Genomic DNA, 52547 nt, shown 5'->3' with positions numbered 1-52547 from the left:
TAGAATTTATTAAAAAAAAAATCTATGTTGATAATCATCACATGATACTCGGGTGACGTTTGACGCACGATTTATACCCTTCAACCTGTACCTTGTCGAGCTCTTCTTGTGTAGAACGCTTCTTAGTATTAGAACAAATTTTCAATGACTTGTGGCTCGATTTTGATTTTGCTAATGCAATTGGTTGCTCGTGGCTTCTCACATCTCACAATGAGGCGGGTTGAGTGGGCGTTGACTAGGTTTTCGATCGAATTCCAATGCATGCGACTCACACTATTCAAGGTAGCCTAACCGAGCATTCGTTCGCAAATCACCATTTTTTATTCGTGATTTGACGTTATGGTTCTTCATAGATTCTTTCTCGAGATTCTTTTATCTTGAGTATCTCACTTGTAATGCTATATATTCTTTTTAGTCTTGTATTGTTGGTACACGACACACCGACCCAATCTCGACAAGAAAAGCAAACTTACTACAACTACATCAAAAATCGAGATTTCTGACTTGAGCGATTCCTTTCTTGAAACAAATTCATAGGGGGCAACGTGTAAACGAGAAGATACATATTTCATTGGACAAAAAAGATCAGAGTTTCAAGATGGAGCTCACGTATCATCATCGTCTACCACTCTTAACCACCAAGGACTGTGTTTGTGTCTTGATTTAGGGTTCAAAACCGTGAAAAACAAAGAGAAAAACAACGAAATGCCAATCGGTAAAAGAGACAAACGGGACAAAATTTGGGATTAATCAAAACGACGTCATTTTTATCTTGAGTTTTGATGATAGATTAAAAACGATGTCGTTTTGACAAGTGGTTGGTTTGAGTTCATTCAAAACAATAATGTTTTATACTAACGTACATTGACGGTTAGTATGCTCAACTCCTTTTGATCACGACTTAAAGCTGTCGTGATTTATCCTATCTCGATATATTTTCCTCAAAATAAACGCATTTTCTCCAAACTATCACCATTTAGGACTTCCAAACTATCCCATAACATCTTGATACATTACGGTTTAACTATTGAGCTATACTTAAGTCGGATGATAAACGACCCATTTCGCTGTGACCTTCTCTTGAATTCTTAAAACTTCTGTCGCTCCATCCCCACAAGAGCAAAGAACCCGTTGCTGTCTCGACTGTGCTATCGAAGGCTCTAGGGAAGTCGGAATAGGAAAGCACTCATCTTGGGGTGAGCTTACTACTTAGATGCTTTCAGTAGTTATCCGCTCTGTACCTGGCTACCCACCGTTTACCATGGGCACGATAACTGGTACACCAGAGATGCGTCCTTCCCGGTACTCTCGTACTAGGGAAAGGTGACTAATGTAAATTCAATAGTTTGTTTGAAAATATTCGTGTTAACAAAACTATGTTTAAATTGACCACACTCAATAAATTTCTCGCTATTAATTCTTTTTTATAAAACTTAATTACATATTTAATCCCAAACTTTTTTGTAAAGCGTCTAATAGCCTCCTAAACTTATTTTTATTTTTTCGTTCTTAAATTTTGATTTTTTTATTAAAAAATTCAGGATTAAATTTTTTAATAAATTAAAAATGTTAAAGGGAGATTTTTAAAAATTGAGATAATTAAAACTAAATAATTTCAAATTTTTAGTCATGAACAGTTAGTGGTTGAAACGTGTGGGTGATGAGGCTAAGTGTGGCCCAAAAGACGGACTGAGAATCAATCGGACCCATTTAAACACTTTTTATTTTGTAATTATCAGACGAAGAAATCAAATCGATCAAAGCATGAACACCCAGATACAGAATTCAATCCATCACTATCCGAATTTTGTTTAGCCTTTTTCTTTGAGAACAATGTTGATGGGTCAATTACGCCGCTCGCTTTTAAGCGCGTTTTGATTCGTTGAATGTTCTTCGTTTTCCATCCAACAATGGCGGCCGCTCCCGCAAATCGTTTTCTCTAAGAACCCCATTGGCCTCCTCCGCCTGATAATCACGTTGGTTTTCGTTTTTTCTCGCCGATTTCTGTTCATCTTAGTATCATAACGTTTTCATGATTCAAAATGAATGTTTCTGAACAGCGATATTCAATTATTTGTTTCTCAATCGTTTAGCCCTTTTCGTTGATTGCCTTATGTTCTTCGTCTTACACAAGTTTTCAGATCGTTGTCTTCGATTGGATGAGTTGGAGCCGAATGTTGGAGGTTTGAATCACTGGAAGCGAACTTTGATCTTCGTCCGTTTCGTTTTATTATGCAGTTTTTCGTTTTCCCTAATTGTATGTAATGTCATTTTTGTGCGCTCTGTGCTAATCATTGGGTGATTGATCTGTTTTCTTCTGTTGCGATTGCGTTGAAATTGAAAACCCTTAGTTTAGACGAAATTATGAGTTCCCTTTTTGTCTTGTTTGCTGATTGAACTTCTGGAACCACTCTTGAACCCTTCAAATATATGTTAGTGGGATGGAGTTTGTGTTGTTGGAGGGTTTTAGCATCAAAATTGGGGATGGATGTGTGAGATCCCGCATTGGTTGGGGAGGAGAACGAAACATTCTTCATAAGGGTGTGGAAACCTCTCCCTAGCAGACACGTTTTAAAAACTTTGAGGGGGGAAGCCCAGAAGGGGAAGCCTAGAAGGGAAATCCTAAAGAGGACAATATGTGCTAGTGGTGGGCTTCGCTGCTACAGGACCTTGACGCGTTTGAGAATATTGTTCCCTCGGTTCTACTTTTGAAGTTCTAGGAGTTTGAACTCCTGGTGGGGCAATGGAGGGAGGTTGGAAAGGGCGGTTCATTTGGATTGAGATAAGAAAATGGTTTAGTTTGAAACAAAGAAGTGAAGTGAGGTTAGGAATGAAGTGGTAAAGGAGATATCTAATTCTGCTTATGTGTTGTTCTTCTCTCTTTTAAATCTCCTCTCAACTAGGGGTTGTGGAGGGTTACGAGTAGTTGTTAATGTACAAGAGGAAACACGGACGAGGAGTGGCTCGTGACAGGTTTCATGGTGAATGAAGCGGTATCAATTGAGAATGAGAGTAAGTTTGAGATAGTACGAATATAAAACAACTTAGTTAAGGGCTTGAATACATGGCTACAAGGCTAGAAAACTATGACAATTCAGTGTGGTCGGTCTCTCAAGTCGTTTGATCATCTCTGTATAACTGGCATTGTTTTTCATATTTGATTGTGTTGAGGATTGTTCGGAGGGAGTCCCACATTGACTAATTTAGAGGATGATCATAGGTTTATAAGTAAAGAATAAATCTCCATTCGTATGAGGTCTTTTGGGGAAATCCAAAGAAAAACCATGAGAGCTTATGCTCAAAGTGGATAATATCATACCATTGTGGAGGTCCGGAGGTCCGTGATTCCTAACAGACTGAACTTCAACTTAGTTAAATATGATTCAGTTTTCTCTTTTAGGTTCTTATTTCACTACTTGTTGAACTTCATGTTGGTTTTCCACTGTTTGTGATTTTTGCTTGCTGGTCTCGTCTCAGATGGACATCGACTTACAAAGAATCTTGGAGGAGTTTCTTCAATCCACTGCTCATGTGATGGACAATAATGAACTGGTTGATGAACATGGTCTAAATCAATCGCCAACTTGTGCATGTTGCGAACGATTCCTAGTACTTGATAACGATGTCAGTGGTGAACCTGAAGCCATTGGTATATGTGGCGATTGTAAGTTTTTGTTACTTGAAGATATGGAATTCCCTGAACAGGATTCTTATAATAGGGCGATGCCCAGAGGAAGAAGAACAAGGCATGGTAGTTCAGAGTCTCCTGAAAGTCGTTTTTCGCAGGAATTCTCCCATATGATTAACTTGGTGAGGCAAAGTCAGTCGAGTATCTCTAGCTACGGGGACCGGTATGCAGATGGTTCTAATGCTACTTATGCTATGCAGGACTCGAGTTTGCTTATGAGCCCCAATCAATCTAGAAGATGGCGTCGAGCAAACTCTGATTCTGAAAATGATGGTTTAGATAGTATTGACTCTATGTTTCGAGAGAGTGGATCAAATTTCAGTTTTGGGTCTTACAGACATTCTTCTGGTGGTATTGATTTTGTTTCGTACGGTACTTATGGGGGTGACTCGGACGCTTCCATGGATGGACGAAGTTCCTTGGACACAGATGTTTTCGTTTTTCCTGGAGATGGATTCAATGATACCGATATAGACATTGATCCTATGCGTGCTGGTGTCGGCGATTGGGACTCGAGTGATGAGGAGGAGGATCTTGGTGAATTAACAGAAGCTGACACAGAGCAAGATGCACTCGAAGTAGAATCTTCTCAAGCTAGGCCTCCACTTCAAGATTTTCAAGTTTCTAGTGCATCTGGGAGAGTTAACTCTGGTAATTGGAATGAACAACTTTCTTCACCAGAATACGAACTCGAGCGAATCAGGAGGAATGGGCGATTTTATTCGAACATGAACTATTCACAGTCAGAATTACTATCTTTCGTTGAGAATTTTGGTGAATATCTTGACCAACAAGGCTTTGAGCAACTTCTTGAGCAAATTGCCATGACGACCAGCTCAAGACGCGGAGCACCTCCTGCAGCTGTCTCTTCAGTGAAAAATCTCCCACTTTTGGTGATTTCTAAAGAACATTTGAAACATGACAATATATCCTGTGCAATTTGTAAGGATTTCTTACTCGTGGGCGTCGCAGTGAATCAACTACCTTGCCTTCATCTCTACCACCCTTCCTGCATCATGCCGTGGTTGCGTACACGGAATTCGTGTCCCCTTTGTCGATATGAACTTCCAACCGACGATCGAGATTACGAAGAGGGAAAGCGAAGTAGCATCAATACAGCAGAGGTCCAAGGAGTTGGAGCAAATCTAGAGTTTAGAACCAGCCAAGGAGAGGAGCTGAACAACATAGACTCTGCAGTTAATAACAGTAACAATTCAGGCAGACACGACGGTATAAGAAGTTGGGTGTTCGTGGCTGCTCCGATCGTTGGTCTTGCAGGTATAGCCCTGATGTTATGGTTTGGTAGCCCTCGGTGTGATCAAAGAGTACCCGTAGGCCAAGTTGCAGACAGAAGGCAACTTGATGCTCACATTGCTGATGCATTGAACCAAAGAGAGAACAGAAGCAGGAGATGGTGGTGAATTGTCTAGCAATAGCGTATGGTACAAGAAATCAAATTAACACGAGCTTTCTTTTACTTCAATGATAATGCTTATATGAAGTTCATACACAATTGTTTATATCAAAATGTTCTTCACATGAATGGGCATTTAGGTATCCAAATGTTTATCTCCACATGAATATACTGCAGCGTTCGAGTATCCTTGGAGCGGCGAACGAAGGTGGTTTTCTTCAGCATTTAGTCTATTGTTTTCGGCCAATATCCGATGGAGAAGGTAAAATCAAATTTCCAAACCTTGAAGTTTATACGAGTTTATTTCCATTTTAGTCATGTACTGTCCTGTTCTTTTGTCTGTTTCGACGTTGGTTTGTTTTGTTTATGAGAGTTGGTTTTCCATTTTTACATTTATGTTCTGTTCCATGATGTTTGAAGTCCTTGAGACTACTATGTTTTGGTTTATTCTAAGAAGCTTGTTAACTTTGTCGTGATTTAGATTTAGACCAACACTAAGGTTAGCTTGTTGTCTGCTCAACAATTCTCAACGTAACTCAACGTAAGCACAAGGTTTAGTTTGGACGAGAACTTCGAGTATCGTGTGAAGATAATTCAATGACTAGAATGTGAAGTTCACATAAAACAGGAATTTAGATTGAAACTTCTAACATCGTTTAGCTTGAGATCAACCGAACAAGAACATAGGGTAGTCAACACTTATATCCAAACTATGTAGTTGACTCCTTTTTTGATAAGCCAAGAAATGGGTTATGTCGTAAGATTTAGCATTAGATTAGCATTTTCATATACCTTTTAACCAATGACTATACATGATTCATGACATGATTCCATAAATGAATCAATGGCACGAAATTAGAGGTTATGGTAAAACTTCGTTTAAAACGATGTGGTAGGAAGTAACGTGCGACTTGAAGGACATGATCTACTGTAGATTCTTATACCCACCATTTTATATTATATAGGAATGAAGATGCTCTTGACTCGAAATCGTTTGTTCTGTTCCAATAGAGCTCTAATTTTTTTAGGGTTTTGATGTAAATAGTACACGATGGAGCTCGAGTAGAAAGTATTGATTCATTTTTCAAGGGCAGAGATCTAGGGTTTGTGTCAATCAATAAGTTAAAACTACTTCGTAAGGTATATATTCGGTATAGAAATCGAAAGGATCCAATTCGACCAAGTTTCAAATTCGACTAGAGATGATACATTTTGAATGAGGTTTAGTCCATGGTCATTATGTTTCTAGCTCTCCGACTATTCTAAATAAATCTCATTAGCTTTTCTATCTTCCTATATTGTGATAAGTTTAGTTGAAATTTCAAATGCATCGATTGATGTAAATGAGCAAGGGCTTGGAGGCATGTATTGTGTCGTATTGTTTGTCAAGTAAGGATCTTGCTCACTGATGCGGATGCGACCGATAAATTGCTATGAAGTATCATAACAAATTTCTCTCTTTATATTGCACACATCATTTGTTGTATTTGCTACCATGCTTTATGTTTTTGGGCAAGACAATACAGAGCTGTCCTTAGCTGCGACAAAGTAATTGTATCCATCCCTTAGTTGCATCACCAAATTCTTGCTTTAATCCCCAAGTTTAAAACCAAAAATCACTCGTGTTCATCGACGTGCTTTCATCAAATTTCGGTCATCTAATTCTTAGTTTGAAGTTTCAGTTCAATTTTTATGTAAGTTGCTTTGAATAACCTTTTTAGACTTATCAAGATTTGTTAGTTAGTCGCTTGTCTGATGGCAGGAATCATCGATTACATAATTGGAATTTGGCGTTCTCCTTTGGGTGGAAAATCCGAAAAGCTCAATTTTTTTGTCAAGTTATTTCTTGCAGTCAAGTAGTCTAGTCAAGTCAATATAAGTATCGATTGAACTATTTTGTATGAGTTTTGATCGTTCAATGACTATGAATTTTGATTGTGTTTGATAAATTTTGAATATAAATATCTTCCTAGATATCAGATATCGATGTTGGAAATGTCATGTACCCAGTCCAACATTAGAGAATCTTGGAGAGATAAAAAAAATCTCCTAATTCTTTCCCTTAGAGCTAAATCGAGTACTTAAAAGTTAATTTTATTAAAATATAATTATTGTAAATAATAATGGTTAAATAACTTTATTATAGTACAAGATTAAAACCACAATACTATATTATCCATAGCATATTATTTTAATTCTAAACATATTATAGCTTTAATAGCATATTATTTTGCTATTATTATTGTAATTCTAAACATATTATAGCTTTAATAACATATTATTTTAATTCTAAACATATAATAGTTTTAATAAGAACCACTATAACATGTTTTCATAGTAACAATCGTAATCTATATCTTCATTCTATTATAGTATTAATTATAAAAATACTATTAAAAGTATCAACTTTTAATAGGACATTCAAAAAACGCTCTGTATTAATTATAAAAACACTATTAAAAGTATCAGACTTTTAATAGGACATTCAAAAAACGCTCTTTATAGTCTATGATATCGTTTTTTCTTAGCTATCATACAATGAATTTCATTAGAAGAGTATCCTGAGATAGAGGACCAACCATCCAGCCATTGAGATGATAGCAAATATATGAACCCAGAAAAGAATAGCAGCCGATTCTCTCCCGCAACCCCTCAAAGTAGCCACAGTGCCTGCACAAAAGAATTTGTTTCACGAATTCAGACATGTTAAACTTAACATCGTTGACTATCCTTCTTGGTTTAGCAAGACTGAATCCAGATTGTTTAGCAAGATCGGAACTTACTCGAGAGGATAGATGTTGGCATCGAATGCTGAAGAAGAAGAACGAATCGGAACATTTTATCATCAGGAGGAAGAAAACCAAGCTTATCAGCCAACATAACAATGCCAAGTCCAGTAGGAGGTACCAAAAACAACCTTGCAAAAATAATGGCAACGGTAGTCCGAAGCCCGAGTTTCGAGTTTCCAGGACCTGCAAGCAAATTGCAGGTATTGAATTCTGTTTTGAAATCAAAAGATTTCGTGGTTGATCTCTACCAAAGTAGGAACGTGTAACCGATTAATATAACTGAGAATTATCGTCATTGGACTGGCTAACCTTCAACAAGGTTTCCTCCCAATGCCAACAGGATGCATGGAATCATAGCCCCCCTGACAATCACAAACACGGTTAGATTGTATTGGTATTGACAATTTTGTAGTTATATAAGCATTAAGATTCCACACGTTCTAGTTTTCCATCCTTTTGGAGCCCGTCCTTTCTTTCTTTTGGTCTCACCCAGCAAGCTTTGGCTCCCAGTGCCAAACACGGGCAAGACCTACGAACTCCAATCTTCCTCTTTTATACTTTGAACATAGTTGCTGCGTGACTAACATGTGAATTTTCCTGAAAAGTGCCTTAGGGGATGGAAATCACGGTGCAGAACTTCCGCCAGTGCTGGCGCCTCTGGCAGTGCCTCTTGAGCTGCCCCCAGTTGTTGATTGGGATTGGAACATTCATTGCTTGTAATCAAAATCCTACATCTAAACCTGGTTTTTGCTACTTAGGGACTTCTTACCAGTCCGCCTCTTTTCTTTGGATGGGATATAACAATATTTGAGCTCCTTCTTTGCTTGCATTCTTCACCGCCACATTAGAAAGTATGTAATGTGGGTTAAGAGGTAGCTAGGCTAGAAGAACAAAAAAGAATTTGACTTTTAAAAAACAGGCTGACCTTACTAAAAAAAAAAAAAAGTATGCACAATTGATTAATTTAGGCTTATAGAATCTAACTTAGAAATTTTTTCAGGTACTCTCATGGACAATCCTTCAATTTATTGTTTCAAGTCAATATCCTTTTAAAAAGGTGACTGGTAATCTGGTAGTACTAGAAATTTTCTAATCTAACAGCATGTATAATGATCTTTATATTCTCCTATTTAGTTACACAGTTCAATGTTGTTCTAAAACTTATTCAAGTACAACATCTACATATGACATTGAAGACACGGAGAGCGACCTGATTGTAGACAGGTCTTAAGGTGGAACAGATATGAACTCTGCTCTATCACTAATGCACTTTTACTTTTGTGGATGAAACGTTAGGAACTAAAAATTTGAACTAAAAATTTTTAGTTCCTGCAAGGAATCAAACTTCAATCTCTTATCAGGCTCTAGACAGTCAAAACCTTCAATTTATTCTTGTAGGCTCCTTATAAAAAAAGGAAAAGCCACAATAATCACCTACATATGATGCGGTAACCAAATTGCATAAACTATTAGCAAAGTTCCAATCTTCACCCATGCATCATGAAAGTCACAGAAAGCTAGACATGTTGGGATCTCCCATTGGCCTAACACTTGACATGCATACACACAAATGATCCTTTTATTAAACAACAATCTAGCCTCATCTCCTAAATAGCTAGCGGCATGTCAAACATGTAACCCAGTCCCTAACAATGAAAGTGTTTCCTATTGGTGGTAATAGTACTATTATCCCATGCAACTCCCAAGAGTCTCTTGACAGGCCAACACTAGTAGCCTAACAGAAGGATATTAAAAGGAAAAAAAAATACATCAAAGGCGTAGATGACAAATACTAACTACGAGGCACAAATACAGCAGAACTCTTCTATCCATTGTACCATTGTTTAGATATTCAAAACCTCAACAAAAGAGCCCCCAACAATTCCTAATCTTTTCTGCCTGGAAGAAGATATGGTTACCACACCTTAATTTCCAAAGCAAAGCAAATACTGGAGAGTAGGAAATGAACTCATAGTCCCTATTATAATAGTCACAAAACCAAAATGCAGATCCCAAGTCCAACAAAAGAAAGAAGGATCTCATATTTCCAGATTTTGAAATCTGATACAAGCTGCTCCACATATTTTTTTCAAGTGTCACCATGAAGACTTCGTTTTTTTCCCGATAACTGCAAGAAATTTAATTTCAGAGCACCAAGGAAGGGCTTGTAACTAAAACCACACCATAAAAACGTAAGAAGGAAATGCGATGAGGCTGGAGGAGGTATTAGAACAATAGGCCTCTCGATTTTTCACAAAGGCATGATATTATCCACTTCGTAAACCCACATGGTTTTTCTTGTGAAAACCAAAAACCTTCTCCACTTTGACCTGATTTGGAACTACATTGACATCCTCAATGAAAGGGTAAGGAAACTAAAGCCAAAGAGATTCATGGAGCCCTGTGTTAATGGTTAATTTGAATCTTGGACATGATCATCACAAACTCTAGGTATTTCAGCTCTTGACTTGGGAACAGAAACCCAAACGGAAAACCTTAAGATCAAATATTTAGGAATATAGAAATATGAGTAGACTAAAAGAAACCGCCCCAAGAAAAGAACCTCAGTGCGAGCTCATCGATGAGCAAAGAAAAAAGAATAATACAAAATAATAAGGCCCTAGTAAAGACGAGGAAAACCGGCAAAAATCAATAATAAGAATAATAAAAATCAGCAACATTACTGTTCAGAATTTTCCAGGTTTACCCGAGAATTTTGCAGCTATCAGTGAAGAAGAATAGTGGAGCATCAGGAGTAAAGATCAACCGCCTTAAGAATGGTATTACACCCATAACCATGGCTAAAACCTGCAACAGATGGCATAATCAATCAAGAACAGTAACAAAAGAATGTGGAAAGATATCTGAATTTGGAAGCTCAGAAACTTCATCAATTTAATAAAAACACCAAAAGCATAAATCATCTTCACATGTTTATCTTTATTCTCTTTTTCCCTTCACAAAATTTCCCTTTACAAGAGAGCATATCCGAATTCATTTTTCTGGAGTACATGATTTCAGTTCACAATTTCGAAAGAGGATGAAAATGATGCTCCAATGAAATTTATCTAGTATTCACTAATCATGGCATGTTTCATAAAACCCCTAGTGATAGACTACAATTCACTAAAATAATAGATCTATACTAACCGAAGCAACGATAGGAGGCTGGAAAAATAGCTTGAGCTTCAATTTCTCAAACCAATACATAAGGAATCCTTTAGTCTGCATACAGAGGAAAGTTATGACAGGCAACTTCAAATTTTATTTTATTTCTAAAGTAACTTTAGAATGGATAAGAAGTCATTTACCCTAACCTAACAAAACCCAAAAAGTAAATAGTCATCTCAATCTCCATTATTTTAGAAATAATGATTTTAACTGATCCAAAATACTCCTGACAATTTAACAACATAATAGTTTTCATAAATAAGGGTTGATTTGTTTCCATAAAACCATAACTAAGGCAGCATAAATTAACTAATGAATAACCGAAGAACAGAGAATCTGCTCAAAATTGAAGATGATAGCACTTTCTTCCACAATTCAAATTCAATGTCATACTAGTATAAAAAAAATTGTCACTTTGACATTAGTTAAAGTATTAAATTCCTAAAAATATAAAACATCCTATTATACGTTGATTAATAAAAATGAACCTCACCATGAATCCATTTAATTGAATAAGGCAATACTAACAACAAATCAAAATAAAGTCTCTCACCTCTTCCTTCTTAGAAGGATCTGAATATGTAGAAGGTATCTCCTGAAGAAGCAAGGGAACAAGCACAGGTGTATGATCCTTTTGCAGGTTCTTAACTGGAATACTTTCATTTTTAATGTCAAATGTACCCTCAGGGGGAGGTGTCAACATTGCATACACATAGGTATAGATGATAATTGCACCAACCTTAACATTAAAAGATAATTGTGTGGGTATTATTTAGTATTTACATTAAGTAAACTTACTAAGTTTGTTAGTTAGGAACAATCGTTTTTTGTTCTTTTTTTGGCCAAAAAACAGAGCCTTTATAAGTTGAAAAGTTACTAACAACAGTGTAGATCTCCTGAAAGGAGTTGCAAAAGGCACCCCATCTTGAGCTAATTGCAAAGGGAGTTTAAGTAAATAAGGAATTTGATAGTGAAAACCAATTGGAACAATGGTCTTATCTATCAAATACTTCATTCCACTCTCTTTCTTTTTCATTAAACGTATATTGTTCGTTTTGAGCCATAGTGGCCAAAATATATATATATATATAAATCGTTACTTAGGGATGAAGATAAGCTAAGTCATGGATGGACTACTTGATATAAATTTCAAAAGAAAACAATATCCAACTTAGATAAATGCACAGGTCCCAATGAGTTAGGTCAAAAGTGCTGAAAAACCCACCCACTGGCCAAATGAAATATAAGCAATCCCATAAGTACTACACTTCTCTGAATCACCAAAAGGGTTGGATTCGTCTCTACAGAGGGCTGCAATAATAACGAGAGGCACATTCCCAATGTTCCCTGCATACCAACATCAAAGCATAGAATGTTTACAAGGATGAAAACATAGAACATTCATATGAGAAAATCAAACCAGGAGGTTCAAGTAAACAATTTCCACAGCCTATATGTCAGCTACAGGAACAGTACGGTATTATAAAGTACCGGAAGGCTATGGTTTGTTTGATCCGTTATTCATTTTTTTACAAAGAAAAGAAGGATGAACTAAGACACGAGGTAAAGGATATTTCAATTCATTCAACAGAACAGGAAGTGTTTATTGAATATTACTACTTAAAACTGATTCTATATTCACTGTTCCAATTCAATCAGATTCTTTCTATTATATTAATGGCATGATTTATACTAGTATACTTCCTTTGGCAGGCAGTTAGTTGCAAACTAATGGATATTAACAAACTTCAAACAAAGTCAGCTAAGACCTACAAAATCAAGCTGATTCCAGGCCTTGGAGCAGAAGAGGGTACCCCAGACTAGTGGGGTGGAGCCCCCAATACCAGATTATAAAAAATAAAAATACATGAATTAAAAAATAAATAAAACACTTTCACACGCAGTATATCATTCAAACTTATAATATTTCCTCCCCCCTTAAGAAATAAACTCAACTTGGTTTTAGGTAGGTAAGGAACATCTATCAGGTGGATAGTCTGTGCTAGAATCTATCATATAAGGCTCATTCATGGAAATTCCCTATTGGACTAGAACTACCTTTATCAAATTAGCAATTCTGGAATCCTCAGTTTCGTTCCTTGATCCATTAAGTTTAAGTTCTTGATAACTTACAGTCATTTGAACAACTCCTAGCTTATTTTTCTGCAACTGTGGATTGAAAACATCTACCAAAATATCTGGCCAACATGATTGATTTGTGTCTCATGCAGCACAAACCTCACAGTGTCATTTAATCAGTGCACAAGTAGTAGGTCCACACTCGGATACCATAATTGATGCACGATTCAGAAGCAGACAAACATTATTCTAGTTTTCCAATTCCAAACTGACAGCCCTTTGGCAGTTGGTTACAAACTAATGACCACTAACAGATATCTGAAATAACCAGCCATCTAAGTGATAGAAAAGGGAAACAATTCATGTCATACAAATACATAAACTCAAAGTTACTATAGCAAGATCAAGTGGTTTACCGATCCCAATTTGTACAATCGTGAACTTGAAGAAGGGGTATGGAGGACGAACGATTGATGCAACAATTAATCCAATTAGTGAACCTGATATGGCAGTCAGCACAATGTTTGCAGGAATAAACCACCTACAGAAGGCCACAAATGAAATTAGATGCTATCAGTTTACAAGATTCAAATCAAAACAGGAAAATGTAAAGATGTGTATTTGGCTCCCACCATTGAAAAAATTTCTCCATGGTAATACTTTGCCCAAGCTGAGAGAATATTAAACATGGAAGCAAAAGCGAAAAGACCAACTGCAGCACAAGAAGCAGAAACAATCATTCGGAGTCCATTTAAACACTTAAAGAGGTGCAATAAAATGTGCACGCGAGTGTTGAGGATTGTTGAGAGGGAGTCCCACGTTGGCTAATTTAGGAAATGATCATGGATTTATAAGTAAGGAATACATCTCTATTGGTACGAGGCCTTTTGGGGAAACCCAATCAAAAGCCATGAGAGCTTATGCTTAAAGTGAACAATATCATACCATTGTGGAAATCCGTGATTCCTAACATTGAGTGCATTGGGGGGCCTATAATACTAATCATCAAAACCAAATGGTCTGTTCAAAATTTCATATCAGAAGCTGAGTATCTGGAAAACATTACTGAGTTTGTTCGAGTGTACAAATTAGATGGAGTTAAGTGGCATACCCTATTCAAAAGTCTCCTTCCACTCGCAGGCAAGACGTTGACATATTTAGATGCCAAAATAAAACCCAGAAAGCACATGGTGAAAACTTTGGCTATGGGTAACACTGCAATCTTTATATTAACGAGCAGTGACTGCCCTCCCGCCTGAGCTTCTGAGACGATGGCTGACAGGAATCTCTCCATATTTTCCTAGTCAAACTGATCAGTTTGTCACCCAATTTTCTGATTTTCAGTCTCAAGAAGATGAAATCCACCGCAATTACATCAAACAAAATTCAAAATCTGAAGCTGTTCTTAGATGGAACTACGGGTTCCCTTCCAACCCGAAATTCAAATCAGGAACAAATCTCACTGCGAAAACTCAAACCCAAGCTAAATCAAAAAGTAAAGTTCGGATAATTTGTTTCTCAGTTTTCCTGATCACAAGACGCACTTTAAACTACAACTTTAAGCATAAACAACAGCCTCCAAACAATTAAAGGAATTATTAAAAACCAGACGTAAAACAAGAGGAATTTGAACGGTAAAACCAGTTGGAAAGTAGCATCACGAACAAAAATCATTGTTTAGCAAAACAAAACAACACAAGTTGAAACTAAATTCAGATATAGGATGCTGAAAAAGAAATGCTAACAGCGACACAAATTTCTTGTAAACATTCACGCTATGAATACCGACGATAGAGATTCATCAAACCGATAGAGAAAACAATAATAATTACAACAAAACACCACCACAGAAGCCACAACAAATTACCATCAGCTAACGACACTAATCAGGATAAAACACTCAAAACCAAAAAAACCGAAGAAGATAACCTTTCGAGCTCTGAATTAGGAACAGATGCTAATCTGCATAAAGGAAAGTCAAATTCAACTGGAAGTGGATCAAGAACTCGGAAACAGCTCTGTCAATGGCGATTTGCACTGCAAGTAAACCAACCGCGCTCCAAATATAGCGCTCCACACTTCCCCATTGCTGGACGTTGAAGTCGAATCTTTCACCGAATAACAACAGCGCTCGGTCCGTAGAACGAAAACGACGGCAAGATTCGACATTCCTCTGACACAGGCGAAGATTTGCATGAGCTTTGGAAAATGAATTTTAGCTCTGAAACAACGAATTTCGTTATGGAGGGAAATCTTTAATTATTTTTAATTATTTTTAATTATTTTTAATTGCGATCTCCATTAAAAGTGTAATCAAAATATCATTTTATGATTTTTTTTTCTTCATTAAATTTTGCTAAAATACTTTTAAACTTTATTCCGTTAATATTTTATTTTACAAATATTCTTAAAACTTTTAAAAAAATTATCCATATTCTTCAATTTTTAAATAAAATTAAAAAATACTCTCCCTACTATATTTAAAAAAATACTTATAAGCTACACGGCCTTTATAAAAATAAAAAATAAAAAGATTCCTTCGAATTTTTTTTAATATTACTCTTGAAAATTCATAGTATTTTATTTTTATATTTTTTAAAAAAAAAATTAAAATTATTTTAAAAAATATTTAAGAATATTAATAAAACTTTTTTTTTTAAAATGCAAAATGTTTTTTAAATAATTTTTTAAATACGGTTTAAAGTTTAAAGGTATTTTTTTTTATCTAAAATGAAGGGTATTATTGATTTTTTTTTAATTTTAAAAGTATTTTTTAGATTTTTTTTTAAAGCTTTAAATATATTATTCAAACTTTTAACAGTTTTAACTATTTTTATTAATTTAAACCTCTTAAAATTGGGTTAAATAACAATAATTATTTTTTAAAAATACCATTTAAATAAGTGGACAAAATTTATAAAGTTGGTAGAATTTTTTTAAAAATAATAATAAACTTATTTTAAATTTATTGAAATTTCATTTTCTCGAATCAATTTCGAAAAATAAAGACTAAAATAATATTTAATTTTAGATATTTGACTCAGCTTTACGCAAGAACAAAATAAACTATTATTTTTTTAATACTAAACAAAGGTTTTAATTAAGATATATGAGAATAAATTAGAAATATAATAAATACTCCCCAATGTAATTTCAATAATTTTATTATATTAATTAATTTTAGATAATTAATTATTATTAATTAGTTTATTTTTATTAAATAAAATTATTAAAATAAATTTAATCAATTAACTTTTAATTTAATTTTCATTCGCGTAAATAGAACACGTAGCCCAAGTTTGATAGAAGAAGGAATTAGAATTTTTTTTTTTGGACGTTATTTATTTTCAAAGGGAGATGCCCACGAGAATAATGTATTCACAAGCAACGTTTATACTCATTTTTATTTACACTTTTAATTTGAATATACTTAATTATTTAAATAATTGATATTGGTTTAATATGATTAATATAATTAACATTTAATTAGAATAAATCTTATATTTAATCAATTTTTCGAAATTACTTATTTACTAAAATTGCCAATTAGTTAACTAACAATATTTAAGTTAATTAATTAGCTAACTAGTATTAGTTAACTGAAATTAATTTTTAAAATATAATTAATTGATTCAAATTAAATTTATAATTAATAATAATGAATTATAATTAATTAAAGTTGGTGAAATGTTATATTGTAATTATTTTATTCTTGCTATATAAATTTCTTTTTACTATTTATCAATAATTTATCATAATTATATGATTTTAAATAATTTATTATATTGGTTAATTAATTTTTTTTATTATTATACTAATTATTTGTAATAAAAAATTATATAATTTTATTAAAATCATAATTATTAATATCGATAACTAAATATATTAAAAAAATCTAAAATTTAAAGACATATATTTCTAGTAAACTTATTGACAAATTAAAATTTAATTGTTAAAGATTATTTAATAAAAATAAAATAATTAATAGTGATATAACTAAATATGAATATTATTTATTTATATGAATTTTTAATTACGATTTTCATCTATGAATATTATTTATTTATATGAATTTTTAATTACGATTTTCACGCCTTTTTATTCTTAAATATCTTATTTCGAAGCATCTTATTCTTAAACATCTTACCATTTTAAACAAAAATTTTAAACAATCGACTGTTAGTGTAATCGTAATAATATTGAGAAAAGGTAAGAATTAGAATTTTTTTTCATTGTTTCTTCTTTTAAAAATAAGAGATAAAAAAGAATAAGTTTCTATTTTTTTTTTTTTAAATGTCCGTAGTATGTGTCAAGGACCCTTATGAGGCGGGTTGCTCTCAGCCCATCATTAGCACATATTGTTCATTTTGGCCTGTTATGTATCGCCGACAGAAATGTTTCCATACCCTCATAAAGAATGTTTTGTTCTTCTCTCCAACCGATGTGGGATCTCACAATCCACCTCCCTTGGGAGCTCAATGTCCTCAATAGCACACCGTTCAGTGTCTAGCTCTTATACTATTTGCAACAGCTCAACCTCATTGTTAGTAGATATTGTCCGCTTTTGCTCATTACGTATCGACATAAACCTCACGATTTTAAAATGTGTCTACTATGGTGAAGGTTTAACCTTACTCCGACCAGTGTCTCACACCGTTCGTTAACTTACTCTGGTACCATTTGTAACAGCTCAACCTCACCGCTAGCAAATATTGTTTGCCACTTCTTTGTTTCTTTTGAGTTTAGACCCTTTCTTTATTTCTCGAGCTTAATCATTATATTTGACCTAGACTCTCCTCATTCCCTCTTTTATTTGAATTTGTAAAATAGTTAATTGAGATAATTGAAGATGACATGAGCACAACGTGCTAGATGAACGCCCCCTTAGAGAGCCTCAGCTTCGACCGCATGTCGAGGCCAAGGTGAGGAATTGGGCACAGCCCAAGTCACGTGTTTTCTGTTTTATGTGTAATAATCATAACATGGACTCTATAGATGATGATTTGGACTTGAAATAAAGGTGACAATAATGGATATCAACACACAAAGACTAATGGTGCTCGTAACAATGAATGACTTCATTTATGTATCTTTGACTTTTCTATTATGTTTCTCTACTCCACTAAAAAGATTGTAATAACTTGTGAAAGCGCCTCTCGTGCTTGAATTTTCCATCATTTGTCAAATGATTTTTGTGGCTTAACTGAGGGCTTCGATTCACCTTGTTTTCGATAACTGTTGTATTGAATTGATTGAAAAGTTAGGGTTGTGAATAGTGAGCCCGCCCTAGTCAACTCCTTTGACTTCCTAGAATTGTCTTTTGAATGGAACCGAAGATTGTTGCTAATTCTAAATCATCACTTCAACCTGATGTCTCTTAGTGAGCCCCGACTTCGACCTCAGTCATCGCTTCGACCTAATGTTTCTTGGCAAATCCCAACTTCGACCTCAATCATGGCTTCGACCTGATGTCTCTTGGTGAGCCCCGGCTTCGACCTGATGTTTCTTGACAAACCCCAACTTCGACCTCAATCATGGCTTCAACCTGATGTTTCTCGGTGAGCCTCAACTTCTATGTATTCTTCCTTTTTCTTTTTTTGTTTAGGAGGGAGACATATCCTCAGTCTGTTTTTTGTTTGATAGGAAAACATATCCCATATATCCTTTGTCCAGCTCCCTTAATGAACATGTTTCTTGTAGGAAGAACGTGTTCGAGTACAAATGATTTTTTTTTTCAAAACATTACGTGTTTGAGTACAAATGTAATATCGACCTATAGTTTTTAGATGTAATATCAATTTATAGTTTTTAGATGTAATATCAATTTATAGTTTTTAGATGTAATATCGACCTATAATTTTTAGATTACACGTACAAAATATATGTCAATACATAACAAAAGCATAAAATCAATGGAATTCAAATCGACATAATAAAATTGAGACTAAGGATAATCGAACACGAATGACGTGGGACCCACGACACTTTTAAAAAAAAAAAAAAAATTTAGAATTCAACAATCAACCATCTTCAACCTTCCCTCCCACACCTTTAATGTAAAATTATTAAATTATAAAATTAATCCATAAAATTTTAAATTTAAGATTATCTTATTCGAATCCTTACAAGTATCCCACTAAAACTGATGAACTGATGAACAATGAAAGAACAAACAATTCAAAGAGGGAAGAACGCTTCAAAAATAGTAACAAAATCAAATAAACCAATTAGAACAGTGGAAGAACAGCTCTAAATCCACCTACAAATCTGTTCATAATTTACGATTTAAAAAAGAACGCTTCAAAAATAGTAACAAAATCAAATAAACCAGTTAGAACAGTGAAAGAACAGCTCTAAATCCACCTACAAATCTGTTCATAATTTACGATTTAAAAGCGCTTAAGCAATTAGATCTTTGTATGATAACTACACTGCTGATCTCCAATTTTCCTATCCGATATGTCGATCGTGAAATCACAGGACGTACTCGAAACAACTCGAATTTTGAAAATCCCTAAAATCCTCACCTTACCTGAAATTCTCGTGTACGTATTCAACGGTATAGATCCGGCGACGACGTCGGACAACACCGTCGACGACCTCAGAAGCCGATCCGCCATGATCGTGACCGTGATGTTCATCCGCTTGCTCTGGTTCGCATTGATACGGCCAGACGGAATCGGCGCCTCGCCGATAAGTTCGCCTCTGTAATTGAGCAGTGCGGTGCTGTTGGAATAGCTGAATCCGACCTTGTTAGGGTTTGTGATTGAGACGTCGACGATTAGTGTGATGTTGAGGCCGACGGCGGATCTAGCTATGTTGAGCGACAAATCAAGGTCGGCTAGGGCTACGGAGTTGATGGCGGTGATTGGGCGTTTGGCTTTGAAGACTGTGAAGGCTAAAATGACGATTAGAACTATGAGGAGGAGGACGGTGGCGATTGAGACTCCGATGCAGGTGTTGCGGCGTCGACGGGAGCGGATGGATTTGGGATCCTTGGTTGAGGAGGCGATTTCCATGGCGGACGTTGTTTGGATCTTGAGAGAGGATTCAGATTTTGGCATTTATGGCGCCATTGGAGTTGGGATTTGACTCTCCAAATAGAACAAATTGAAATTAATTCGGAGTAGGAGCATGTAAAGATTGAAAAAGTGCTCTCCCTCTTGCTTTAATTTGGTTCTCTCCATTTTTTTTGTCATGAATCTTAGTGATATACTTTTTTATTTTTTTTCTTTCAAATTTTTCAAAATAATTTGAGAAAGTTTCTATTGGATAGTTGAGATTAAACCAGCTCGTTTGATTACTATATCTAATCCAAAACCAGCTCGTTTGATTACTGTATCTAATCCAAAACCAGCTCGTTTGATTACTATATCTAATCCAAAACCAGCTCGTTTGATTACTATATCTAATCCAAAACCAGCTCGTTTGATTACTGTATCTAATCCAAAACCAGCTCGTTTGATTACTATATCTAATCCAAAACCAGCTCGTTTGATTACTGTATCTAATCCAAAATCAGCTCGTTTGATTACTATATCTAATCCAAAACCAGCTCGTTTGATTACTATATCTAATCCAAAACCAGCTCGTTTGATTACTATATCTAATCCAAAACCAGATTTTTATTCGAAGTAGACTCAAAAACTCGACCAACTTGAATTATCCGACCTAAATCAGAGTTGGATTAGAGTATTCTTTTTTTCTCGGTTTGCTTTTGATTGAATTTTGGAAAGCTACAAATTTTGGATCAGATTTGCAAGTAGACATTTTTTTTTATGTCTGGTCAACCCAATCAACTATATAAAAGAGTGTTCCAATCCATTCTATTTTTAAGATTATTATAAAAATTAAAATTCATCCTAATGTTACCAACAATAAATAAATAAATAAATATATATATATATATATATATATATATTATTTATTTTAAAGTAGGGTAAGGTTGAGTTATAACTCGATTTTCGGGTTGATTGGATTAGTTGACTTTAGTTGACCAAAAAGATGTCAACTGCAAACAGAATTAATTTTTTTGTTTTTAAAAAATTACACCGAGCCCAATCCAACCTTTATGGTTTTGATTAGGTGGTCCCGGTTATTGAGTCATATAAACACTCGAACCTTTTTAGATTAGAATGGGATGTTCATGGTCGATTACTCTTAGAACAGAATTTTATTTTTAAAAGAAATTATTTAAATAACCATATTATAAAATATGCAAAATTTCTCTCTAGTCGAAACATCGAGAGTCACATTAGATGTCTACCAACTACCTCTTAAATACAACTAAACCAATAATACAAACATATTGACTGGCTACTCCAAAACTTTAATTTTCACAATTGAATGTCACGGAAACACAATTGTCAACTAGGTAGATACACGGTTTCGAAGATGGAGGTAAATATTCAATAACTTAATAAATGACATATTAATATAATAAAAAATAAAAAGTTTGGATCAACTAATGTCTGATCCTGACTCTAGTCGAGCCGAGTCTTGTTTATATAGTTGGTGGAATATCTATTGCAGTATTAAGTACGAACCTACCAATTAAAGGTGGAGAGCCTTAACTCGATACCTTTTCGATTAAGCACGAAATTTAGTATCAGAGAGTGTTAAGCACAGCAACATCAACGTAACATTGGTCATCATTAGCCAGATCATGGAGATGACTGACCTCAACACTCTAACGTCCACGTTAACGAGCATCTGCATTAGATTCTTGCATCAATAAATATTTTATACAGGAAACATTCAAATTTCAATAATATTCTTAAACTTTAAAAAAATAATAATATTAATAAATAAAATATACATTTACTATTAGTATTGGACAAAGACTTAAAAATATTCTTCAATTTTAAAAATATTTAAAAATATATTCTTATACTTTTGAATACTTTATTTTTAAAAAAAAATTCAAATTTTTAAAAATATTTAAAACATACCCGAGTTAAATAATATCCATAAATTTTAAAAAATTTTAAAGAAATTATTGAAAATTTAAAATTTTTTTAAATAAATTATATGAGGGGCATTTTTTTTATTATTAATTTAACCTAAACGCTGGGTAGCAAAAATTAAACCGTATTAAATAACATTTAAATACAATTTTCGAGTGCAATTTAATTTAATTAATTTTTAAAAAGTCAATAAAAGAATTGATATTCGTGACACGTGGCGAAATAGATGCGAAACTTTCGTGAACTGAAACAACTCCCGCCATAGTGCCAATCGATGAACTATGAACCCACATAACTGAAAATGTTCATCGATTGATTCATCAAACGAAACCAGTAAGCTGAATCACGAGAAAGAATTTCATACGAGTGGGAGATAGATTCAGGAAAATTTCTTGGAGTTGAGGAAACCTGAGAAAATGGACAGAGAAGGAGAGGGAGCGGCGGCAGCGGCAGCGGCTGCGTCGTCTTCTCAGGCCAACAGACCTGGTAGGAGGGTGGATCCGTTGCTCGTAACTTGCAGGTTTTTCAGTATTGTAACAACTCTCACTGCTATTCTCTGCATTGTTTCCAATGTCATCTCTGCGATTCGATCCTTTAAGAACAACTCCGATGTAATCTCTCTGTTTCTGTTGCGTCTTTGTTCGGTATTTTTTTGAATCTAATGCTGTATCACGCGGTTGTTTGAAATTTTGGCAGATATCCGATGGTATATTTCGTTGTTATGCAGTTGTGATCTCATTCTTCGTGGTTATTACTGAGACGGAATGGGAGTTTATTCTTAAGAACTGGCAGGTTTTTTGCGTCTGAACCCTAACTTCTCAATTTCTGAAGTGATTTTGGTTTTCGCTCTATTTGTTTCCCACTTCAATCTTTGAATCTTTCATCTATTTCCTTTTGCGGCTTTTAGGTACAATAAATGTATGGCTGTTTTAGTGGTGTGGTCTGGGTACAAAAGTTGGAGCGCGAAAGCCAGCCATAGTAGCTTGTCTTGGAATATGATTATTCAAAATAGCTCCTAGTAATTTGATCGTTGAAGCTAAGAATTACAGTCTGCTTTGATTTTAATAGAAATGGATGGGTTCTAGGATTATCTCTTGATGTTGTATACCTTGCCTTGTTGAAAATTAATCTCATTTTATTCGACTAATCATTTAACTATGTGGACATTGCCTCTTTCTCATTTGTTGCGTATGGTTATTGTGAGATCCCACATCAGTTGGGGAGGAAAATGAAACATTCTTTATAATGGTGTGGAAACCTCTTCCTAGCAAATGAAACTGGGAGGGGAAGCCTGAAAGGAAAAGCCTAAAGAGGACAATATCTACTAGCGGTGGGCTTGAGCTGTTACAAATGATATCAGAGCTAGACACTGGGCGATGTGCTAGCGAGGAGGCTGAGTCCCGAAGGGGGGTTGACACGAGCCAGTATGCTAGCAAGGACGCTGGCCCCAACGGGGGTGGATTGGGGGGTCGCACATCGATTGGAGAAGGGAACAAGTGCCAGCGAGGATGTTGGGCCCTGTAGGGGAGTGGATTATGAGATCCCACATTAGTTGTGGAGGAAGGTGTGGAAACCTCTCCCTAGTAGACGTGTTTTAAAAACTTTGAGGGGAAACCCAAGAGGAAAAGCCCCAGCAGCCGTGGGCTTGGGCTGTTTTAGTTAATATAAATATTAAAACTTAAATGATTTATTTATTTGTTGCCTATATTGTAGAAATTTTTTACCTCCCTTTCATTCTCTGGGATGTCACTATTGGAGAATGCACCCAAGTGGAACTATATATTCATTCGTAGCAGACTATTACCTGTCTAAATTTTCTGGGATGTCACGAAAAAGGCCTTGGAAGTATCATAGGTTGCCACAATATTCCTTGAAGCTCAAAGATGCATTTTATGCCTTATTCCTTCCTAAGGTTTCTTAAGTTTTTTCCCTTTTGAGGATTTGCCTACGGCATCATTTAATTCAGTTGGGTCTGTGCATTGCAGGTATTGGAATATTGGGCTGGCGGGGCATGTTGCAAATCTTGTAAGCTTTATTTTTAGGAGTATTTGCAACCTTTTCCTTTTTACTTTCTGACTTGTTCCTACATGCCATGTGCCTCTATGTGAAAATCTTGCTTATCAATAAGCTCATGCACCCAGTCAATTTTGCAACTGAATTGTTGGTTTTTTGGAGAAACATGCAATGAAATATGCAACATCTGGTGTTGGTTGGATGCCTTCTTGTTAATTCAATGATCCTATGAACTTTCCTTAGGATGTTAGACTGGGACTAGTTTAAATTTATTAGAATAGGAGATTTTTCCATGCAGTAGAGATATATACCTACCGTGATTATAACTATAAAAAACTTTCACATTGATCAAGAAGATTAGATTCCACATGAGATGAGATACATGAAATTCATGGATTCCCCATATTGTGAGCATTCAATTTGTTTTAAGTTGCAATTGTCTTTGTGCAGTGTTGCAGTAATGACAAAAGCTTTCCCTGTGTATTCTGTAGAGAAGAGAGAGCTTATTCTTCTCCAAGATGCTGCAAGTTATCTCCTCCTTGCTTGTGGTGCAGTCTATGTTGTATCGGTAAGCCTTGTGAACAATACCTTGTTTCCTAATTTAATCCCTGAGGGCTTTAGAGAGAGGTTATATATGTTTCTGCTCTTTGCTTGTTCCATGATCTGTGTTGTTTTGGTAACCTGAATTAAAAACTACATTATTAATGCTTGAGTGGGATATTTAAATTTTTTTTCTTTCTTTGATGTATTCCCCTGCACACGTATATTTCTTTTCATTGTTGAATTAACAGCAAGAGAGCATAACTTTTTTTAAAAAAACAAAAAAACAAGAAACCGATTTTTTTTCATTGATTCGAGAAGACTAATGCTCAAGAGATACAAACTCCACAAGGGAGTGAAAAGGAACAAGAAAAAAAAAAAGAACAGAAGGAGATACAATGTGCTGGAAAGAACTAGCTCGCATGACTTGGAGGCTGGAAACAACCTTGAAAAACCCAAAACAAAGGTCAGGGAAGAAGCCTTAAAACCAAATCAAGATAGGAACTGTCAACAAAACACATAGGAACCTTTGCAACCCGCGATCAACCGAGAACCAAGAGAACAGACACTGTAACAAAAGCTGAAAACACCAATCTGGCACCCAAACTGGGCTGAAAAGCTTGAAAGAGAACCAAACCACTAAACCTCAGAGAAGATAAAACAGAGCTTGGCAAAGCTAAACACTGACATGGCTTCCTTCATTAACCAATGGAAGAATTTCACGAAACTCAAGGCCATAAGCTTCAATAAGTGAACCGAATTTGGCCGCAAGGTGGGTGGAATAGGAGGAGGAGGCTTTTTGTCACAATCCAGAAATAATATGTCAAAAGCTTCAAAATAACAATCTTCATGCCACCCTCCTTGCTGAAATCCACAGGCTAAATGAATGATTTCACACTTCTCAAGCTTACCACGGAGTTAGCATCAATGGCGCCACCATGTGAAGGAGAAGAAAAATGAAGCGAGTTTGGGTCCTTGTCCAGTGAATACCTCCTATTGTTAATCCTACATCCTGATCCATGTCATCAAAGGTGGTAAGGTGACTTGCTGATCAAAGGGCACTAAGAGCCTTGTACAACTTTCTTCAATTACATCAGAAACAAAGAATCTTCCTCATGGCATGGTTGGAATGAAGAATCGGCCTCTTTTCTTACGTGTATAAGACAAAGGATAGGCTGGAATAAAACCCTTCACCTCTTTAACACTCAAAAGCCATAAGGGAAGATTCAAAGGAGGCTCAGAAATCTCCTTAGGCGCCTGTTTGAGTAAATTTTCAAAATCAACCTCACCTTCCAATTGATGGTTTGCGAATAATGAGGAATAAATCCCTCTTGAAGTTCCTGGGGAGAAGAAATAGACTTCTTGGAGACTTGAAACCTCTTGAATGAACCACAAGGTGGATGGAAAGGTGGCTCATGCGGACCATGGTCTTTTTTTTCTTTGCATAGAATTTCAAATAAGCTGCAATAAAATTATCTTTTACTTCGTTTATGCTTAAAGGTATTGGAGAACCAAAATTCAAGTCACTCTTGGTCTTCTTCTGCTGCTGTCTTCAAAACGGGGGATTCTGAAAATTTATTAAATGGGACCGGAACAATAATAGTATTAACCAGCTTCAAAATGCACAAGGGGGAGAAGGTACCTGATCCTTTGAAATTAAAGGCACTTGCTCATGCAGATTAGGAGCAATAATTAAAGGTTTTTACTATTCACATCCTGTATTAGTAAAGCCTCAACTTTTATACTTGTGTTTCACTTAGTTTCAATCCAACAATTATATGATTTCTTCATGCACTTGCTCCCTAGCAAGTTAGCCCAGCCAAAATCGCATTACCAGTGGTGCAATGAGTCTTTCATGAACTTTTTTCATATTTGTGCGTTAATGGTTTTTATTGATAATACAAGGTTGGAGAAAAACATTAAATACATCAAGAAACAGAGTGTCGGTAGTCGGTAGACCACAAGTAAAAAGGAATCAAACAGTTGAAAGTTAATATTTTCTAGGGTTTGCTTACGTCAGTTTTTCATGTATGTCTTTAGAGGTTCATGATATGGATGTCATTTATTTGGTTCTCGTGGATTTGTCTCAAAATCTTGATATCCATGATACTTTCTGTAATTGCCTTTCTTCATCCCAAGTATGTCTTTGACAGCACTGAATTTTGTTTTTAGTGTGTGTTAGACTAATTACTGGAGGTGCAAGTTAATTCGTGAACCTTCTGTGCACCAAGATGCTAAGTCATATGTAAATATGTGCTCGGCTATCATACATCAGTGAACTAAATCATCATCCGTTTGAAAGTAATATGAACCAAGGCATTAATCATGCAATATTAACTTCAAGGAAGATGTGAAGAAAATGTTGTTTAACTTATCACGAAGATGTTGCAATTCATACCACATTAACTTCATTTATTCACAAAATTTGGGTGTATGATAATTTAGAGTTACGGTGTTTCTTTAATGTATTTTAAGGCTACATAGTGGCTAATTAGGGTCATAAAGTATACATAGTAGCTAATTAGGGTCATAAAATATGAAAGTTACAACTCTTGGAACACCTTATGGAAAGTTAAGGGTTTTAATTTTGATGCTATATAAAGTCATGTATGTTGTCGAAGACTTGGAAAATGGAGTAAAAAGAACCTTTGTGCTTTCCTTTAGCCAATATCTAAGTTTATTTGCAATTTTATGTAGTTTAGGTGGCATGTTTAGAATCTTTCAAGCTTGACATGATCAATCTTGCTTGTGGAGTGATTCAAATCTCAAACAAGTGTTCTTGCCTTGAGATATTCGATCAACAGAGTAATCCGAATCTTACTTTCCTTCCAGTGATTCCTTATCATTTGGTATCATAGTTTTCTCTTAGGTTGATTTCTTATCAAAAATTTGTCTATGGTGTATAAAACATGTTATTGGATGCTTGATATGGATAACGCTTAAATGATTCTGGTTTTTCCTACAAATTTCAAGGGAATAATGTGCATTGGGTTTCTCAAACGTGCTCGTGAAGAGAAAGAGACCGCAAAGGACAGGATTGTCAATGATCTTCAGGTAAGCTCTTTCACTGGATTGTTCTATAACTCATTGGGGAGCATGAATAGATACTAATAACGTTTTGTTGCCATTTGTTTTAAATGAAAACATTAAAGCATATATATGTCATAATATATTGTTTGAGATTATAAGCAACTTCTCAGATTTCAGTTGATTACCATTAGCTGTGGAGTTTATTTTTCTCTGGTTTATTGGCATTAGTCACCCTGTAATTAGTGTGATGTCCACGTTGATGGAGGAGGAGAACAAACGATCATTTATAAGGGTGTGGAAACCTTTTCCTAGCAGACGCGTTTTAAAGCCTTGAGAGGAAGCTCGAAAGGGAAAGCCCAAAGAGGACAATATCTGTTAGCAGTAGATCTGGGCCGTTAGATAGAGGGTTTTAGTTTACTGGAAATTTGAATTTCAGCACAAACAGAGCCCCGTTCGGTGACAATTTTGTTTCCAAAATATCTGTTTTTAAAAATTAAGCTCGTTAATGTCCATAATTTTCTTTAATCTTTTTAACGCCGCACTACTTTCTTTTGTTCTTAAAATTTGACCCAGAGTACTGTTGTTAGTCTTTTCTCATTATCATAGGGCTCCCCTCTGTGATTTACATGAACCAAGAATTCTTAGTTTATTATTCAACCATTTGTACACACACAATTTGATCTTGAGGAAGCCCTGAATTTGTTGTAGGATTTGGAAAGTCAAAAACAAGAACTTGAACGGTTGCTCATTTCAGAAACTGTTTGAAACGATATAAAGACATTCCCATGCAACAGAACATAATTGCACCAGATTCTCGCTTCACTGCTGGGATTGTATGAACCTTTTTGTAGCTTCATTTTAATTCTATTATAATTGCCCCCTTACAGAGTTCTAATCATGTAAATTTTGTCTAACTTAATAATTTGTCCCTGCACTGATCATGTAAATTCTGACTGTCTTGACATTTTGTATCACTATATGTTAACAGAAGAATTTGTTTATTGTGATCAACGATGCTAATTTATATTACCAGTTCCCTCGACTTCTTGAACGGTCAATCCCAGCAGGATCACATATCAATGTGTACTTAAAGAAGCAGAGTACAGAGCAGCGGCTGGAGCAACTTAGGAAAGTACATGGTTGAAACTCTTGATGGAAGATGGCACCAGAAAATTGACTATCCAATACCACTTCATTGCGACAACCAATATGTGATTCGCCTAGCAGAAAACCAGTGTTTCACGATAGAACAAAGCATATGGAGGTGCACTACTCTTTCATTAGAGAGAGAGAGTTCCTGAAGGAAGAAATTGAGGTACAATAGATTAAGACAGATGACCATGTGTTAGACTTGTTTACCAAAGGGCTAAATACTAGCAAGTATGAGAATTTTTGATGTTAACTCAACATGATGTTGTGAATGAGGACTAGTGCTCAGAATGTTAAAATATCATCACTAGCCCAATAATTGGTTGAGTTCATTGTTTATTGTATTTTAGGAATAAAAATACAAGTATTTAAGTATTTAAGTATTTTAGGAACCATGGTTAAGATAGTTTAGGAATAAATTGTTTAGCCTCTATTATAAACACCCCTCTAACCTTCCAAGGTTTTCATACCAAGGAAATACAATGCATAGAGTGCAATAGTAATTTCTACACAGTGTTGTAATCTCTTTTCGATTTGTCTTATAAAGAATGCCTCACGATGCTACAAAAGCCAATGCAACAGGTAAGCATGTTCTTTTCCTTTATCCTAGCTTTATCTCAGGAGCCACATCTAGGGAGTTTCCTCATGTAGATAAAAATGATTCACAGCTATTATTACGACTTTCTTAGCGTTTGAACACGACACGACTGATTTACCCTCTACAATCTCTATCACACACTCCATGGGCATATTGGTGGTACTACAAGAATATGTATTGTCCTCAAATGATACTGACGTGATAGACAAAAGTGGATAGTGAGTGAAAGTAGAGACTCCTTTCGACCCCGCTTTCCACTCTATCTCGTCACGTCTTTTTAGGATTTCACAAGCTTTAATACATGAAAGACAGAGGAACTTATTAAACCTGAGGGACAGAAATTATTTGCTAGCGGTGAGTTTGAGCTGTTAAAATATATGCTTAATAGAACAGTACACATTAGAGAGATCGAACAATTCTAACCATGGCTGCTATCTCGCCTCTAGGATAGAAGAGAATGAATTGATAAGCATAAACAATAATTATGTATGCAACTCTTGTTTTGTTGTTGAAACATCATTTATATAACTCTGAAATGGGATTGGAATGCCTTTCTTTTCACATTCTTTCTCTATACAAATAAATAAGTGGTTTGGCAGTCAAGTGATGATCAGTAAAGCTCCATTGGGGAACCCTGACTTCATTGTCAAGATGCTGCAAAGAAGAGATGCTTACTTTGTGCCTTCACAGACTGCATAAACAAACATATACTCATCACTATTCTCGTAAACATAATATCATACTAAAGAAACTCGAACCGTTGTTTTTCGAGCTCAGTAACAGGTCACGGTGAAGATATTTGAACTTTTGAACCTCTAAGTCGAGGATATGTATAGTACGAGCACGTTTGGATGATTTTAACTGATTGAACTATGTTCATGTGAGATCCCACCTCAGTTAAAGAGAGAAACGAAACATTCCTTATAAGTATATAGAAATCTCTCCCTAACAAACACGTTTTACTATTCTTGTAAACATAATATCATAGTAAAGACCATTTTCTAACTTCTGAAACTCGAACCGTTGTTTTTCGAGCTCTGTAACAGGTCAAGGTGAATAAGTCGAGGATATAGTCGAGGAGATCCCACATCAGTTGGAAAAGAAACAAAATATTCCTTATAAGGGTATAGAAACCCCTTCCTAACAAACATGTCGGTAAAGTTTAATGAGTTGTTCGGGAGTTGAATTGAAAAGTTTAAGTGGTTTTCCTTTGAAAGTTGTTTATCTATACCTTCCTTTCTAGACTTTTAAGAACTAAAATGAAAGGTTCACGTGAGATCCCACATCGGTTGGAGAGCCGAACGAAACATTATTTATAGGGCGTGAAAACCTCTCCCTACCAGACACATTTTAAAACCCTGAGGGAAAGTTCAAAGAGAACAATATTTACTAGCAGTGGACTTAGCGGTTACCGTTCAGTATGGACTTAGCGGTTACCGTTCAGTATGACACGCAAATCTTCACAAAAAAAAAACACCCTCAAAGTAAAAAGATGAAAAATAGAAGGGATTCAAAAGGGTAATGTACAGTAAATGTAAGAAAATTACTAACCCCAATTTAAGAGAAATGTCATCAAAATCATGAGAATTAGGGTTTGGTGAGGAGCTGCTATTGGTAGTGTTTGACTTTGACCCCAAGGAGCTCCCACCAATCACTGCTTGTTCTTGCTCCCTATGATTCAAAGTTACCATCTGCCATTAAAACCAAAAGCCTTTAGCCATTAATTGATGGTTTTTACCTTTTCACTTTCACTTACAAAGAAATTCTTACCCCATTCCTTAGTCTCTGATTCTCTTTCATCAACAAAGCTTCCTGCAATATTTAGGTTAAAATATGAAGTGGGTTTGCCTTTTTACTACGTTTAAGATAAAGGGTATCTCACAAATAACCAAAAGAATGATTTTTTTTTTATAGTATTAGCTCGAAAGACGGACTACGTCTTAAAAAGGATGAAACGGAGGGGACCCTATGTGATTTTGGTGTAGAGAAAGACGATGGAAGTCATTCCATAGGTTCGTTTCTTTCTACCGTTATTTCAATGCCCGGTTCGACCCTTTTGAGATAGGAGCAAGGCACGAGAGGATGTATTGAGGGTGGAGATCCTATGTGATCGTAACCGTTGTCATTTCAGTATAGAGAAAGACAATGGAAGCTGTCGTTCCATCGGTTTGTTTCTTTCTCCCGTTATTTCAATGCCCGGTTAGACCCTTTTGAGATAGGAGAAAGGCACGAGAGGATGTATTGGGTCTACATGTGTAACAACCCAAACCCACCGCTAGCAAATATTGTTCTCGTTGGGTTTTCCCTTTTAGCCTTCATCTCAAGATTTTTAAAACGCTGTCTGTTAGGGAGAGGTTTCCACACCCTTATAAAGGATGTTTTGTTCTCCTTCCCAACCGATATGGGATCTCACAATGATCTGCTAACGGTGGGCTTGGCCGTTACGAATGGTATCAAAGCCAGACACCGGTAGTCCTCAATGATTAGAGAAGGGAACGAGTGCTAACGAGGGCGCTAGGCCCCCAGAGGGCAAGTCGGTGTGTAAACGTGCCATTTAGTATCGGTTGGGGAGGAGAACGAAGCATCATTTATAAGGGTGTGGAAACCTCTCTCTAACAGACACGTTTTAAAAACCTTGAGGGAAACCCCGAAGAGGACAACATCTACTAGCAGTGGACTTGGGTCGTTACTACATGCTTGCTAAATGGCACGTTTTGGATTGTGGGACTTACTTCCTAGCCCGAATGAGAGTAGTAAATTAGAGCATAGTTCAACCGATAAAAAGGTCCAAGCTAGAACATAATTTCTAAATATCACTCAAAATATAGAGATAAAAGTGTTGTGACCTTTTCCTTTCCAGCACCAATTTCTTTTAGAAACTTGTCATCCTACAAGGAAGACAAACAAAATCCAAGTTAGCAGATTTTAAGGATAACAATTCAATGATTACATGTTTAATGAACGAACCTTGGTCTCTATAACACGATTCAAACCAATCTCCAGCAATTTCTCCAGCTGCTTTAATTCTTCTATTCCCAAATCTTGAAGATCCTCTCCCCTCATATGCCTTGTTCATAGTTTAACACAAATGAGTTCATTTTTGGGTCCAAAACTCTTCGAACGAATCGTTTGAGTAACTATTTTATTTTGGTCCTTAAACTCCGTTACAAAGTTTCTCGTGAAAATTTGAACAAAAAAGGACCCTACGAAGGCTATTTTTCATGCCAAATACACCCCGACTTGTGTTAATTATCATTGGAGTACGAACGAGTTAACAAAGGAGGTCAAATCACGAAAATAACACATATTTCTGTTGTTTAAGTTTACGGTTTGATTCTCAACTCCTATACATTTGCTTAACAAAAAAACCCTATTTTCGATTCTTCGTTTTTAAGTATCTAGTTTTGTAATCGAAGAGGTCGAAGATATTTTGTGAGATCCCACATCGGTTAGAGAAGGGAACGAAACATTCTTTATAAGGGTATGGAAACCTCTCCCTGACATACGTGTTTTAAAATCTTAAGGGAAACTCGAAAGGGAAAGCTAAATAGGACAATATTTACTAGCGGTGGATTTGAGCTGTCACAAATTTTAGAAGACTTGCATTCGCTCTCCATGATATCAATTCTACTAAGTTGAAGTTGAAGGTTCGAATCTCGACTCCTATATATTTTCTGAACAAAAAAACTCTACTTCTGATTCTTCAGTTTTAAATATCTAGTCTTGTAGTCAAAGAGGTCGAAATTTTGTAAGATCCCACATTGATTGAAGAGAGAAACGAATCATTCCTTATAAGGATGTGGAAACGTCTCCCTAACATACGCGTTTTAAAACCTTGAGGGAAAGCCCAAAAGAAAAAACTCAAAGACGACAATATTTACTAGCCGTGGGCTTGAGCTGTTGCATTCGCTCGGCTCGGGATGATATCAATTCCATGAAAGCTTGCCAACAAGAAGATATCATTTGCAAACTCATAAGTATTTCAAACCATGTCTAAGCAATAGGGACATATGCTTTACAAAACTGGCAAACAAAAGCTGCAATTTATAACTATTTCTGTAGTTTTATAATGATTTTAGCAGTTGATAATGGCTGAGAAATCTTACTTAAGCTCTTTGGTTTTGGCTGCAAATTCTTCACTCAATTTAGCATAGGCATCCTTTTCAACCTGCAAAACAAACCCTAAAAATGATTGAGCATAGCTACAAAAACATTAATGATATTAAACAAAATCGTAGTACGAACACGTGGGTGGAAATTTGCTCGAGATATAACATCTTAATCAGTTGAGTTATGCTCAGGTTAGCACGAAATTATCGGGTGTTAGCTATTCATGATAGAAAGAATTAGCAACGAGTAAAAATCGAAGGAATCCCATTCAAAAAAAAGAACCGAAGTTTGCAGTAGCTCAAGTCCTCCATCGCTAGCAGATATTGTCCTCTTTGTACTTTCCCACAAGAGTTTAAAACGCGTTTACTAGAGAAAGGTTTCCACGCCCAACCAAATGACGTGGGATATCACAATCTACCTCACTTGGGACTTAGCTGATACACTGTTTAGTGTTTGGCTTTGATATGTAACGGGCCAAAGCGGCAATATTTGTTAGAGGCCGCTTTAGGCTGTTTCACATGGTTTACTCTATCATCGATAAACGTTCACGGGTCGTTCTATTCTTAAAAATTTTATTAAAAAAATAACATCTTTTTAAATAAATAAATAAAGATGTTACCTGAGATGGAGGCTGCTGACCAAAGCTATTAACCTCTGGTATCATGTTATGTCTTCTCAGCAACTCCTGCATGCTTCATGCAATAATAAAAGGACCAAAAAAAAGACATCTTTCAATTCTTAAACGATACTAATACCGATATTACGACGGTTATCAATCGATAACGTCTTACTATTTTGGATCGGAGTTGTCAACTATTTTCATACGGTCAAACTACTTAGCTCCTCGGTTAAGCTATCATAAGTTTCGGCTTCTCGAGATTTGCTTAAAAAAGAAGTCTTTTAATCTAAAATATAAGTGAAGCGTCTCACTAACTCGACTAATCATATCGTAAAATCAATAAACCAAAACTGAGTAATGTTACAACTACATGAACTTTATGAAATACGACAAAATATCGACAATATCAACATAACTTAACTGGTTAAGATATATATCATCGATCAAGAAGTTAGAAGTGTCTACTCAAATATTTCTATGTAAATAAACCGATTTTCACGTGTTTCTTAGCTTTTCTTACGTCAACAATAGACGGAGTGAAAAATAATCCACCGATGTTTGAAATAATAACGGGGTCGGATTCGTGTGACAACAATTTCAATATTTCATGATAAAATGTACGACATCATAGGTTAGCAGGTAAATTTGATAGTACATTTTCCAATTGAATTTAAACATTCAATCAAACGACAATATCTAATAGAATCACTTTGATAATCGTGAAAGACATCAAAAATCACATGTTTTTTTAAGAATAACAATGAGAACAAAATTATTAAATCACAAAATTCAGATTATAAAAATTACATCTTTGATGAACTCTACATGGGTCTCTTGAAAATCAACAAAATTTCAACTAAAAAACCTAAAAAAAAAGACCAAAATTTTCATCAAATTCTTACACCATTTCTAAAAATCTCAAAAACCCATTGCTTTTTTTCAATCAAATTCCTTGTTCTTCAGCCATTTCCCCTACAAATCAAGCATTTCTCTCTCTAAACCCAAACAAATATGAAGAAAAAAAAAAAAAAAAGATTTGAGAGAGAGAGAAAAGGAACAAAACCAATATTTTCATCAAATTCTTACACCATTTCTAAAAATCTCAAAAACCCATTATTTTTTTCAATCAAATTCCTTGTTCATTCACCCATTTCCCCTAAAAACCAAGCATTTCTCTCTCTAAATTCAAACAAAAAATGAAGAAAAAAAAAACAAGATCTTAGAGAGAGAGAGAACAAAACCTTGAGCTAGAATAGTCAAATAGCTTGCCAGAAGCAGAAAAAACAATGAGAGCAATATCAGCATCACAAAGAGTGGCTAGTTCATGAGCTTTTTTGAATAGCCCTCTTCTTCTCTTTGAGAAAGTCACTTGCCTTGCTGCTATGTTGTCTATTTTCTTTATCTGAATTTTCTGTCTCGTCATTATTTTCAACCTCCCACCTATGAACACACACACAAAAAAACACCCAAAAATCACCAAATTAAACTCGACCCACATCCATTTTCCCTTCAATTTGCATCAAAAATCATCACTTTCTTACAAGATCTATCAAAATAAAGCTACCCATCAACCAAAAATCATAAAAAAAACATCAAAAAATGATGAATTTATACAAATCTCAAACAAAAACCCTAAGAATCTGACGAACTATGAACTCAAAAAACATAGTTTCTTGCAAATTTACCTTATTTTGATGCTGTTCTTCTGGGTTTTGGCTGTTGAATTCAATATCCAAAACGAGATTCTTGGAAAGAAAATAAAAGGGTTTCCTTTTGTGGACAAAGGAAAGGAATGAAGTGTTTATGGGCAAATTTCTTCAAATGGGCAAAAAAAAAAGAATCTTATATTAAAAATTATTGGATTTAGAAGCTTTAGAGCTGCCCAATTGAATTGCTTTTTTTGTTTTTTTTTTTTTTAATTAAAAAGTTTTATATTATCTATTCGTACAAATAGGCCATGCTGACAGACCAATCACTGACATAGTTTATGACAACATTGTACCCTCGTACCCAATCACAATCCTTCTTTGCTGTTGGATTGAGTGAGTGTGTCTCTTACAACAGTAACTGACCTTTTTTAACTTTTAACCCTTCTTAGTTACCCTTTGTGTGTGTATGTTTTTTTTACCCTATTGGGTGTGGTTGAAATTTGAATGGTCATCTAGGGTTGTGTGGAAGCTGTACTAATTTGATCTTTTTTTAGTGCTTTCAATGTTGTGTTTATGTGTCTTTTTTTGGATAGTTTTCTAATGTTTTGTAGTTATAGAGGAAATTTGAAATGATATCGATCGAGGAGGTTTGTTTCGATTTCAGAGGAGAGTTTGAGAAGAACGACGAACGAAGAACGAAGAACGAAGAACGGAGAACGGAGAACGGATGTTTGATAGTATGTATGTGTCAATGTGCGTACTAGCTCGTTTTGATATATATCTATTCTTATCTTTGATGCTTTTAAAAGAGCATTGTGACCATAGGAAGGTTCCAAATTTGACAAGTGAAGAGAAACGTCATGTAACAGCACAAACCCACTGTTAGCAGATATTGTCCGCTTTGGTCTGTTATGTATCGCGTCAATCTCACGCTGTCTAAAGAGAGATTTTCACACTCTTATAAGGAATGTTTTGTTCTCCTCTCCAACCGATGTGGGATCTCACAATTCACTCTCCTTGGGGGTCCAACGTCCTCGCTGGCACACCACCCGGTGTCTGACTCTAATACCATTGTGAGATCTCACATCAGTTAGAGAGAGGAACGAAACATTTCTTATAAGGGTGTGAAAACCTCTCCCTAGAAAACACGATACGTAACAGACTAAAGCGGGAAATACCCGCTAGCAATAGGCTTGAGTTGTTACACGTCAATATCTTGTTTGAGCGTTATGTATAGCATCAGGTCAAAACCCTCGAGATTAGCTAGTTAAGAGTCGTTTATTTGCTGTACGGGGAAAGGAAAGATTCTCGCTTTAATCATTCAAACATGAATTTGATTTGATTTGAGAAGATTTAATGGTTTGTAAAATAAAAAGAAATGAAAGAATCCAAGAAATTTTGTCTTGAAATTTTATGATCAATCCTTTTCGTAGGTAGGTAGGGCTAAGATGTCATAAAAGGATACTAAAGAATTGAATACACACACTTTTTGGTTGTTCTTAATGCAACTAAAGAGGAAAGCTTCAAACTTGAGACATACTCCAAAAACATGTACTTTTGTAGGGAACGGACCGAGATTCTCCATCGAGAATTCACATAACTGAGTTCACCAGGAAGGGAATTTCGTGCTTTACCCCGAGTAAAAGAGTGAAAGATCGGAGAAAGCTCAGTCTTTGAATCAATAGCTTTACCTACAGACAGACAGGTAATTGAGTGCGAAGCCGAGGTTCACTTTCTATATTCCCAGATGGAGATGGAGTACTTGGGATCAGTAGAGTTTACCAACCAAGAGTAGATAGAAGTGAAGTAAAGAAAGGACTGCGAGAAGAACGATATCTCTGTAACAAGGTAACAAGGTAAGTCTGGATGTTCTCCTTAACTACTTCCTGAACCGTCTTTCCTATTGATTCTAGAACTGGCAAGGATAATGCATCTTGTCACACGATCCAGGAACTTCCATAACGTTGGTGTGATTCAGTTTGAGCAGGCAATGGAATCAATAGTCAAAGGAGGGACTCGAGGGCGGGGATGGAGACAGTGAATATAATCATCCTCGATCCCATTTAGCTAAGGAGAAAAAATCTCGACCCATTTTCACCCCATTCCCAAGTGGCTAACTCTTTACTTCGAGATTCTCTTAGTAAAGCCAATCAAGTCCTCGGGATACCATCGACAACAAGATTAGCCTTCTCTTGAACCAATTTCTTGTCGGCTACTCTTATTGAAATCATTACTCTGAATTCTCCCGTTAATACAAGTCATGAGATAAGCTCTGACTCGGCCCTAAGAAGCACAACACGAATCACGAACTTAATAATTTCTAGTAGAAAAAAGGAGCTTACGGCTATGAACAAAGATGTAGATTGATCCCCTGTCTCGATGAAGATCTCCATGGCCCCACCCTATGAATTAAATAGACTTCGCTAACCATTCCATGTTATTTTAATTTTCAAATCTTCACATAAATTTTATTTTGAAAAAAAAAATTATTTGAAAAGTTATTTAAAATTGTAATAGAAATTTTTACCGTGGGGATTAATTTGTTACCATAGACTAAATTATTACAAGAAAAAAAAAAGGTAAATTTTGAAATATAATAATATAAAGAAATAAATTTTTATTGAAATTGGAAATAATTAATTGATGACGATATGGGAACCCTACCAAAGCGTAACATGACTGTAATGTTCGTTTGAGGAAGTGGTGTCAACGGCCAAATCTGATTGGTTGGGCCCTACTCAATCTTATGGCGTGTCAGGCTCTGGTTGGCTTGTCACATTCGATGTGTGACAGTATAGGTGTGCGAAATATTTACCTGCTTCGTATCACAAAACAAATTATTTCTTCATTTTTCTCGTGTTGTACGATTCGGATATTAATATATATATATATATATATATATATATAATAAATAAAATATCTATTATTATTTTTAATTAAATTACCAAATTATTTAAATTTTAAGCCTATATTAAATATTTTTTTGTCTTTAGAAAATGTCTTTTGTGACGGGTTTAATAGGTTTTAATAAATTTTTAAACTTTTAATTTTGCGTAAAATTTATTAGTTAAAAAATAAAAAACTAAACCGAGTTAAAATAAAATTTAAATATAGAAAAGAAAAACCGAAATTAGGTCAAAAGAGTATAATAAGAACACAAGACGTTAATTTAAACAAACTCCAATATTACAAATAACATCAAAGGAAAGAATAGATGAACACAACCACGCACTCTAAAAACGAATGAGAGAAGAACAAAATGAGTAGCTAGACATCTTCATCAAGGTGAAGAGGTGGTGGTCGGCGGTGGAGTGAGGGAAGGGATCGAGGGTAGGTTTGGAAGCAAAGTTGTCGGGAGCGGAGGCAGCGCCATTCCAGTCGGGATGTTGCTAGGGAAGGTTGGAAATGGTGGTAACTTAGGGAGGGATGGTTGAGTAGTTGGCAACGTTGGTTGTGGGAGGCTTGGGATAGAAGGGATTCCTGACCCTGTTGTCGGGTTTGGCAACGACGGGAGAGGAGGCAATGAGGGCAACCCTGGCACGCTCGGTGAAGCGATTTGCAGGAGATGACGAGCTGCTCGGCCAGTGTCGATGGCCGAAAACACTAAAGTAGCCATGAAAGGTATGATGAAGTAGTTGGAAGAGGCCATTTTAGAGGTTGGTTTGTGATTTGGGATGGGGAAACTAAAGGGTTAGCCATTGATTTATATAGGTTTAGAAATAAAGGGGTTGGTGGGTTTGGCCACCATTTTGCATCTCTTGTTGAGAAAAATATTATCATATTAGCTCAACAAACAAAGATTTCCAAAGAAATTAAAGTGTTATAAATTGGAATAAATAAAGAACTAAAATGATTGGATTTGACGTAGATTTAATATTAAAAATTAAAGATTTGGTTAAAGTTAGAGAATATATATATATATATAATGTTTTTAAATGTTTTTCTGTTGTTAACTTTTTGGTCGAGAGTATATGTTTTAATCAACTGAGTTCTTTTATTGACTTTATTTATTATTGTATAAATTGTTAATATTAATCGAGAGTATAGAAGTGTAACAAATTTGTGTTAAACGTGGTGTGATACGTGTAGTATATGAATAATATGATACCACATTTGAATGAGTAGTCGTCAAAATATAATGATTAAAAAATGTTTAAAAGGATTGATAGTTACTATTTGTACCAGCAAAATGCACGTTCCTTTTTTGTGGCTCGATTATAGGAACTCCAAAGTTAAGCACGTTTGGATTGGATCAATTCTATGTTCGGTGACCTCCTAAATGAGAGCAAAACCATAAGATCCCACATCGGTTAGAGAGGGAAACGAAGCGTTCTTTATAAGGGTGTGGAAACCTCTCATGAGTAGACACGTTTTAAAAACCTTGTGGAGAAGCCCGAAAGGAAAGTTCAACGAAGACAATATCTACTAGCGAATGACTTGAGTGGTTACAAAAATATGTTAAAATAATTCGTGTTTGCTTTTCGAGTTGGAATGGTAGAGATTGATGGCATGTTCAAGAGCAGAGGTAGCACATTCTGTTTGAGATGTTCATCGAAAAACTCGAAAGCGGAGGGAGATTAAATTTCGGTAACATGGGTTGTGGAAAATTTGGAAGGGTATTAGGGATTGGCGTGGCGGGCAACAATGACATCCTCATTGGAACCGTTGATAAGTTCGACGGTGAGGGCAAAGCAGTTTGTAGAAGATTATCATGAAATGAGTGTCATTAAGACGTTTAGAAAAGATTGTTCATAAACTATAGTAGAAATTACCTATATTTGGATATTCCGCGACGTATTATCCCATTAAAAATAATAATTAACACAAAGGGATTTGACCAATATACTAATTTAAACAATAACACAATACAATACATTGAAACAGTGTAAGAACACAACACACTAATTTAAACAAACTCAAATATTACAAATAACATTAGAGAGAATAGATAAATATGATCACACGCTCTAAAAACGAATGAGGAAAGATCAAAATGAGTAGCTAGACATATTCATCAAGGTGAAGAGGTGGTGGTCGGCGGTGGAGTGAGGGAAGGGATCGATGGTAGGTTCGGAAGCAAAGTTGTCGGGAGTGGAGGAAGCGCCATTCCAGTCGGGATGTTGCTAGGGAAGCTTGGAAGTGGAGGTAACTTAGGGAGGGATGGTTGAGTAGTTGGCAATGTTGGCAATGTTGGTTGTGGGAGGCTTGGGATAGAAGGGATTCCTGGCCCTGTTGTTGGGTTCGGCATCGTTGGCAACGGCGGGAGAGGAGGCAATGAGGGCAACCCTGGCACGTTCGGTGGAGCAGTTTGCAAGAGATGACGAGCAGCTCGACCAGTATTGATGGCTGAAAACATCAAAGTAGCCATGAAAGCTATGATCAAGTACTTGGAAGAGGCCATTGTGAAGCTTGGTTTGTGATTTGGGATGAGGAAGCTAAGGGTTGGCATTTGATTTATATAGGGTTAGAAATAAAGGGGTTGGTGGGTTTGGCCACCATTTTGCATCTCTTGTTGAGAAAAATATTATCATTTCAGCTCACCAAACAAAGATTTCCAAAGAAATTAGTGTTCTAAAGTGGAATTTCAATGAATGAAGAACGATAATGATTGGATTTAAATTGAAGTGTTTCCCTCTCCACCTCGAAATGGGCTTCCCTAAACGTTTTTAAAATGTATCTGCTAAGCAGAGGTTTCTACGCCCTTATAAAAGATGTTTCGTTCTCCTCCCCAACCGATGTGGGATCTCACAATCCACCCCCCAAGGGCCCAGCATCCTCGCTGGCACTCGTTCCCTTCTCCAATCGATGTAGAATCCACCCCCTTCGGTGTCCAGAGTCCTTGCTGGCACACCGCCTCGTGACCACCCTCTTCAGTATCCAGCGTCCTTGTTGGCATACCGCCTCGTGTCCACCCCCTCTGGGGCTCAGGCTTCTCACTAGCACATCGCCTGGTGTCTAGCTCTAATAACATTTGTAACCGCTCAAACCCACTGCAAGCAGATATTGTCATCTTTGAGCATAAATAGACATTTAAATTAAAAACAACTTCGATCATTGACCTTTCATCTAATGTAAACAAACATCACTACATGGATCCATATACATCCAGTTAGCCTATTATGCTAACAAATCTACAATGAGCATCATACGTTCTAGTAATAAAGGATGATCTAGAGAGAGTTTAGCTAGAGTAAGAAATATAAGTGAACACATAAATTGGTTTTGAAGAAGAATCTATGCTAGCTTCATTTAGAACTGCTTATATAAATAAGAATGTACTTATCATAATTGACGCGTATTCTACCGTCTCCGAAGAGGTCTCTGGAGAAAACAGACAGATAACATTAGAAACGTCATATTGAGCAAATACTTACATCAGTAGGTAGCAACATTATCAGTAGGGATCGTTGATGCATAGAATTACAAAAGAGGCACATACCCTTTGCCCATGATCATGTCCTTGTGACTGCACATTGGTCATTCTTTCTTGATCTGGGACCAACTCTGGATTTCCATGCTTGTAAATTGCCTGCAGCGCTCTACCGACAAACGGTCGAACTATATTCACTTCCATGGCAGATAGATCTTTAATCTAGGATCACAAAACCAGAAGACCCTGATCACATCAGCACATAATCAAAAAGGCAAAACCTAGTGGGTAAGAACGTTGCATTTAGTATCTTTTCTGTTACAAATGATACAGTAATAAAGCTGTAAGTTCATAAATTTGGTCAGTATATAAGAAAAGAAGAAGAAAATAAAAATAAACTCTTAGTCAGAAGTCGACCTTCACTGCGGATGTGCGTGTATCAATCGACTCCAAACTGGTTTCAACTTTGTGAAACCGAACATCCCTGATATCTTCAATAAGAGACCTTACCTATGAAAAGCAACTCAATCAAATGACTCATGAAAAGAAGTTAATTACATGCTGAAACTCAAAACAAAAGCTCCCAACTCACCAAATACATGTCAGGAACGTCCTCTCGTGCGCTATCATCCACAACATACAGTTAACATCAACACTTTTAATGACCATAAAGAAAATTTGTTATGTTAAAGATCTCGTAATACTTACTGGTCAAAAAGAAGTTTCGATATTTCGACGTAATGGAAGGGTAGTATCTGGAAAGATCCTTGAGACTCTCGTTCTGCCTCCAACGTTTGTGTCAACTTTTCTAGTCCAGAAAGCCGAAAACTGTGAGATTACAAACTATCTACCCTGACTATAATGGATTATATCTCTCTTCTTTTTCAGTCTTTTTATAGCCCAATATTTCTTCTATTCTCTTCATCACATTGAAAAAAATTAAAGAGTTGATGCCTATTGCACCCATCAGAAGGAAGAAACCTAAAATATTTGGATTACAAGAAATAAATTGTGAAAAATGTTATGAAGTGAGAATGAATATCAAGGTTACTCTTAGGTACTATTGGGTAATCCATGCTACTCAAGTACCTAATCAAGATATCAATGAAACCAGCAGCAATATCTTTAAATTTGATACAATTAAAAATGCATGCAAGAAAGAAAGTAGTTGTGCGCTAACACCAACACTTTTCCCCTCCAAGCCACCATAAAGATTCAGCTCCTTTATGTCTGAGGAAGCTACAACTAGTTTTTTTCCCTTCTGAGAAATCATAATCTTAGGATTCTTAGTGCATAACCGAAAAGTGTTCTCATGATTGACAGACGTCTAAAAACAGATCAACATCGAATGTAATGAAACCAGGATAAGATCCCTAGTCAAAATTTGGAATCCATATCTCAATATCTTTCGGATATTTTTTAGACTACGAGCTCTAAAGAAAAAGTAACAAGCTAAGGTCAGCTGTACCATAGAATTGTAACTTTATTTGGTTTTTCTCTGGGAGATGGAGTTTCCTTGACGATGAATCCTTCACGTAGGTCTGAAGAATGTAATATTAAACATAGAACCACTCTATAATTTTTTGATATTCATCCACTAAATCGATACATGGTTTGCAAGGATGCTAGGAGTTCTTCTATTGCATAAAGAAAGCATTTTTATATCCCATTCATGTTGGCGTGACCCTGTGTTTCAAGCTTGAAACCATGGTCCATGATAGGAGGATTGCTCAACAGCACTGATTCCTGTATACTTGGAATGTAATGATCTCTTCGATATTAATCTACAAAACCGACGTAAATTCTAGATCTATAGATATTATATCCTCCAATTGAGTATGCAGACTAGTAATTGCATCAGATCAAGTTATTTAATCCAGGAGAATCCGTCGACATTCTCCAAAAAAGAACAAAGAAAAAGCCTGCAGATTATGCGTGTTACGCATGAAAGAAATTTCACCATATATAACAGATAGAACTTACCAACAGACATCCACTCTGGAGGCCTAATTGCACATTTCCCTCTTTTTTTCAGAGCAATCGCTAGCCACAATGGAACTTCAGTGGCGATTTGGGGATAGAACGGACCATAATCCCCCTTGAGGAAACAAGGAAATTAAAAACACTCAGCATTAGCACGAAGAAAAGATAAAAAAACACACAACAATGAAAATTGAAGAATCCTACAATAAAGCAGACAGCATATGTTAAACATGAACAGAATAGGTGAAGAAGACAACATACACAAATCAAATTTAGAGAATCCATTCTCATATTAGGAACAATCTCCACCATTTCATCTTCAGCTACAAACTCGATCTGGACAAGAATCCCCGAAACAATTTAGCATCAATGCCAGATAACATTGCTTTAACCATTTAGAGAGAGCATAAAGAGGATACCTCTTCTGCAGAAAATAGGGTCAGGTGAGGATCTGATTGACCAGCCATTTCTGTTAAAAAGGAAATTAGACTATTCAAATACAAAATAACAGTTTCATTCTTGATACGGATAACTAAAGCATGGTATGAGAACTCTAGCCAATTGGATCTGAGAACCCATCACGGATATGCAAACCCCTAAATCATACATGTTAAAACCCTCAATTCAAGATGATTTCATCCCAAATGATATAAAATTTATGAGAGTTCGATCTAACAATCTTATTGAAGAACAAGACCTTTAGATCTAAAATATTCAAGAATCCCAAAATGATAAAGAATTCATCCCATGGAAAATAAGATATGGAGTACTTTGTTGATCAAATATCTCAAGACAAGAAAACTTGTTTGAGATTCGAATCACTCCACAAACAAGATTGATCAAGTCAACCTTGAATAATTCTAAGCATGAAACCTAAACTACGTAGAACTGCAAAGAAACTTAGCTCTAGGCTAAAACAAGGCACAAATATTCTTTTTACTACGGTTTTCAAATCTCCTTTACAAAGACAACATACATGGTCCACCTATTTTTCTTTTTTTTTTTTGGTGTATAGCTCAGTTGGTAGAGCATTGGGCTTTTAACCTAATGGTCGCAGATGAAATCCTTGACCTTCCATGAGGCATTCCAAAAGTTGTAGCCTTCATACTTTATTACCATTAATTAACCATTTTGTAAATGTAACTATAAAGTAAATAAAAAGTCTTAAAGCTAAAAAATACACGAATAAAACACCATAAATCCAAAAATAGTAGATTTCAATCATCCACCCAAGAATTCATAACCATCTAAGAATAAATAAATCTCATTTAAAGTAACTTGAATCCGTGGTTGCAAAATAAAGATTGATTCTTCCTTAATATAGCACTAATTGCAACTTTTGTTCAAACTTGATTTCACTCAATATGACTGGAGATCTCATGGTAATTTAACAACATTTTCTTCGCATCTTCCTTAACGTTTATATTGCATGATTTAAATGCCTTGGTTCGTATCCGGGCAAGGTTAAAAGTTGTTCTCACAAATTTTGGATTAGAAATTGGAAGTAAACACTTCCGAGGAAACTTAAAAGCGCCCCCACCGTACAGAAAAACCAAGGGCAGAAATTTCGCTACACACTAGCAAATTCTACAGGGTATTTGAGGGAGGGTTTGAGTTCAGTCAAGGAGTTTTCTCACGCCTAAGGTTTATGACACAAATTCAAGGGTTTAACTAAACCAAAGCATCTAAAATCTGCATCCCAAACACAGTTTTCATAAACTCATGCTTCTAAACTCTCCACTTAAATCTCTAGGCTTGATGTCTAACTTCTAAGTTCCAAGATTTTCCTCCTCCAGAAATTACAAAACCATGCTATGAAAAACCATCCACTGCCCAATCTAAACATTATCTGATTTATCATCTTCAAACCAGAATAAAAATTCGTGCTAGCACATTCAACGATAATGGTATCAGTTTCATCTGTAGAATATAAACGGAATTATAGAAAGTGATATCAAATATAAATCAAATAACTACGTTGCAACTGTTAAAATCATCAAATCGAACAAGCTACAGCGAATGAACCAAACTGCAAGAGTAAATCGGTAAAGAGCAACTAAAATTCCAGCGAAAAGCGTATAAATTTCAATGGTTGTTGCAAATTAGAGGATCTGTAGAGTTTCAAATGGAGAAGAGAAACAAAAGCAATCTGAAAATTTACCTAACGAAAGCTTCAATCTGAATAATTCGTGAAGATCGGAAGTCGATTACTAGGGAAACAGAAGCAGCGGCAAGAGTTGGGAGAAAATTCAAAACTGAAAATCTTGGCAAAATTTGAGGGGGGAAATGAACGTAAACCAATTTTTAAGCTCGCTGCGAAAAAGTGTGCGAAAATCACAGCCAAATTTTTAAGGGTTGAAATTTAAAAGATGGATTTGAATATCAAATTTAAGCGGATGAACAATGATTAATTATAATAATTAAAATCATTTTTTAGTGTTGAAATAAGATCAAGATGTGTTAATCCATTATGGTTCTTTTTAGTGTCTAACTCAATCTTGCTGGTTGCTCGAAAAATTCATGTTTAAACCGACAAGAGATGAAGAAATGAGGAGAGATTTCTCGCCATTAACTGACGGGTTAATGTCGGGATTGTATTTGTTGTCTCTGTCCCCTCCCAATTCACCACTCGTCCTACCTCTGTGCATAGTCATGTTTGTCTAAGGGGGTGTTGTACGTGGCTGCGTGTCGGATGTCCCGGTAATGCTTGTCCAAGATGCCTCCTAATTCACCCATCATTCTCTCATGTCTCACGGTCATGCTTGAATAATGCGTGTTACCTGTGGGCGTTGTCGGGTGTCCAAGTAATACTCGTCCAGGACATGTTGTCCATGGTCGCATGCTCGTTTCAAACTCTTTTTACTTGCTTTTATATTAGACATGTCGTAACTATTCATGTTGTGTCAATACGATGGTATATGATTGGTTATCAAAATCATATATACACTCACGTGGCTAAAATGCCTGAAAATGTACTATAGGGGATGTGACTAGCTGTCAATATTTCCTACACGACTCTATACAATGATATGACATTGTCCACTTTGAGCATAAACCCTCGTGACTTTACTTTTGGCTTCCCAAAAGATCTCATATTAATAGAGATAGTGTTTCCGAGTATAAACACATGATGTTACGCTAAATTAACCAATGTGGGACTCACTCTCAATAATCCTCAACAACGATACCAGCTAAAAAGGCTTTCGTGTCCCAGCTGCATGATTATTTACGAGGATGAAATATTTTCAGGCAGCCAACAAATATTTATTAATATAATAATTTTTGTGCATTCTTATTTATGACGATGAAATTAAACTTAAATACGTAACCTTTTCAGCATTCATGGTTTTTAATGCCATTTAAAATGTAATTAATTACATTCAATAAAAATAATTTAAGTTTACTTCTATATTTTTCAATAAAAAAAACTATTAAATAGAGTACAAAATTTACTGTGTATAAATATTTGAATTTAAAAAATATAAAAAAAAAATTGATTATTTTGTAGAACTGATATTATAGTTAATTTTAAAATTAACAAAAAAAAATGATGTCTATCGATGATGATAATAAAATTTTAATTTATAACATGGTTGCGATTAATTTGCTAAAAATAATATAATAGGGGTAGGCAAGTAATTTCACTTTGTACGATCATAATTATTTTTAAACATTATAGGCTTTTGTCACTTACTGGGCATTAAGTCGTCCTCTCGTACTTATTTCAGAACATAAAAGTCATGTTTTTAGACTTAACTGGCCCGAAGTGTAATTAGTTGGTTCCCTACCTCTAACAAACTCGATACATATATGGGTCAGTCATAATAAACACCTCGCTGCTAGAGGGTAGCTGGGGACTCTCTAGTAGCCCCGACATAGTAGTACCCTAGTAATATCACAAACATGAAGGGAGTGATCTCGAGCCTGAACCAACTACGGTCATATGTGCTTCATTTATTAGAATGCTTCACTACTTCAAGTTAGTCGGTGACTATCTAGTAGCCCCAAAAGGGTAACCTTATAACACGAAGAGACACATGAGTAATGTCATAAACACGTGGAGAGCGACTCCATGTATAAACCAACTACGACGCATGTATGAGTCAGTCACTCCTCACTACTATAAGATAGACGACGACCTTGTAGCCTGAACATAGTATATATTTAATTTATTTAATTATTTTAATAATAAAATATTAATGAAAATTTTGAAAACTCGGGTATTTTTGAAACATTTTTAAAAGTTTAAGGCTATTTTTTAAACAAAATTCAACGGTTTTCAATATTATTTTTTTTAGGTAAATATATTTTTTTAAAAGTTTAAGGAATATTATTGATTTTTTGTTTTTTTAATGGAGGGCATTTTAGTCAATTTGATATTATGTAATATATTTTTTTTTATATAAATTGGGATTTTAGAATTTTAAATCCTGTTCTTCGTGTTTCGTTTTCCCCCTTCTTCTTCATCGCTCATCTTCAAAGGTTTAGCGATGTCTGGTGTTCAATCCCATCCGACTTCACTTGGACTCCACTGACACACTCCAACTCCCAGCTCCGGCGGCCTCACTCCGCCGCCTCACCGGAGACACACTCCTTCATCTTCCCATTTTTACTTCCCGGTGAGTTTTTATCTGCTAGGGTTTCCGGATTTTCTAATTCCACCGCCATTTGCTTCGACATCCACGCGATTCAGTTTCTTTCGCCGATTGACTTCCTTCCGGAGTTTAAACCTTCTGTTTGTGAGGATTTGTGTAAGTAATTGGGGTTTTCTTTTGGAGGGTTATGTGAAATTCGCTCCTGCTTTGAACGAGGAGAAGTAGAAGTGTTGTTGTTGTTGGGGGGAAACTCATGGAAGGGAGGAGGATTTCGGCGAGTCCTCGACCTTGTTCTGGTCGGCGTATTTTGGCTAAGAAGCGGCAGCGGGTTGATGGGTTTGTTAATAGTGTGAAGAAGCTGCAGAGACGGGAGATTTGCTCGAAGCGAGATCGTGCTTTTAGTATGAGTAATGCGCAAGAGAGATTTCGCAACATGCGTTTGATGGTCTGTTCTTTTTCCTTTTGCATCTTGTGCTATTTGGCTGTTCTTTACTGCATTACACACTTCTCCTCTCTCATTGCAGCTTCATTTTGTTTGGCTATAAGATGTTTTTTTTTTCAAGAAAAAACTCTAGCCCACTTCATTTTTGTTCCTCCTTCGCAGGATATCTCCTTCTTTGTTCTTTTTCCAGTTTGACTGATTTTGTGGGAAGCTTTTGGCCGATGCCTCTTTCACCCTTTTCCATTTCTGTTCATTTAGACAAAATGTTCCTTTGCGTATGTACCGGTAACTGCTTATAGGATGTCTTAGATCGGGGCGTCGTTTTATCTATGGTTAAAAGGATTTCCCTAGTGCGCTTCCCCTTCCAACGATGGAGCCAATTAAATGACTTCAGTGTTATTTCCTGATCTTGACAGTTCTAACACCTCAGCCTAACAAATTGTTTAGAAGAAATATGAAATTTTCTTGCGCTTATATGTTGCAGATGGTTTCTTTGTTTTCCTTTTCTAGAATCTTCTATTACAGATGAATTGAATGTGAATTTTATTTTTTCTTGGCCATGTTATTTTGTTGCTGTAAAAGGATAGGCACTCACGTCAAGGGAATTACGTTTGCATCACTAACTATTTAGTACATTCTGTTTGGCCATACTCTTGTGTATCTAAGTCATTTTGTTTATTGTTTTACTTATTCACCTCCACTCTCATTGAAGCTGGACTGTATATCTTGGTGTGGGCTGGATTTCCGTGATTAGTGTTTTGTGGTGTTTTGTGATGATTTTGTCACAAGGGATAACTTTATTATTGTTTGAGAATTTACTTACGGAGTCCATTTGTTATCATGTGTCATGCTTTAGGTTGATTATTAAGAGTGATAGTTATAATTCACGGCATTAACAAGGCCTTGGATTCTGCAAGTGATTGATGGTCGAATTGAATAGAAAATATGTAATAGCAGGAAGGATCCGTGCAATTGGCCTTATGCTATTGAGATTTGGGCTGATATGATAGCTTTCCAAGCTGTTGAGAATATACTTAAGAATCTGCTACTATTGGACATTGGAAACTATTATCCTCAAGTTTGATCCATGTGCTTGGAATTGACATAAATTACTTGAATGTTGTTTTCTTTGTAAAATTTATATTTTCTTTCTATTTAATCATTTTAATCGTATCAGGAGGAATACGATACTCATGATCCAAAGGGGCATTGTTCACCAGTTTTACCTTTTCTAATGAAGAGGACCAAAGTAATAGAAATTGTTGCTGCACGTGATATTGTTTTTGCGCTCGCACATTCTGGTGTTTGTGCAGCTTTTAGTAGAGGTAACTACATTATGCCCTAGTGAGTCTTCTTAAACGAAAATTCCTGAATGACATGTGTTGGTTATTTCGTGTACAGAGACCAATGAAAGGATATGCTTCTTGAATGTCAGCCCTGATGAGGTCATTCGGAGTTTGTTTTACAATAAGAACAATGATTCACTTATCACAGTTTCAGTTTATGCTTCTGATAACTTCAGCTCTTTGAAATGCAGATCTACAAGGATTGAGTATGTAAAATTCCATTGCTCGTGTTTGTATTATTCATTTTCTTCAATTCAATGCTTATATTTATCTCTTCTGATATTTCCTCCTCAAATCTACTAGATATATTCGAAGGGGCAAGCCTGATGCTGGTTTCGCACTTTTTGAGTCTGAATCGTTGAAGTGGCCTGGATTTGTCGAGTTTGATGATGTTAATGGGAAGGTTCTAACCTACTCTGCACAGGATAGGTAACTTTACTGTCTTTCTTTTATTTGTCTTTGTTTCATTTTATTCTTATTCTTATTGCAACTTGTTTCTTTTTTCCTGCTCTTTTGTTGTCAGCATATACAAGGTGTTTGACCTGAAAAACTATACCATGCTTTACTCCATATCAGATAAACATGTTCAAGAAATCAAGATCAGGTAATTCTCTCCTATTTTCTCTTAGTGTTGTGCAATGGAACAAAGAAAATTCAAGTCTTTGGATGACTCTTCCTGATTAATACAAGTGAGAGTTACTGAAAATTGAAGATAAATTTGAACGTCAAGATTATTTTCTAGCTTCAAGATGAAGCTCTTGATTAATTTGTGAATTAAATTAGTTTGTTTTCTTTTCTAGAAGACAGCCTAGCACCTATGTCATGCACCTCTACCTCCATCTACACCTATATGTACATTTGCTGTTTTTTTCTTCTTTTTTCTGAATTTTCTTTTGAAGATGGTGCAGTTGTGTTTGCAATGTAACCTTGTGTATATTCTGTGCTTGTACTTTTTCAGTGGTGTATAGGAAGCACGAAAACTCTATTTTAGTTAGGTTGTGCATGTTGGACACAAACTCATCTAGACACGCTCTGAATGTGTCTGACATGCAAAAACCAATGTCCAATTTCGTAAAGATAAAATACACAAAGTTCAAATTAATATGAGTTCCAAGTCAGCAAACTAGTTATTGTCACACCATGTTTGCATTAGTCTACTGACGGTCAAATGACTTCAGGAGCCATTTAGAACATTTTTCGAAACCTCAGGATTCATAGAACTTAACATCTAAAAACTTTTGGTATGGTTCGTTGCAGTATGCTGCTCTTTTACAGAACTGTACATAGACCTAGATACATGTTGAGTTGAAATGGATTACAATAAATTGTTGGAGTTTATATTATTTTAATTGAAGTCTTCCCTTTTCCTCTCTCTCGTTCTTATATGATTTAGATTGTGGTAGCTGACCTAGTAGGTTTCTATGTAGTTGTCCTGGAGAAGATAGTGAGGGTGAGGCACGTCATATGTTATCTACAGAATAGTTCATAGAACTTGACTTCAAAAATATTTTGGTATGGTTCATTGCAGTATGCTGCCCTTTTGCAGAATTATACATAGGCCTATTGCCAATACATGGTTAGTTGAATGGGATTACGATAAATTGTTGGAAGTTTTTAATTTAAATTTAGCTTTTCCTTCTCTCTCTCTCTCTCTCATATGAATTGGATTGTGGCAGCTGGCCTCTAGGTTCTATGTAGTTGTTTGGGAGAACTTAGTGAGGGGTAGGCATATCGTATAGTAACTACAGAATAGTTCATAGAAATTGACATCAAATTCTTTTGGTGTGGTTCGTTGCAGTATGCTGCCCTTTTGCAGATTGTATGTAGACCTAGCACCAATACATAATTAGTTGTAATAAAAAATTGTTGCAAGTTTATAATTTTAATTTAGTCACCCCCCCCCCCCCCCCCCCCCCCCCCCCCCCCCCCCCCCCCCCCCCCCCCCCCCCCCCCCCCCCCCCCCCCCCCCCCCCCCCCCCCCCCCCCCCCCCCCCCC

General features: G+C 35.8%; 6 protein-coding genes and 1 pseudogene across 16 annotated transcripts in view; 3 read left to right on the top strand and 4 right to left on the bottom strand.

Moving 5' to 3' along the window:
• The first annotated feature begins 1728 nt into the window (after nucleotides 1-1728).
• On the top strand, nucleotides 1729-7049 carry LOC111432303 (E3 ubiquitin-protein ligase Praja-2-like). 8 transcript variants are annotated; one of them, XM_023069124.1, is made up of 4 exons: nucleotides 1729-2183; nucleotides 3478-3624; nucleotides 3720-5364; nucleotides 6865-7049. In XM_023069124.1, coding segments are annotated over exons 2-3 (1392 nt in total). In that variant the 5' UTR covers nucleotides 1729-2183; nucleotides 3478-3622; the 3' UTR covers nucleotides 5110-5364; nucleotides 6865-7049. The 8 variants fall into 8 exon arrangements, with proteins under 8 accessions (XP_022924892.1, XP_022924890.1, XP_022924889.1 ...); XM_023069123.1 differs by lacking the exon at nucleotides 1729-2183 and adding an exon at nucleotides 2597-3012 and having other exon boundaries at nucleotides 3478-3810; nucleotides 3889-5364; XM_023069120.1 differs by lacking the exon at nucleotides 1729-2183 and adding an exon at nucleotides 2597-3012 and having other exon boundaries at nucleotides 3478-5125; nucleotides 5280-5364; nucleotides 6865-7041.
• Nucleotides 7050-7524: 475 nt separating this feature from the next.
• LOC111432305 (protein PIN-LIKES 6-like) lies at nucleotides 7525-15366 on the bottom strand. 3 transcript variants are annotated; one of them, XM_023069128.1, is made up of 11 exons: nucleotides 15071-15366; nucleotides 14253-14668; nucleotides 13774-13853; nucleotides 13558-13682; nucleotides 12288-12409; nucleotides 11616-11801; nucleotides 11042-11116; nucleotides 10599-10699; nucleotides 8201-8253; nucleotides 7886-8074; nucleotides 7525-7772 (listed from the first exon to the last, which is right to left on the bottom strand). In XM_023069128.1, the coding sequence occupies exons 2-11, from the start codon at nucleotides 14433-14435 to the stop codon at nucleotides 7651-7653; spliced, it is 1236 nt and encodes a 411-aa protein (XP_022924896.1). In that variant the 5' UTR covers nucleotides 14436-14668; nucleotides 15071-15366; the 3' UTR covers nucleotides 7525-7650. The 3 variants fall into 3 exon arrangements, with proteins under 3 accessions (XP_022924896.1, XP_022924894.1, XP_022924897.1); XM_023069126.1 differs by having other exon boundaries at nucleotides 14253-14603; XM_023069129.1 differs by having other exon boundaries at nucleotides 14253-14450.
• Nucleotides 15367-19132: 3766 nt separating this feature from the next.
• Nucleotides 19133-20310, bottom strand: LOC111432307. Its single transcript, XM_023069131.1, has 2 exons — nucleotides 19513-20310; nucleotides 19133-19408 (listed from the first exon to the last, which is right to left on the bottom strand). The coding sequence occupies exon 1, from the start codon at nucleotides 20203-20205 to the stop codon at nucleotides 19549-19551; it is 657 nt and encodes a 218-aa protein (XP_022924899.1). The 5' UTR covers nucleotides 20206-20310; the 3' UTR covers nucleotides 19133-19408; nucleotides 19513-19548.
• A 2073-nt stretch (nucleotides 20311-22383) lies between these two features.
• On the top strand, nucleotides 22384-28666 carry LOC111432308 (annotated as a pseudogene).
• A 1187-nt stretch (nucleotides 28667-29853) lies between these two features.
• LOC111432358 (MADS-box protein SVP-like) lies at nucleotides 29854-35992 on the bottom strand. The gene is made up of 9 exons (XM_023069205.1): nucleotides 35852-35992; nucleotides 35408-35606; nucleotides 34167-34239; nucleotides 33544-33605; nucleotides 32405-32504; nucleotides 32284-32325; nucleotides 31208-31249; nucleotides 30989-31128; nucleotides 29854-30128 (listed from the first exon to the last, which is right to left on the bottom strand). The coding sequence occupies exons 2-9, from the start codon at nucleotides 35587-35589 to the stop codon at nucleotides 30122-30124; spliced, it is 648 nt and encodes a 215-aa protein (XP_022924973.1). The 5' UTR covers nucleotides 35590-35606; nucleotides 35852-35992; the 3' UTR covers nucleotides 29854-30121.
• Nucleotides 35993-41850: 5858 nt separating this feature from the next.
• LOC111432452 (DNA replication complex GINS protein PSF2) lies at nucleotides 41851-46553 on the bottom strand. Of its 2 annotated transcripts, XM_023069344.1 has the most exons (9): nucleotides 46330-46547; nucleotides 44588-44637; nucleotides 44430-44504; nucleotides 44169-44283; nucleotides 42894-42993; nucleotides 42778-42808; nucleotides 42603-42695; nucleotides 42255-42407; nucleotides 41851-42136 (listed from the first exon to the last, which is right to left on the bottom strand). In XM_023069344.1, exons 2-9 carry the CDS (start codon nucleotides 44633-44635, stop codon nucleotides 42116-42118), a joined length of 636 nt encoding a protein of 211 aa, XP_022925112.1. In that variant the 5' UTR covers nucleotides 44636-44637; nucleotides 46330-46547; the 3' UTR covers nucleotides 41851-42115. The 2 variants fall into 2 exon arrangements, with proteins under 2 accessions (XP_022925112.1, XP_022925113.1); XM_023069345.1 differs by lacking the exon at nucleotides 41851-42136 and having other exon boundaries at nucleotides 42320-42431; nucleotides 46330-46553.
• Nucleotides 46554-48611: 2058 nt separating this feature from the next.
• The window catches only part of LOC111432451, a 6583-nt gene continuing 2647 nt past the window's right edge, over nucleotides 48612-52547 (top strand). The window contains exons 1-6 of the mRNA XM_023069343.1: nucleotides 48612-48787; nucleotides 48947-49208; nucleotides 50383-50530; nucleotides 50607-50757; nucleotides 50855-50980; nucleotides 51075-51155. Of these exons, the coding sequence (XP_022925111.1) occupies nucleotides 49017-49208; nucleotides 50383-50530; nucleotides 50607-50757; nucleotides 50855-50980; nucleotides 51075-51155 (698 nt within the window). The 5' untranslated portion in view covers nucleotides 48612-48787; nucleotides 48947-49016. The remainder of the gene's footprint in view (nucleotides 48788-48946; nucleotides 49209-50382; nucleotides 50531-50606; nucleotides 50758-50854; nucleotides 50981-51074; nucleotides 51156-52547) is intronic.

This window comes from Cucurbita moschata, unplaced genomic scaffold (genome assembly GCF_002738365.1).
Source record: "Cucurbita moschata cultivar Rifu unplaced genomic scaffold, Cmos_1.0 Cmo_Scf00038, whole genome shotgun sequence".
Lineage (NCBI taxonomy): Eukaryota > Viridiplantae > Streptophyta > Magnoliopsida > Cucurbitales > Cucurbitaceae > Cucurbita > Cucurbita moschata.
The sequence above is the reverse complement of the archived record's forward strand: the minus strand, read 5'-3'. Positions and strand labels throughout refer to the sequence as shown.

Excerpts from the sequence above, each read along its gene's own strand:
- LOC111432307 (XM_023069131.1), bottom strand. The coding sequence starts at position 20,205 with ATGCCAAAATCTGAATCCTCTCTCAAGATCCAAACAACGTCCGCCATG.
- LOC111432305 (XM_023069128.1), bottom strand. The coding sequence starts at position 14,435 with ATGGAGAGATTCCTGTCAGCCATCGTCTCAGAAGCTCAGGCGGGAGGG. Across the intron at positions 13,854-14,252 it reads GAAGGAGACTTTTGAATAGG|TTGGTCTTTTCGCTTTTGCT; the intron begins GTATGCCACTTA and ends CTTGTGCTGCAG. Across the intron at positions 11,117-11,615 it reads ATCCTTCTAAGAAGGAAGAG|ACTAAAGGATTCCTTATGTA; the intron begins GTGAGAGACTTT and ends CTCTGTATGCAG.
- LOC111432303 (XM_023069116.1), top strand. The coding sequence starts at position 2,986 with ATGAAGCGGTATCAATTGAGAATGAGA. Across the intron at positions 3,013-3,477 it reads GGTATCAATTGAGAATGAGA|ATGGACATCGACTTACAAAG; the intron begins GTAAGTTTGAGA and ends GTCTCGTCTCAG.
- LOC111432452 (XM_023069344.1), bottom strand. The coding sequence starts at position 44,635 with ATGGCTGGTCAATCAGATCCTCACCTGACCCTATTTTCTGCAGAAGAG. Across the intron at positions 44,505-44,587 it reads CCCTATTTTCTGCAGAAGAG|ATCGAGTTTGTAGCTGAAGA; the intron begins GTATCCTCTTTA and ends ATTCTTGTCCAG. Across the intron at positions 42,137-42,254 it reads GACATGATCATGGGCAAAGG|AGACCTCTTCGGAGACGGTA; the intron begins GTATGTGCCTCT and ends TGTTTTCTCCAG.
- LOC111432358 (XM_023069205.1), bottom strand. The coding sequence starts at position 35,589 with ATGACGAGACAGAAAATTCAGATAAAGAAAATAGACAACATAGCAGCA. Across the intron at positions 33,606-34,166 it reads GTCAGCAGCCTCCATCTCAG|GTTGAAAAGGATGCCTATGC; the intron begins GTAACATCTTTA and ends TTTGTTTTGCAG. Across the intron at positions 32,505-33,543 it reads GCCAAAACCAAAGAGCTTAA|GCATATGAGGGGAGAGGATC; the intron begins GTAAGATTTCTC and ends ACTATGAACAAG.